General features: G+C 39.9%; 1 protein-coding gene, 1 long non-coding RNA gene, 1 other non-coding gene and 2 pseudogenes across 4 annotated transcripts; all 5 read right to left on the bottom strand.

Moving 5' to 3' along the window:
- Positions 1-2,121: 2,121 nt before the first annotated feature.
- Positions 2,122-11,650, bottom strand: LOC147996787 (uncharacterized). 2 transcript variants are annotated; one of them, XR_015651057.1, is made up of 3 exons: positions 11,288-11,650; positions 6,291-6,509; positions 2,122-2,220 (listed from the first exon to the last, which is right to left on the bottom strand). It is a non-coding gene; the product is annotated as an uncharacterized LOC147996787 (long non-coding RNA). The 2 variants fall into 2 exon arrangements; XR_015651062.1 differs by having other exon boundaries at positions 11,167-11,642.
- Positions 11,651-18,406: 6,756 nt separating this feature from the next.
- On the bottom strand, positions 18,407-36,960 carry Zfp950l4 (zinc finger protein 950 like 4). Its single transcript, XM_087603389.1, has 4 exons — positions 36,925-36,960; positions 23,213-23,339; positions 22,946-23,006; positions 18,407-21,994 (listed from the first exon to the last, which is right to left on the bottom strand). The coding sequence occupies exons 1-4, from the start codon at positions 36,958-36,960 to the stop codon at positions 20,701-20,703; spliced, it is 1,518 nt and encodes a 505-aa protein (XP_087459515.1). The 3' UTR covers positions 18,407-20,700.
- Positions 33,804-33,903, bottom strand: Rnu6-658 (RNA, U6 small nuclear 658; annotated as a pseudogene).
- Positions 36,961-49,165: 12,205 nt separating the features above from the next.
- LOC120100171 (U6 spliceosomal RNA) lies at positions 49,166-49,272 on the bottom strand. The gene has a single exon (XR_015655639.1). It is a non-coding gene; the product is annotated as a U6 spliceosomal RNA (small nuclear RNA).
- A 9,985-nt stretch (positions 49,273-59,257) lies between these two features.
- Positions 59,258-59,353, bottom strand: part of LOC134484571 (histone H2A.J-like) — a 4,642-nt pseudogene continuing 4,546 nt past the window's right edge.

Raw genomic sequence — 59,353 nt, 5'->3', positions numbered from 1 at the left:
TAAGAATTGTTTTTGCTATTCTGGCTTTTTTGTTTTTCCAGATGAAGTTGAGAATTTCTCTTTCCATATCTTTGAAGCATTGTGTTGGGATTTTGATGGTGACTGCATTGAGCAATGCTTTTTTTTTTCCTTCAAGAAAGGAAGCATTAAAATTCTACTCAGGGAGTCTGGATATGTTTACACACAGGTTCACTTACATCTAATGATCCTAAGTTAAAAAAATCCCATGTCTGAACATGGTCACAGTCTAAGAAGCAGAGATCTTTAAAAGAATTCTTAATTCAAAGTCATTCAGAAACATATGGAAATTGTAGAAATGATGGACAGAAATCCCTCGTACTGTAGGTCTTAGCAGAAAGTCAAGTACACGACATTGTAAAAGTAGATTGCTCAGGACGCACTGATACCTGTTAATCATAATGTATAATTTAACAGATATATGTATCAATGCCGTAATTCTCATATACAAAGAACAGAGAACACAAATACAAAAACTTCTAGGAAAACTCAGGTATCAGCTCTGTGAATGTTCTTTTTAGATGAACAACTATGATGAACTATTCTAACTTCAAAATGAGGCTGCTTTTGCCTATAAGGCTGGCTCAAAGGAAGGCCATAGCTGCTTCCATGAACTATCATAGGGACTGCATGTTAACTGACCTTGAGTGCTGTCTGTCTTCTGGCTGTGACATCAAGGTAGGGTGTGCTACTCTTTGTAAACTTTATTTTTATTACATAGTGGTGGGTGGGTATTTGCCTGCACTTATCTCTGCACAACACCTGCAGAGGCCAGAAGAAGACATCATATCCCTTGGGACTGGACTTACAACAGTTACTGGTTAGCTACTGTACAGTGTCTGAGAATGGGATCCATATCCTCTGTAAAAACATGCCGTGCTCTTACCTGCTAAACCATCAGTCTAGCAACTGCTTTTTCTTTAACATTTATTTTTATATATCTTAATTAAATATATTACATCATTTTCCTCTTCCTTGTCCTTTCTCCAGTACTTCCTAAATTCTTCCTAGCCAATTTCTTTCTCGTTTCATATGTGTGACTAAGTCCGCTCAAATATATTAATATAACTTGCTGTCTCCATGTGTGTTGGCTGTGTGAATATGAATCCACTGAACAGGTTGTATTTTGGGATAAACATGTAGGGAGCTCATCCCTGGCTGATGCTGCTTCCTTCACTTTCAAGAGAGTTCCACTCTTTAATGAGGAGCAGGATGTGGGGGCACAAAGGTCCTTGCACCCACAGATCCAGGGTAACCAGGAATCTTAAATATACAGAGGCTTGCACTCAATGAAGAAAATAAAATACCTGCATGCAACCTAAAAGGCTGGAAGTGGACTTTCTTAACGACCCAGTGACCTTTTTGCTCTCTGTGTAGGCAGACCTCACGTAACTTTTGCCGTGGAGTCCAACCTTACCCAAATTCTTTAAAATGACTGTCTTAAACTCCTTCCTTCTTTCACTGTTACCAATCATTAGGGCACATGTCACATGTCCCTTATGCCCTGTTGACATCTCTGCTATTGGTCAGAAACCACATTAGCCAGGTCTTTTACCTGTAGAACCCACTGTCACAGTCACATGTACTTTGTAAAAGGGGTTCTACGTAAGCACACACTAAGCTTTACTGTGGACTTAGAATTGGACTGATTTTTGCCTGGAATCGTTTTCCCAAACTGTAAATGGGTTTTCAATTTGCTAACAGTGAACCACGTGATATTACACTCTCTGAATTCTGATCCAAGTTGATAAAGTCAGTGTGTACCTGGATTTCTTTCTCATCTTTTAGTGTGGTTCACTTTCCTGTCTCTTACCTGCTGGGGCCTACTCAACAGAACTCTGGCCCCCAAGTGATCTAGAATGCCTTTGACTGAAAACATTATCAAGAAAAGAAATCTTGCAGTAGAAAACAGCTCAAAAGCTTAGAGAACTGAAATTTCTTATGGGGCACCCAAGTTTCGTCTTTCTCAGTATATAAGGCCACACATTACTATGTGTCACTCCAGGTTCAGGAATTCTCACAACATCCCCTGGCCTTCCTGGCCAAGAGGCATGACTGGAGTACAAAGACAAACATTTAGACAAACACTCATACACAAACAAATAGTGAATAAATTTATTTTTATTAAAAAATAGAGACAATTTATACCATAAAACTTATTTCTAAAGCTGGGTATGGTAGAGCATTTCTTCAGTCCCAGTACTGAGGGCAAAGAGGCAGAAAGATCACTGTGAGTTTGTGAACTACATTGTACACACACACACACACACACACACACAGAGTATGGAAAAGAACAAAAGTAAACCATATACATTAAAAAAGTACATTGAAGTGTTGTAACAACACACTCCATCTAAAGGTTATTTCATGTGCTTGCCATCAGTCAGCATATAACCATTTTCAAAAATGAATATTGCCAGGCATGGTAGCACATGCTATTAATTCCAGGACTTTGGAGGCAAATTCATATCCATGCTGGTCTATAAAGTCACTTTCATAGTACAACCCATCTAAAATGAAATTAAATTTTTTTCTTTTTTCTTTTTTTTCGGAGCTGGGGACCGAACCCAGGGCCTTGCGCTTGCTAGGCAAGCACCCTACCACTGAGCTAAATCCCCAACCCCGAAATTAAATTTTTTAAGTGAATATTGTTCTGGTATCTAAAACCGGGAGCAACCATTCAAGTGTAATGTCAATTTTATTTTACAAGTAGGCCAAACTTGCAGTCTCTTCTCAGTTAGAAGAGAGAAGCATTCCTGATTAAATGCAGGGGAGCCTGATTATACTTAAACTCAAGGCTGAGATACATAGGAAATGATTACAAAAGCAGACGTTTTACATTTAATAATTTAGTAAACTATCAACTAGTTCACAGAACACACCATGAAACAACGGAAACAAAGTGTGATGTATAAATCGAAGTATTATTGAGAAAGAACAAATCAAATAAAGTTGACTTTTAACTTGGAACATGATGAATGAAAAACACCGTAGGAAACAATATAGAACTAAATAAAAGTTTAATGGTTTTAGCAGGAAAAGAAAGGGAAAATGTCAACTGTCCTTTAACAGGTATAATTTTCTTAATTTGGGTCTCATTAAGAACCCCATATTACCTTGATCTACTAAGTATACTATAATGTATATCACATATTGAATCTGTAATATATATATATATATATATATATATATATATATACATATACATACATACATACATACACAAAGCTAAACACAGAATTCTGAATGGAGGAATCTTGAATGTCTGAGAACCATTTAAAGCAATGTTCTAAGTCCGGTGCACCTCTAACATGTCAGTGATCCAGGATATTGGGATGGCCAATGGGATGATTTGGTCCGAGTCTATGTGACAATTTTTGTGTGTGCTGTGGATGGCAAAACCAGGGAAATGAAGCTATATCATCCCCATTCGACAAAGAAGATTTGAGTTTCAACACTGGACAACTAACTGGCCAAAGGCCAGTCTTAGCTTGGAGTGAGTTTCTGAGGAAAGTGTGTATGGGAGTGGATGTGAATCCAAGTCAGTGGCCTACGAACTGCTCGAGACAGGTTTCCAGGTTCCTCTATGTTCTGCTTTCTCTGGAGTTCTCCAGATACCCACTCCCCTCTCTATTTTCTGCTCTAAACAGTTTTCCAAGCAGTTCTCTCTCACTATTCTAAAAGATTCTCTGGATAACTCATCACTTGCGGATCATAAGCCCAGTCTTTTATTTTACATATTGATCTAGCCATTTACTCCATGTTCCCACTTCATTACCCTGTCAATTGGCACCCAGTGACTGCAGCCCCTTAATTCTTAGCAGACAGCAAGCATACGTTTTCTTTTAATAGAGCAAAAGAATTCAGAGATCTGCCTCTGTAAGCACAGATGATAAATTAGCTGGGTGGGACCCAAACCTGGAATTACTATTTCTATCACACCTGGGCCTAACCTTGCTCTGTCCCAGGTCAGCCTTGAACTCAGAAATCTGTGTGTGTAGGCATAAAAACAAAAATTTAGCTGGATGGGATCTCTGGCTATTACCACTCCCTACGTTTCTTTATCTCCTTCCTCATCCCTCTGACAAGTTGGCTCAGCTCAGCTGCTTTTGTTCCTTTAGATTCGTGAAACCTCTAATATAGTTCAAACCTCTCATATAGCTCATAGTGCATTCTTATTTTTTGATAAATTGTGCATTTTCGAACCCATGTTTTTAGAGTTCTTTTCCACAGCCTTAAGGGCTGTCCAGAACATCCTAGCTAATGTTACCATTCTACTGAAATATTAGCCTCGTCTTTGCCTTCCAGATTTGGGCTCCTTCTGGTTACCATGGAGTCATTAACGTTAATGGGGGGGTATTCATTGATGGACAAATGTAAAATATTATTATTTACATTATTACATTATTATACAAACAACAACAAAAGCCTTTATACCCACAGCAGCCACTGACACTCATAGAGGCCTTTGTCTGCCGATCCTGTCCCAGGGGCAGGAACCATGTCATTCTGTCCTTACCAGGCAGGACTCAGCAACACCCAGTTATTTATGTCATTGGGTTTTTATTGTGCTTTTGGGTTGCACTGTGCAATGGTTCTTCCTCTTTGGAAGAAACTATGTAACTTCACTTTGATTTTTCAGGAGCCCACAGTTAAGAGAATGGATATATTAAAGAAACAGTGATTCTTTAAAGTGTTGACATTTTTGAAAGAAATAAGGACTTTTAAAAGTTGGACTGTGCTATATCATCATAGAACATAAAATCCTGAGATTAATGTAAAAAGCAAAGGTTAACAGTTGGTAATTGTGTATTTGTTGAGTTGACAAGATGTCAATTATAATGTGTGTGTGTGTGTGTGTGTGTGTGTGTGTGTGTGTAATGAAAAAACTGATCAGTTTTGGGGAAGGAGATACCACAATTCAGAAAATGCATACAACAAATTGTACTGCAGGAAACTCTGTAGTGCAATTTCCTGCATAGTGATTGATGTGCTCACTGTGAACTCTTGGTAGTACTGAGAAGTATTAGAAAGATGGCTGAACATGAGGCTAGGCAGCAATCCAGGAAACAAAATTCTTCCATTGATTTTATTACACTTCCTGGCTGCATGATTTTTGGTCTGCTTCAGTTTCAGCCTTTCTTCCCTACATGATGCACTGTATGCTCTATGTTCAAACCAAATACACATTTTCTTCCATGTGTTGCTTTTAGCTATTCTCTTTATCACAGCCATAGAAAACCATCCAGAGCATGGTCCTTTATTCTGTAAGTGTTGACATGTGAGCATCAAGGTTTGTGTTTGAGGACAAAGGACAAGATTTCATACATTCTTACATTCCTTGCAATGTTTAAGACTTTGCTCTTGTGGTTTCTTATTATGTCTTTCAGGTTAGATGCCCTTGAGTGTTCAGGTATTCTCCCTGATCAAACCTGTATTTCACCATAGGAAAACTAGGAATAAATGTGTGCACTAACATGTCTGTTATGGTTATGGCTTTTGTGCATTCAAATTGTGGACAGAACAATTGTTTGAAAGCACTTTACACACAGAACTATGTTCACACCTGAAGTAACTCACTATTAAGGAAACTTTTTCACACTGTAAAGATTCAAGAAATACACAGTGCATCCTAGTTAATAACACTGTGAGTTCTTTAAATCAAAGAATGAAAGATCCTTTTTTACTGGTAGTAGGTACTGCTGCAAGTTTCCATTAATTATGTCGAGATCATTCACAAATAATTATTTGAATATTCCTTTTCATCCTTTCAGTCCAGGGTAAAAGAGTGTCAAGCACTTCGGTTTAAACCGAGTGTCAAATAAAAACACAAGGCCAGGCCTTTAGGACTTTCCTAAAGGAACAGTTATAAGTAGTGATCAATTCTTTTCCTAGGAACCATGGGTCAAGAAGTACTTTAATATGGCATCGCCAGGTGTTATCGGGAACAAAACCACTATGCTATAATAACCACAAATTTTGTTAATGGTCTGTTTTTTCTAATGTTGTATATTATGGGAGAATGTCATCTTGGCAGCAAAGTTTCATCCCCATATCTTGTTACTTCTCTTTGGGATGTTCATGTGAAACACCAGGTTTCAGGCTTTGTCTTATTGTTAGATATATTGGGAAGGTTATTCCTTTGAAGTTAGAATTTCAATTTTATGTCTGATAACAGCTTTGCCAGATGTGGGGTATGCCTGTCAACAAAGGTGTCTACATACACTTATTTAGAAAGGAAATACATTTAGAAATAATAAAAAAAAGTTTACCTTTGTGACATAAAGCACATAATGGAGCCTTCATTGTAGAAGGAGAATCCTTTTTAACTCTAATGTCAAGTTATGTCGCATCTCATGAGATCTCAGGAGGTGACTTTGCATGTAAAAGCAATGCCCATCGAGTCTTATAACTTAGTTCCTCGGAATCTCGTATGATGGAAAGAGGTGGTTGACATAACATATCCTCTGAGCTCTTCATATGTGGCATTGCTATCAAAGTAAAGAAAAATAAATGAACATAATAAAAAAAAAAAACTCTGAACAGAGTTACTTTCACGGACATCTGAAGCTGCTTAGTTAGAAAGTTATCCAGCAACCTTAGGAAAAATGATTTTTCAAGGGTAGCTGTAATTCAAGTTGAAGCCTCCTCCTCACTTTGGAAGATGTAATATTCCCTCCATCGGTGATTTCCTGATTTGCAAAGGGAAAAAAATTCTCATTTCTGTTAAGGATTTCATTAAAGTCAGTTCATTCCTGCCAGGTTTGCTCCAGTTCTTGGAGACCTTGTCCCTTCTGAATCTTCTCTCCAGACTGAGGCCTCAATGGGCTGACACATGCTCACCTGTGTAGGGAAATGTATCATCTCCCAGTCCTCAGATAATGGGATTGCTTTGTCCCTGTGTCTTTCATCCTATTATCTCTGTCCTTTGGATTTGTCTCATGCTAGTTTTACAGTTGAAGATCGAGTCTTAGGCTAAAGTGTTTAGTTTACTGACAGTGTTCCTATTTTATTGCTTTAATAGTTTACTCTCAACAAGTGGACTATTATGAGTGATGAAAGTGACATCAGCCCCAGGACTGTCAAAGTTGGGAACGGTTAAGCATAGTATTTGTGGCAGTTTGATTAAAAATTTCCCCATAGGGCTGGAGAGATGGTTCAGCGGTTAAGAGCACCGACTGCTCTTCCAGAGGTCCTGAGTTCAAATCCCAGCAACCACATGGTGGCTCCCGACCATCTGTAATGAGATCTGATGCCCTCTTCTGGTGTGTCTGAAGACAGTTACAGCGTACTTGTATATAAATAAATAGATCTTAAAAAAATGCTCCCCATAAGTCCATTTATTTAAATTCGTAGTCCTCAAAGTGGCAATATTTGAAAAGATTTAAAGGATAAGGAGTTGTAACCCTATTGGAGGAAGTGCGTCATGAGGTACGCTGGGAAGTTTCAAAATCCCACAGCCAACCCAGATATTATGAGTATGTGTGTCTGTGTGTCTGTCTCTGCCTCTAATTCTCTGTCCCTATCTTTCTTTCTCTCTGTCTTTCTCCCCTGTCTCTCTCATCCTATAGTTCAAGACATAGACTCTCAGCTCCTTATTAAGCACTATGTCTTCCTAAGTGCCACCAAGCTTCTCACCATGATACTAATGGACTATCTGAAAGTGTAAGCCAGTCCACAATTAAATATAACATCTACATCTGTTTTCCTACAAGTTCTCTTACTAAAGTGTCTGTGTAGGGGGGGTGTATTTTAATTTAGATATGAAATCATTATTTTTCTTCAAAGTTTGATGGACAGAGAGATTTTTAAATTAGTTGCTATGAGCAGCATTGAAAGGGCATGCCAAGGGGTTGGGGATTTAGCTCAGCGGTAGAGCGCTTGCCTAGCAACCGCAAGTCCCTGGGTTCGGTCCCCAGCTCCAAAAAAAAAAAAAAAAAAAAGAAAGAAAGAAAGGGCATGCCAAGAAGCTGGAGTTATGACTTAGTGTCTAAGAGCACTGGCTGCTCTTTCTGAGAACCCAAGTTTGATTCTCAGTACCTACAGGACTAGTAACCATATGTAACTCCTTTCTGTTGAAAGGTTATTATTTTTGGTACAAAAAAATAAATAGAATGGAATGAGAATGATAATTCATACCAGTAAATTGGGGTTGGTCTTAGGAGGTAGGTGGATTTATGTGCTTTATGACTTTGAAAAATTTTGCTAAAGGATACTGAACATTTTTGGAAAACTGGACTATAAATGGCATTGAGTGATGAAAGACGGATGGGCTGTTCTTGTGAAAAAGTGGAAGCATCTTTTGAGACTCTCTCTTACTCTCTATCTCTGTCTGTCTGTCTGTCTCTGTCTCTGTATGTGTGTATGTGTGCATGCACACGTGTGTATGCACATGAATATATATGTTCATGGTGGACTCAAACTAATCACAAGTATTTATTCTAGATCTACTGTGTCATACAGTTTACACTGCCTGATGTAAGTGTTGGGAACTAAGTCTTGTTCTCTGATAGAGTAATGTTTGCATTTGCAACAAGATAGATTAACGCTCAGCCTAGCTAACTAGAGGGCATAGAGACAGTATCCAAATCAACAAAATCAGAAATGAAAAGGGAAGCATAACAATGGAAACAGAAGAAATTCAAAAGGTCATCAAATCCTACTACAAAAGCCTACATGCAACAAAATTGTCAAATTCAGATGAAATAGATGATTTTTCTAGACAGATACCATGTACCAAAGTTAAATATCAGACAATGTATCTAAGCTGTCCCACAAATGCTAAAAAGATAGAAGCAATAATTAAAAACCTCCCAACCAAAAATGCTCAGGGCCAGATAGATTTAGTGGATAATTTTACCAGACCTTCAAAGAAAGCTAATACCAATACTCCTCAAATTCTTTCACAAAATAGAAATAGACAGAACACGACCTAAATCATTTCATGAAGGCACAGTTCTGCTAGCTAAACCACACAAAGACCCAACAAAGAAATAGAACATTAACAAATTTTGCTTATGAGTACAGATGCAAAAATACTCAAGGACCAAGATCACATTAAAACCATCATTCACAATGATCAAGTAGGCTTGATCCCAGGGATGGTTCAACATATGAAAATCCATCAACACAACCCATTATATAAACAAACTCAAATGCAAAAGTCATATGAGCATCTCATTAGATGCTAAAAAAGCCTTTGACAAAATACAGTACCCTTTCGTGTTAAATGTCTTGGAGAGATCAGGAATTCAAGGAACACAACTAAGCATAATAAAAGCAATATACAGCAAACCATTAGCCAACATCAAATTAAATGGGGAGAAACTTGAAGCACTCCCACTTTCTTAGTTAGGGTTTTACTGCTGGGAGCAGACACCATGACCAAGGCAACTCTTATAACGACATCATTTAATTGCTGCTGGCTTACATATAGAGGTTCAGTCTATAATCATCAAGGCAGGAACATGGCAACATTCAGTCAGGCATGGTACAAAAGATATATGACTTCTACATCTTCATCTGAATTCTGCTAGTAGAATACTAGCTTCCGGGCAGCTAGGATGAGGGTCTTAAAGCCCATACGCACAGTGACATATCTACCCCAATGAGGCTACACCTACTTTAACAGGGCCAGACCTTCTAATAGTGCTACTCCCTGGGCCGAGCATAACCACTCCGTGGTACCTGTAGGCTTATTCAAACATATGAGTCTATGGGGAACCATACCTAACCATAGGATAATGTAAAATACATTCAATATAACTTCAAAAGCCCTCATAGTCTAAAACAGTCTCAACAATGTTGAAAGCCTTTTCTAAGACAACATAAGGAGTTGGTATGCCGAGGTCAGGGTCTGAAGCAAAAGGCAAAATGACAAGTTAGTGCCATTTATGATGGAGTATGTGAAAGACGTAAGAAACTTGGAGCAGTTTTTGATTACTTTTCCTTGTTTTCTGATATCTAGAGGTTGGGCAATTGAGACACATTTTCTCTGGATGCTGATAGTACTTACTGGAGATCCTGCTTGATTTTTCATGGTAGAGCTTAGCAACAACTCCTGTCTCCCACTTGGGATTCCATGGGTCTTGTATGTAGAAAAAGTGTCTTGCCTTGTTGATTAAAAAAAATCCACGATTGTAGCATATGCATTTGAAAAGACCAATATGGGCAGTCCCCATATTTGTCTGGCCATTTTTTACAACCATCTTTTGTCTGGTCAAAGAGAAATCAAGTAAAGAGATCATAATATTTAGATGGGATAACCGATACAGGGATGACAGCAATTTGGATCGGTTCCTGGCACTGGGCAATGATGCAGTTTCCTGACCCTTTTGGCAAAGACTGTTATCTGTGGGTGTTACAAGAGGAGCACAGAGAGGGGTTGGAGGGAAGATAGGTAAATGCTTGGGCATAGAGGACCTCTTTCCATTTACCAGACTGCTGGCAGTATGTATGAAGATCCCGAAAGATTTTTGGATCAGATGTGCCATTATGTGGACATTTGGAGCCACTGTCTAACGGGTACTGAATCCAGACCTTATTGCATATGTGTATTAGTTTTGATGCCCTCAAGTCGGGTGTTCACTTCAGAGATCTGAAATTTTCCAGGAGTCATCCCAGCCATTGGGGAGATGGTTATTAAATTAATCTTACTGGCATGAACATTAAGCTAGATGTGTAAGTTGTCACCTAGACTCTCTAAGACCATGTACTTCTGTATCCAGGCTTGGGAGTTTCTTTTTTTTTAAAAGATTTATTTATTTATTTTGTATATGAGTACACTGTAGCTGTCTTCAGACACACCAGAAGGGGATATCAGATCCCATTACGGATGGTTGTGAGCCACCATGTGGTTGCTGGGAATTGAACTCAGGACCTCTGGAAGAGCAGTCGGTGCTCTTAACCACTGAGCCATCTCTCCAGCCCGGCTTGGGAGTTTCTAAACGGCTGCAAGAGCCCGGAAGTGGGAGGGGATCGAGAACTGCTTCTAAGGGAATTTTCGCTCAAGGGTCCAAGTCTTCCGTTGTATGTCAGCTAGAAGGCTGGTCATAAGGACCGTGTTTGTGAAGCATTAACCCTTTCATCCCATAAAGATTGGCCATGCCCTACTTCGGAAATCAGGGGTCTTCCCTGCCAACTCCTTACCAATCTGCCGATGTTTGTGCGAGAATTTTAAAACCGTATCGTTGGTGTAGGCCTGTCCGACAACGTAACCCTGTGGCAAGAGCTAGCACCAAGTGGTGGACCAAGGCAGGCAGCAGCTTACTTAGTAGAAGTCTGGATGTCCTGCGTGGTCACGTGCAACAGCAACTCACATGGTGGAAGTCTGTGAGTCTCGCAGTGGCCAGGAGGAGGTTCTGTGGGAGAGACGTGCTAGCGATGGTGGACTGGGCCCACGGTGCTGGAAAAATGCAGCAGCAGTCAGTCACTGGGACCAGGCACAGTGTGAGGAGATCCCGGAGTTTTGCACCAATGTTGTGATAGAATTGCAGTTCGCGTCAGGACAGACCATACCAGGCCACAAGGAGGAGGTTTATTGAGGATGATGGGAGACCAGTGTAGGTAAGAGAGAAAGAAGAAAGAGAAGGGGAAGGGGGCAGGAGAGGGTCTGCCTTTTATTTAAACTGTGACGTAACTACTCCCAGGTGAAGGTGGGAGCTGAACCAAATGTATGCTGGGAATGTATGGCCATCGCCATGGCAACAGATGCGCAGGTCATTGTCACCTGAAGGTGGTGTCACTGCTGGAGGAGAAAGTAGTTTCTTATATCAACATTCACAACCCCCTTTCCTACTTTTCTCCCCTGGAAACTTACTTACTTTCTTTTCTTTTTTTTTTTTTAAGATTTATTTATTACATATAAGGACACTGTAGCTGTCGTCTTCAGACACACCAGAAGAGGGCATCAGATCTCATTACAGATGGTTGTGAGCCACCATGTGGTTGCTGGAAATTGTACTCAGGACCTCTGGAAGAGCAGTCAGTGCTCTTAACTGCTGAGCCATCTCTCCAGCCCGGAAACTTTCATTTTAGTTTTTACTGGATATTTTATGTATTTACATTTCAAATGTTCCCTCTCTCCTTCCTCTGCTTCTATGAAGACCCCCTCCAACCCACCCACTCCTAACTCAACATCCTGGCATTCCTCTACACTGGGGAAATGAGCCTTCACAGTAACAAGGGCTTCTCCTCCTATTAATGCCAGACAATGCCATCCTTTGCTACATATTCCACTGCTGCTCATTAAAAGTTAAAATGATTCCAATCTAATATTGCTGAAGGATAACCCCCATACCTCCTTTCTATCAGCTTTTAAACTGTTTGGAAATTTGTCATGCAAAACTGAATGTAAAAATGCAATGTTCAAAAGAAAAAAAACAGGCTTTCATTTTTCAAACTGCCTTTCTTCATAGTGCACACCAATAGCAGTGCCTGTGTGTGCCCACTTGTGGGTACTGTCTGTAATGTAGCTTCCTAGTGCTGCAGACCCTTACCCTCCTCATGGAATGTACACTCAGGATGACTGAGAGTCTAAGGGCCCTGCCAAGATCACCGCATTTAACAACAGAACTACAATATGGCTCACAGTCCATTCCTAATCTAGCAGATCAGATTCTGATACATCAGCCAATCTGCTCTTCCTTTTCTGGGGACAGTGCCCACAACACACTCACCATGGTCTGGCTTGTGGTCTCCTTCACAGCTCCCTACAGCTGCACAAGATGAAAATTCTGGGAAGTACAAGCAAGCTATCTCCCACTAGTGCTCTTGATTGCTAGGCTTTCCCATGGTGCATCAGCGGCTGGGGTCACCCAGCTTGGCCCCAGGACAGTAGCAGCTACACTAGTTATTGAACAGATATCAACTGACTCTACCAGCACAGGGCTTTCCAGCTCTGCCCTTTCACCCTAGAGGCAGAAAAGGCCTCATTGTGGAAATTGTATAGTTCTGTAGATGTTCTTCACATCTTCCAGAGCACATTTCCTCCTCTTCTGGGCACAGGATGCTTTTTGTGTACATTACATTACACACCCAATGTCCTATGTAGTCATCCCTTTGATTGAGTGGTGTGAGTTCCTGTAGCCAAACATACACACATTCAAATAACTGTTGCTAAAGCAAAAGGAGGCCATACATTAAAAAACAGTGAAGGATCTGTGGCAGGGCTTGGAGGCAGGAACGGGATGGTGGGAATGATGGAGTATAATGCCAAAAACATTGCAAGGAGTTCAACCACACTTTGTGATCCTAGAGCCTAGGGATTTGTATTAGTGTACACAAAGTTCTACCCATACCTTTTCTCTCAGGATGAACATCTGAAATCTGGAAATGTGCAGTTTTGTTAAGCAGGGCCACTTCATTTTACCCTGATCTCTCTTGGTTGAGTTACAGTAATTTGAATTCACAATAAGTTCAGGTTTTATTATTTTTTTAAAATTGAAATCCTTGGTTGCCTGGGTTTTGGATGTGAGGGAAAAATGGCCAATTCCAACACTTGATGATCATCTGAAGCTGATTACCTCACTGCTCATTGTTAGTATCAACTACTGTCAAAGCCCCTTTTCCCATCCCATGTTTTTGCTGTGACTATATGAGCTTCAAAGTTAATCATAGAACTCAATTCTTACATAGGTCTATTTTCATTTCTAAGTCCCAATACAAGCCAGAGAGATTGGAGGACACTCATTCATTGATCTATTTTTTCCTTTTCACTGACCAGCCAAGATCCTGTCTGGAAAAAGTTGCAAGACTATCTGTCTTCCCAGCACTTGGCAGCAGAGGCAGGATTGGGTGCTCAAAGCAACTCTCAACTGTATAGCAAAAGCACGCTTAAGACACAGGAGACATTGCTCTAAAAGAAATAATCAATAGCATTGTAAAAAAAGGAAAGAAATTCTTTTTTTTTTTTTGGTTCTTTTTTTTCGGAGCTGGGGACCGAACCCAGGGCCTTGCGCTTCCTAGGTAAGCGCTCTACCACTGAGCTAAATCCCCAGCCCCAAGAAATTCTTAATGACCAGAAAACATTGGAAAATAAAGTTAATTAAGAGATAAGAGCAGTGATTTACTGGCCAAGGGAATGGCATTAAAAGATATGTTTGACCAACCAAATACAGGTACAGCCAATGGCCTTTTCCTCAATTCTCTGAGTTGACTTAACTGTACAAATGCATTGGACATATCAAGGAAAAAAGTGTTTGCTAGCTGGAAATTCAATATTCATTGAATGAAGCTAACCTCCCCAAATTGTATAGCCACCAATCTGGTCAGCCTCCATTCACATAACATGGTATCTTAGTCAGGGTACTTGTTCCTGCACAAACATCATGAGCAAGAAGCAAGTTGGGGAGGAAAGGGTTTATTCAGCTTACACTTCCACATTGCTGTTCATCGCCAAAGGAAGTCAGGACTGCAACTCAAGCAGGTCAGGAAGCAGGAGCCGATGCAGAGGCCATGGAGAGATGTTACTTACTGGCTTCTTCAGCTTGCTCTCTTTTAGAACCCAAGACTACCAGCCCTGGGATGGCACCACCCACAATGGGCTGGGTCTTCCCGCCTTGATCACTGGTTGAGAAAATGCCTTACAGCTGGATCTCATGGAGGCATTTCCTCAACTGAGGCTCCTTTCTCTGTGATGACTTCAACTTGTGTCAAGTTGACACACAAACCCAGCCAGTACACATGGGGTTAGTACATGCTGGGAAATTTTAAAGCCCTGGCTCCTTCAGGTCCTTTTTCATAATGGTGACCACAGGAGCTTGTCTACCCTACTACTCCCAGCACTGGCCACAACAAACTATTTCTTCTAGTCTGGTTTGAAAGCGAAACCAATGGTCCTTGTGCAAATCCTTTGTGTGTGTGTGTGTGTGTGTGTGTGTGTGTGTGTGTAATGTACAGTTGGCTACATGACTCAGGGGTATGACATCATTGAAGAGAACTCTGTTTTAAGGTTTTATGTAATGGGTGTTTTCATGCATGTGTCTGTGCACAGTATCTGCAAAATCCATCAGATCCCTTGGGACTGGGGATATAGGAAATGATTAGCTACCAGACCATTTTTGTTAATAGAAACTGTGTCCTATGTAACAGCAACCAGTGCACTTAACTAGCATCCTATTTTTTCTGGCAGCTTTTTTTTTTTTTAACTTTTTGTTCTTTTACATTTTAATTAAAATGTTACATCAATTTCTATCTTTCTTGTCCTTTCTCCATACTTTCCAAATTCTTCCTTGTTATGTGTATGTATGCACAGCTATATGAATAAAACATGTTCATTTCTGTTGATTGTATTCATATAGTTTTATGGCAGGAAACTTTTTTTGGATCTGCAATTAAGGATCTCATTCCCACCTGAGGCTAACTGCTTTCAATTGCAGGAGAATTCCACTCTTTTGTAAAAGTCTTTATTTATATGAGTATACTGTAGCTGTCAAACACAGAAGAGGGCACTGGATCCCATTATCTATGGTTGTGAGCCACCATGTAGTTGATGGGAATTGAAATCAGGCCCTCAGGAAGAACAGTCAGCGCTCTTAACTGCTGAGCCATTTCAGCAGCTCAGAGAATTCCACTCTTTAATGAGCTACAGGAGTCTGAGAATGAAGTGACTTAGGCTGACATGGACAAAAACAAGAGAATAGGAAACACAGCACAGTAACTACCTCAGCCAACACCTGGTGGTGTCATGGTCTGGAAGTTCTGGAGCTGCCTGGAAGACTTTGGACATTGGCATGAGTCAGTCACCATCTCCCTTCGTTCTATGGGCCTTTCACTACACGGCATTGACATTCCGGTCTCCATTTTCTAAGCACCATGATTACAGGCCAGTGTCACAATGCCTGTCTTAGATGACTTCAACTTCCTTTATTGAGTCATTAGAATGATGGGATGAGTAAGACGAGCAGTTACACTTAACCATATTGCAAAACTACTCTGTGTGAGTCTGGGTTTCACTAACTGTAGCATAAGGACACCTTAACTTAGTCCTTGACTGAGTTAAAACTTTGCTGAGTCAATGATAAAGGAAAACTACATTGCTCATAGTTGGAAGGAAGCAAGAGGGCTACATTTAATGGGACTTTCTTCTGTTACTCAAGTCAGGACAAGAGCCAAGGTACTGGCTACTCATAATATGGGCTTAGCCACTCATTCTTATTAAAGAACCAAGTTACCTAGCTGTGACAAGGCTCTGTCTGTCTGATGTTCTACTGACTTCCAGACCAGAGAGAGAGAGAGAGAGAGAGAGAGAGAGAGAGAGAGAGAGAGAGAGAGAGAGAGAGAGAGAGGTGTAAGGAAGGAGAGAGGGAGGGAGGGGGAGAGAGATCTCAAAGGAAAAGAAAAAGCCAATTATTACTGAATTATTCAGTGTGAGTTCTTTGGACCAATGATGAAGATATAAATTAGCCAATTATCCTTGGGTTCCTAACAGGTGTAGATAGCACGCAAGATATATGCACAACTAAGCAGTCTAACCAATCAATATGAATCTTTCCCAACTGTAAAAATCCCTTCCTGCTTCTTAGCTCCTTTCTTATTCAACAAAGACATTCTCATCTGGAGGAGCTTTCCCAGATTCAGAGTTTAGGGGAAATTCAAAAGTCAAAGGGTACACTGTTTCATTGCATGGTAGCCAAAGGGAGATCTATAAATGCTCTTTAGAAAATTATTATTCTTACCAGGCAAATAGGTTACAAGGATGACAGTGTCGGTCAAGACTCCTCAGTTTAAGGTACAACTGGGTCATGCTAATGGGTGGACTGCGGGGTGCTGTCACTGACACCTGCTTACTTATAGTTGTGAAGAATGGGAGACCTGAGGAGAGGCTGACCCAAAACAGCTGAGTGAATACAGAAAGTACAACAGGAGCTAGCTTGACCTCTGGTAATCCACAAGTATTGCTTTCTGGCCTTTTGATCCTCTGGCTTTCACACTTAGCAAGCTCCCACCCTGACAATTCATCCATACTCCAGAGCTCTCTGCACACACCTGACTTCCCCAGCCTTAGAGTGATTTCTCTTTCAGTCTTGAGTTCCCTAACAACCTCCATGTCATCAGGAGTCCAACCACTCAGGGCTCCTTAATGAAAATTTTGCAAGGAAGCAAAATACGATCCCATCCAAACAAGTAGATCTTCATGCCTGGAGGTTTCTTTTCTTTCCTTACAGGAGTCATAAACTCCAGGAAGGGTAGTCATGTGTCCTTGTAAGTTCTGACTGCCACTGATTTACCACATTTGACATAAGCTGAGTCTTGTGGTGAGCCACTTTCTAAAGACATGTATTTGCAGTTTCTCTCATCATTCTTTGCATCCTTTCCTCATTTTGTGGTGATTTGTGCTGGGAAGCTCTTTTCACATCAAGTGTAAGTTTCCGATGCTCATCAACTTTACTTCTTCTGAGTCAACAGGGCTGAGGTAAAGATGGACTTAGGGTCAGCCATTCACATCTTACTGCTCTGACATGTTCATGGGGTTCATGAGTGTAAACAGATGGCTCAGTCCCTAAGAGAACTGGCTGTTCATTCACAGGGCTATACTTCGATTCCCAGCACCTACAAAACACCTTGCTAACTATTTGTAGCTTGCGTCGTGGAGGGTCAGATGCCACATTCTGGTCTCCACTCATACCTGTCATGCATTTGGTACATGGTGGCAAATCTTTAAATACATAAATTAAATTGATTTTAATTAGGAAAACAACATATATGTAAATAAAACCCTTTCTACAATATGCAATCATATATAAATGCACACACACACACCAGATTCTTTTAATAATTCTTATTTATGTTACATTGTCTAGCATTTCTAAGTAATTCTCTTAAAAGTCAATAGTTCAAGATAAAGTGTTCAATGGATAACTAATGTGAAGATGAAGAAGCATGGAGCACCGAGTAATACATGCATATTTATAGCATATCAAGCTATGTTGTGAGATATACATTCGATTACAGTTTATCCTACTTTACTACATCTCTACCAGATAGGTGAAAATGCTACTTTGGATACACACATTATGTATTTAACTTTTCTCATATTCTCTTCTATTAAGCATTTTAACATTAGTGTTTTAAAGTGTGTTGCCAAAACAGGAATACATTGGGGGTAAATCTTCTATTTTTGGACTTGTACTCAGGAGGGAGATGTATGATAACTTAGAGTTCTATGCAGCCCTAATTACTGACATTCAAGCCAGGCTGAATAAGAAAACACCTCCTCTAGGGAATTTGTGAAAATATGACAAACAAAACCAGGAACAAGAGCCCCCACCTATTCACAAACACCCTTACTGGACTGCTTAGTTTATAGACATTATATTATATACATTAAAGCCAAAAGACACCTGCCACCAAGGAAAAGCCCACTAGAAGACACCTGTAGCCACAGAAGTAATATAAAGGCCATCAAATAAGCTTTAATGAAGGGATTTGTTACAAATACAGCATAATTCAACACTAACTTCAAAACTGTCAAAATATAAAGCACATGCAGAGCTATGAATCATCAGACTTGTGTGAACATGGTGAACTATTTACTTGCTTCAAGGCTATTATGAAAAAGAGGTGGAACAATAATTTTTCTGGTGATTGAATGTGATGTCAAAATCTTTATCAAACTGTTTGAAGAAATAGGATCTTTCTCATATATGAATGTTTTTCTCATTACCCAATGTCAACACAATAGATCAACACTTTCAAATATTTACAGGGCTAGAGGCATGGCCAAACATTTAAGACAAGTTTATTTCTAGGACCAAGGGTCATGTTTTTTATGACTTCTTGTAACTCCTGCTCCAAGACTACCCATGGGGTTCTTCAGAACCAGCATGTACATGCACAAAGCCATATAAAAATACACTGACAGCACATAATTAAAAATAAACAAATTATTAAACAAATAAATGTGTACTCGTGTTTTTCTTGTATAAGCATTCACTCCTATAACAACTGTGTTGAGGCGTCTACAGGCTTACCAACAGTTCTTCCTTATCGTGGTTCATGTAAGAGAAAACAAGAATGTGTGTTTGTAGTCAGAGAAATCCATCCTTCTAAGTTGATTGTATCATTTGGGAAGATTTAAGTAACGCTGCCCTAGTAGAGGAAATACGTCACTTGAGAGTTTACATCCACATGCCATTTCTAGTTCCCACTCCCTGCTCCATGCTGCAGGTTGAAGATGTGAGCTCTGAGCATCCTCCTTTACTGCCATGTCTCAGAACTAATGTAATGATACTTTGATGGTGTGGAACCATAAGCCAAATTAAACAGTTTTACAGGCTGCCTTAGACATTATGTTTTAGAACAGCAACAGAAAAGACAGCAATACACACTCATAAAGTTTTATACCTGGATGAGTTATTTGTGTAATTAAAGAGAAGTGTAAAATCTAAAAGGGTTGTTTCCTTTTCATTTAAATCCAATGGTTTTGTCCAGATGAGTCTGCAGGTGTATTTAAAATGAAAAGGAACATTGTGCTTGAATAGATGGTTGACACTTATCTGATTACTGTTCTCCAGAACAATCTTGTGTAGCTGAATGTATTGATCTTACCAAATATTTATAGTCAGATTCCCTTCATTATGACTTCTTAAAAGTCCTAAATCATTCATAGACTTTCTATGCAGTATGTATTTTTATATAGTCAAAGACTACTGTTGCAAATGCAAATTACAATGATTATATCCATAGGGTTTCTCTCCAGAATGTGTTCTTGTATGAAGAGACTACTGTGATGTGTAAAGGCTTTAGCACAGTGAGTCCATTCATAAGGTTTCTCTACAGCATGTGTTCTTCTGTGCATTTGGTGATAAAAGGGTTTACCACATTGCTTGCATTCACAGGATTTCTCTCCGGTATGAATACTGTCAAGATGATTACAGAAATGTCCAAAGGCTTTACAATATTAAGTACATTTATAAGGCTTTCCTCCAGGATGATTCTTCGCATGACTTTGAAGATGACTGTGATGTAAAAAGGCTTCATTATGTTGACTACATTTGGAGGGTTTTGCTCCAGTATATAATCTTTTATAAAGTTCATGTTCAACTTAATATGAAAAGGATTTATCACATTGCTTACATTCATAGGATTTCTCTTCAGTATCTTTTATGTATTCAAACATAATGATTTATCACATCAGTTATATTTGTAGGGTTTCTCTCCAGCATTATTTTTTGTGTATCTGGAGACTACATGCAAAGACTTCACCATATTGAATAGCTTTATAGTGTTTCTCTCCAGTATAAATTGTTTCAAGTCTTTACCCTATTGCTTACATTCATAGGGTCTCTGTCTAGTGTGTGTTCTTTTATTCAAAGAAGACCATGTTATGCAATGCGTTTACCACATTGATTACATTCCTAGAGTTTCTCACCAGTCTATTTTCTTTAATGCATTCAGGGATAACTGTGTTGTGAAAAGACTTTATCACTTCTATTATACTTGAGGCATTTCTCTCTAATATCTGTTCTTTTCTACATTAAGAGATAACTGTGATGTGCAAAAGCACATTTCTTCTGTTCATAAGGTTTCTCTCCAGTATAAATACTTTAATGATGAAGGCTACGGTAATGTCCAAAGACCTTACCACATCAAATACCTTCATAGGGTTCCTCTCCCAGATGAATCCTTTAGTTTTTAGAGACTACTGTGATTTTTCAAAGGCTTCAACCACAGTGATTATATTCATAAGGTTTCTTCAGTATGATTCCTTTTATGGGATTGGAGAGTACTGTAATGTGCAAATAGTTTACCACATTGATTACATTGAAAAGGTTTTTCTCCAGTATGTGTTCGTTTATGCAAACACAAAGTAGACTGCTTTGCAAAGGCTTTCCCACACTGTTTACAGTCATAGGGTTTCTCTCCAGTATGTGTTCTTTTATGCGTTTGGAGGGTAGCACTTTGTGAAAAACTTTTATCACATTGATTGCATTTGTAGGGTTTCTCTCCAGTATGTACTCTTTTATGCGTTTGGAGACTAGGGTGTTGTGAAAAGGTTTTATCACATTGATTACACTTGTAAGGTTTCTCTCCAGTATGGATTCTTTCATGAGTCTGAAGAAGACTGAGACATACAAATGATTTACCACACTGATTACATTTATAAGGTTTCTCTCCAGTATGTGTTCTTTTATGTATTATGAGATAACTCTGTTGTGAATAGGCTTTATCACACTGATTACACTTGTAGGGTCTCTCTCCAGTATGCCTTACTTTATGTATTTGAAGATGACTTCTTTGTGCAAAGGCTTTACCACATAGATTACATTCATAAGGTTTCTCTCCCGTATGTATTCTTTTATGCAAATGCAAAGCACAATGATACACAAAGGCTTTACCACATTGATTACATTTATAAGGTTTCTCTCCAGTATGTGTTCTTCCATGTATTTGAAGATACCTGGGGTCTGAAAAGGCTTTATGACATTGATTGCATTTGTAAGGTTTCCCTACAGTATGAACTCTTTCATGAGTTTGAAGATAAGCGTGACATACAAATGATTTACCGCACTGATTACATTTATAAGGTTTCTCTCCAGTATGTGTTCTTTTATGTATTCGGAGACGATTCTGTTGTGAATAGGCTTTATCACATTCATTACACCTGTAGGGTTTCTCTCCAGTGTGTGTTACTTTATGTTTTTGAAGATATCTGCGTTGTGCAAAGGCTTTACCACATTGATTACATTCATATGGTTTCTCTCCCGTATGTGTTCTTTTATGCAAACGCAAAGTAGAGTGATGCGCAAAGGTTTTATCACACTGATTACATTTGTAGGGTTTCTCTCCATAATCTGTTCTTTTATGTATTTGGAGACTACTGTGACTTGCAAGGGCTTCACTATGTTGAAAGCCTTCAGAGGGTTTCTCTCCAGTATGAGTTCTTTTATGCTTTTGACGATGACTGTGATAACGGAAGGCTTTATCACACTGAGTTTGTTCATATGGTTTCTCTGAGGCATGGCTTTTTTCACGCCTGCAATGATAATTAGAACATGTAAAAGTTTTATCACATTCATTACACTGACAGATCTTTTTTATCTGTTTGAACTAATTTTACAATCTGTTCTAACTGTAAGGTAGAATGAGATCGTAAGCTTTTATCCCACTGTTTCCAGTCTTTCACTGTGGGTTGTTTTACATCACTAGAGACCCCCATGATGGTCAGGGCATTTATTACATGACCCACACTTATCCCAGACTTTTTCTACATGAAGATTTTCACAGATTTGAAGAAAACTGCAGGTACGCAGACCTTTACCACTCTGATTGCATTCATAAGTTTTCTTACACTGTGAGTCATCCTGTATTTGAAAGGTGAAGGACAAACAGAATTTCCACATTCCTAATGCTCATGGTGATTTTCTGCAGTATGAGTATGTGGTTGTATTCCAAATGAACATGAAAAACTAAGTGATTACAAACTTGTATCCCATCCAGAAAGTCTCCTCAAAGTGGAGACAACCATATAGCATCTAGTTGTTCTAGGAATGAGAGGTGCTCTCTTCTTCTAATAGCCCTTTGCTCATATGGCCTGTATCCAGTGTGACATATGGTTTACCTATTAAAAGAATAACAAATAAAAGTTTTCCACCTTGCCTTCACACAGCTTGACTTTTGTTCCTCGTAGACATGAAGTGTAGGGATTAGGGCTCCTCCACAGCAACATTCTTAACTCTCATAAACTTCCCCTCTCACCAAACTTAGCAAATTTAGACAAGTGTATGAGTAACAGCAACTTTACTGTGGACTATTTAACGGAAGGTTGTGGATATTTACACATCACCTTCCCAGTGTGCATACACTTTGCAATCTCTGAGTGGTATGAAAGTACAGGACATGGCAGTTCTATACTGTAGCTCTCGTTAAACTTAGCAAATTTTCTTCAAAAGCACATTTCAATCAGCTTTCACACACAGAAAATTACCTTCCATGTCTTCTATCACTTTGACAATGTTCTTCAATATTATGGTCTTCCCAATTGTATCCTAAAATATAGTACCAGAAAATGTATGATACATTATTGTAAATGCATCAATAAGCCATTATCTTCAGTGAACCTGAGAACCATGTCTCCTTTATTCACCTCATTCTTCCTCATTCTCACTCAGGATTACAAAAGAGCATCAATAACCAAGAAACAGTTGTCTCCCAACCCCCTTATTTTAAAACTTAAAGGAAAATTCAGTTTTACCTATAGCAGTGAGGTTCCTGTAGGTCTCCAGCATCACATCTTTGTAAAGTCTCTTCTGAGATGAATCCAGCAAGGACCACTCTTCCCAAGTGAAGTTTATGTGTACATCATCATAGGTCAGTGCATCCTAAAATATCCCATACATGTGTACAACACAAAGCATGATAGTGATAACACTGAAACGAGTATTTCATTGACAATATATTCATATAATTCTGATGATTCCCATACTCGGCCCATGACCGAGAAATCCTGCTATAACCATGAAATCATTTTAGAAGAAAACCTAATTATGAGGTTCACCTGCCATTGATGTACCCTTTAACAGAATATAGTATAGCAAAAGAAATGCCAATTAATAGAGATTAGGGAGAGAGGGGGGAGGGGGAGGTGCAACTGATTAACACCACTGAGAAGTTAGTATAAACAAGTATGAACTATAAAAAACTACGAACAAGCTGGGTTTATTTGCTCATGCCTTTAATACAACACTCCCCGAGTAGAGGCAGGTGTTTTTCATTGACTTGGATTCCAGACTGGTCTATTAAATTGTGGGGAGCGGGTCTGGCGGCAGTCCCAAGATGGCGCCCAGGACTGCAGCTAAGCCTCATGACTAGCACCTGACTTCCTCACACACCTGAAACTAGCCACGTCCATTGTGAGAGCTGCGCAGGCGCACCATGACACAAGATCAGGCCATGTGACGTGGACCTATGAACTGAGTCTGGACTGAGGAGGCGGAGTTGAGGGAGGATATAAGGGAGTGTGCTGGGGGGGGGGGCTGAGAGGGAAAGAGAAGAAAGGAAAAGAAAGATTGCTGAATAAACTGCTTTGAGAAGAACTCTGTGGTGTCGCTCCTTTCTGCGGAACAGAGACAGAAGTGACATTAAATAAGTTCCAGGAAAACCAGTGGTACCTATTATGAACCTGTCTCTTATGGAAAAATCAATAAAAAAAAAAACCAACAACAGCAAAAAAAAAAAAAAAAAGCCCAAAAAAAGAACAACAACAAAAAACCCCCAACAACTAAAACAAACAAACAAGAAAGATAGAAAGACCCTCTGAGGTTTTTATTGAACTTCCTACAGATAATTAAACATTCACTGTAGTTCTGTATTCATATTCCAGGAACCTGAAATTTCCCAGTTTAAACTGTAACATTGATAAGATCTTACTCAAAGGCAACAGATGTTTAAAGTTATAATGAACAAATGAAAACATTAGCAATGTAAATATTGACCATAAATGAACAACATAGCCCAGGATAGATAGTTCAGAGATATTTGCAGAGAATCAGATAGAGGGCTAATATCCAATATATAAAAAGAACTCAAAAAGTTAGACTCTAGAGAATCAAATAACCCTGTTAAAAATGTGGTACAGAGCTAAATAAAGAAATCCCAAGTGAGAAATATCCAATGGCTGAGAAGCACCTAAAGAAGTGTTTAACATCTTAGCCATCAGGGAAATGCAAATCAAAACAACCCTGAGATTCCACCTCACGCCAGTCAGAATGCCTAAGATCAAAAACTCAGGTGACAGCAGATGCTGATGAGGATGTGGAGAAAGAGGAACACTTCTCTACTGTTGGTGGGATTGCAAACTGGTACAACCATTCTGGAAATCAGTCTGGAGATTCCTCAGAAAATTGGACATTGTACTACCTGAGGACCCAACTGTACAACTCCTGGGCATATACCCAAAAGATGGTCCAACATACTAAATACTCGCGGAAGGAAATACAGGGACAAAGAGAGGAGCAGAAACTGAAGGAAAGGCCATCCAGAGACTGTCTCACCTGGGGATCCAGCCACCATACCCAGTCACTATTGCTGATGACAAGAAGTATTTGCTGACAGGAGCCTGATATGGATGTTTCCTGAGAGGCTCTGCCAGAGCCTTACCGATAGAGATGAGGATGCTTGCAGCTAACCATCAGACTTCCCACAGGGAGCCCAATGGAGGAGTTAGAGAAATGACTGAAGGAACTGAAGGGGTTTGCAATCCCATAGGAAGAACAACAATATCAATCAACCAGACTCCCTCCCCCCACCCAGAGCCTACAGGGTCTAAACCACCAACCAAAGAGTACACATGGGGGGACCCATGGCTCCAGGTACAAATGTAGCAGAAAATGGCATTGTCTGCCATCAATAGGAGGAGAAGCCCCTGGTCCTGTGAAGGCTAGTTTCCCCAGTGTAGGGAATGCCAGGGCGGTGAGTTGGGAGTGGGTGGATGGGAGGGGGAGCATCCTCACAGAAGTAGGGGGAAGGGGATGGGAGAGGGGGGAACTGGGAAAGGGGATAACATTTGAAATGTAAATACATAAAATATCCAATAAAAAGGTAAAAAAAGAAGATGGTCCAACATATAACAAGGACACATGCTTCACTATGTTCATAGCAACCTTATTAATAATAGCTAGAAGGTGTCCTTTAACAGAAGAAGGGATGTAGAAAATGGGATACATCTATACAGTGGACTACTACTCAGGTACTAAAAATGAGTTTATGAAATTCATAGGCAAATGGATCGAAGTAGAAAATATCATTCTGACTGAAGTAACCTAATCACAAAAAACACACATGTATACACTCACTGATATGTGGATATTAGCCCAAAAGCTCAAATTACCCAAGATGCTATCCATAGCCCACATGAAGCTCAAGAAGAAGGAAGACCACAAAGTGCAGATATTTCAGTCCCTCTTAAAAGGGGGAACAAAAATATTCATAGGAGGAGATATGGAGACAAAGTTTGGAGCAGAGACTGAAGGAACTCAGAGCCTGCCCCACCTGGGGATCCATCCCATATACATACAGCCATCAAATCCAATATTGCTGATGCCAAAAAGTGCATGCTGACAGAAACCTGATATAGCTGTCTCCTGAGAGGCTCTGCCAGATCATTACAAATACAGAGAAAAATGCTAGCAGCCAACCATTGAACTGAGAACGGAGTTCCCACTGGAGGAGTTAGAGAAAGGATCGAAGGAGCTGAAGGGGCTTGCAACCCCATAAGAATAACACCAACAAACCAGAGCTCCCAGGGACTAAACCACTACCCAAAGAGTAGACACGGACAGACCCATGGCTCCAGCTGCATATGTAGCTGAGAATGGCCTTGTTGGGCACTAATTTGAGGAGAAACCCTCGGTCCTGCCAAGGCTGGACACCCCAGTGTAGGGGAATGTCAGGGCAAGAAGGCGGGAAGGGCTGGGTGGTTGGGTGGGGGAACACCCTCATACAAGGAGCTGGAGGGGGCATGGGCTAGGGGGTTTATGGATGAGAAAAGGGGATAACATTTGAAATGTAAATTAAAAATATTCAATAAAAATTAAATAAAAACATGGACATAATTAATATTCCATGTAATTAATGCCCTAAATTCATAAATTTCAGTTATACTTTTTAATATAATCATGTTTAAGGTTTTATTCTTGTGGGTAGTACAATAAATTTGGATATTTTTCAAAAAAATTAAAACAACAAAATTAAAAGTATAAAAACATTAGGATAGTAAAATCATGTAGAACTGAATAGGAATTGCTTCTATATGATTTAGGGATTATTTGATTTAGGGATGAAATCTACAATGGTGACAGCATGACAGCAAGAGAAAGAAGCTAACTGATCAATTTCAACCACAAAACAGTAGAAACAAAGAATAGGAAATGGGTTATGTGTATGGACACTCTAATCCTAATCTCCATGAGTAATTTCATCTAGAAAGGCTTCTCTACACAAGCCTTGATAAGCTTTAGATAAGCTGCTAGATATCATTAACAGCAGACTAGTGCTCAAAGACATCATCACACAGAGGGAGATATTTCGATCAATTGACTGCATTCTGACTCTGGTCACTATGAGTTCAAGGTCATCCCATGACGAAAATGCTTGTAGTCTAACTTCAGTGATTCCCATATTCTGGAACTTGTACCTGTTCAAATGTCCAGTCTCTTTTAACAGTCAAGGCAGTCTCTTGATTGACTCACCTTGCAAAATAAGAAAACAACTTATATCTTTCCAACATACGGGGGCACAGAATACCCATTTCTATTCCAGTAGAGATGAATGGGTGCACAGTGAGCAAGACAGAAAAACAGCAGGACAAACACCATCTCAGCCTCATGCAGCTTCAGGTTCAAAGGACTTGGACGGCCCTACTCCTTCAACATCTCACGAATCTTTCTCTTTGGTCACTTCCACTCCCTTCACACAGCTGTCCATGGCAGATGTCTCATCATGTAGGGAGATCAACATCTTATGGTCTCAAAATGCAACTCAGCCTTCAACCTCAGAGTTTCATGCAGAGAGTTCTTACAGTCTCCTCAGTGCAGCTCTGATTCTGTTAAACATAAGTGAGCAACTAAAGCCACAGACTAAGAATTCATGACATTTTTCATCTTTCTTGTTTCCAGAACCAGTAAAACATAAGTGACCCTGCCAAGTTAGGCTTCCAACTTGAGATGGACCCTGCCATGCTTGGACAACAGTTGCATCAGCTTTTGTATAAAGTCATTTCCTGGGACTCTGAATCACTTTGCTTACTCATAACATTCACTGCCGTCTTAGTAGGAGAGTGTGACCTCATGTGCACCTTCTTAGGCTTCCAATGGAGAGCAAAGGCCTTCTCTTTAGTGGTTATAAGCTCCTAGAAAACTGCCGGTTTCAGCCCTTGAGAGACAATGAAACTACCTAGTGCTGTTTTTTTCTGTGAACCACAGACTTTGTTTTATTTTTGCCCCAGTAGTTAAAATGTTTTTACTCTAGTTTTGAATTAGCCCCTTGTAATAATCACCCAACAGACTGAGTATTCCTTGTAAGAAATCAGCCCATTACTTTTAAATTCTGTCTTACTCAATTTCTCTGGGCATGGGCAGAAAAACAAAAATTCACACAGATGACCTCTAACTTAATTTTTCCTGGAGTGTATTTAAGCTGATATCCTTTGACCTTGAATTCCTCTGTCTCTATACTATCATCACTCCAATCACCCAGGTCATACAAACAAAACAAAACAAAACAAAAACCCAAACAACAACAACAACAACGAAATACACACACACACACACACACACACACACACACACACACACACACACACACACACACAAACAAAAAACAAAAAAGGCTGGCCAAGTAAGCTTTGTGTACAACTTTGGTTTTGACCATCTTACGTCCTGATGCCTTCCACATTCATCAAAGACAAGTTTATGAGTTCTATCCATTAACAAAAATCACTTTTAAGCTACTTTTTGTCCTAATTTGAATTGCTGCTGCTGTGATTAGATTCTCTAAACAAAAATATCAAATATAATGAATGGGTTTAGTTGACTGATTCCATCAGATCACAGGCCATTACTTAGGATAGAAACTCAAGCTATAAAATAAAGGAACAAAATCCACGGGCAAACATTGTTATCTAGCTTTCTCTCTGGTTTGGTTATTGCCTCCTGATCAGGTATATATATAATCCAGACCAGGACCACTTACTTAGGGATTTTTCTACCCTCAATGAAAGAACATATCCACATTCATCACCAATGAACACAAGCTCTCACAAACATAGCAACCAGTCATTTTGATGGGTATATACCTTCAACTGACACTCCTCAGATGAAAAGTTGACAATTGAACCTAATTAGAACAAAAAGACAACATATGTTTAAATTTTTTAAAAAAAATCAAACCAATGTGTTGAGCATATTGATGACTTAAACGGTAAAAACTGAAGCACTAAAGACTGTGATAATTGGAAAACATAGAAGTCCCAAGAACTGAAGAACAGTAAAGCCTTTAGAATCAAGAAGAGAAAACTAAAACTTTCTGTACAGAAAGTCCCCAAATCAAGTAAAACTTAAGGAACTAATAATATAGCAAATTTTCAAAATACAAAAATTGATAAAGGCCTATCATTTTTCAGAGGAACAACAACATAACTAAGTCATAGTTAGAAAAATAACATAGATGGCAAAACTGATAAAGAAGACACAAAGATACAATCGTTCTTTTAACTACAAAATACAAGATACAAGAATACAATAGTTCTTTTAACAAAAAACCCCCACAGGAGTATAGTCAAAATTGAAATCAAAGAAATCACTGGTCAGCACTCACCCCATGCACTGTGATGTGTTCTTTTGCAATAATAAATAATATATTGTCAGGTGAGGACAATTCTGATTAGAGAGATTTCCTTAAAACATTCTAATGTTTTAAAACTATACAGGGGTTGGGAATTTAGCTCAGCGGTAGAGCACTTGCCTAGCAAGCGCAAGGCCCTGGGTTCGGTCCCCAGCTCTGAGAAAAAAAAAAAAGAAAAAAAGACTATACAAAATAGTTTTGACTACTAATGATAAAGAAAAGGCTGTCTGTTAGAAACCATTTTGTTTCCTATGATTTATGATGATTGGATGACAGTCTGCAGCAGAGTGAGGAAATGCACACTTTTAAAACTAAATGAAAGATAACAGCTGAAAAAAACAGTCTATGGGGCTGGAGAGATGGCTTAGTAGTTAAGAGCACTAACTGCTCTTCCAGAGGTCCTGAGTTCAAATCCTTGCAACCACATGGTGGTCCACAACTATCTGTAATGGGATCTGATGCCCTCTTCTGGTGTGTCTGAAGACAGCTACAGTATACTTATAATCAATCAATCATTAAAAAAAAGAAACAGTGTATGATTTTTGATATTTAGATAAACAACTTATTTTGCTCTTTTGAAAACAAGTCTATCCTCAATTTTATGTATGTATTTTTGTGTATGAGAGAGAATTCTTTTTATGTATGTAAAGGTGACCACCAAAGAAGAAGTTGTCAGATCCTCTGGATCTGTCATAGCAGTTGTTTATGAGCTTCCTCACCTGAGTGCTGGTATCTGAATTCAGGTCAACTCCAAGAAGAAAATTTACTGATGACCTGTCCAGCCCAGATAGAACTTTTTATCCCATAAACAAAAATTTATCATGGATTAACAACAAAAACCTAAGTGAATAAAGAAGTAAATAAAGGATCCCCAGGAACCTGATGTCTCAGTAGTAAGAGGTTGGGTATGGGATAAGTTTGGCTCCAACTGAATATATAGCCTAGTATGGCCTTGTTGGGCACCAGCTGGAGGAGAATCCCTCTAGTGTAGGGCATGTCAGAGTGGGGAGGCGGGAAGGGATGTGTGGATGGATAGGGGAACACCCTCATAGAAGAAAGGGAGGGAGGGTGGGATAGAAGCTTTATGGACGGGATACCAGGAAAGGGGATAAATCTGAAATGTAATTTAAAAAATATCCAATTAAGAATATTCAATAAAATACTTGCAAACGGAATAAAAAAAAACCCACATCAAGATTACTAACCATGATTGCTTAAGCTTCACCCAAGTGAAGGGAAGATGGATCAACATAAAAAAAATGTAATCCACTATATAAAGTGATGGAAAAAACCTCATTAGACACTCAATTAGCCTTTAACAAAACACAAGAGTAATTGATGATAAAAGGCCTGGAAAGATCAGGGATACAAGAGACATATTTAAAAGAAATAAAGGGGCTGGAGAGATGGCTCGGCAGTTAAGAGCACTGGCTGCATTTCCAAAAGTCCTGAATTCAAGTCCCAGTGCTGCCATGTACCAACATAAAATAACTAAGTAAATCTTAAAAAAAAGTAATAAAGGAAATGTATAGCAAGCCTTTAGCTTACATCAGGTGAAATGGAGAGGAACTCCAACAAATTTCACTATAATCGGGAACAACACAAGGCTTTCCCATCTCTCTATATCTACTCAAGACAGTACTTGATGTTCTAGCTAGAGCAGAAGACAAATGAAAAAGATCAACAGGATTTAATTTGAAAAGGAAGAAGTCACAGTATCCTATTGGCAGATGGTATGATGGTATACATAAGTGACCTCAAAATTTCATTCATTAAGTATTAAGTCCTATAGCTGATATACATTTTAAAGGAAGTGCCTAGATAGAAGTTTAATAAAGGGCTGGAGAGATGGCTCAGAGGTTAGGAGCGCCGACTACTCTTCCAGAGGTCCTGAGTTCAATTCCCAGCAACCACATGGTGGCTCACAACCATCTGTAAAGAGATCCGATGCCCTCTTCTGGTGTATCTGAAGACAGCTACAGTGTACTTATATATAATGATAAATAAATAAATCTTTAAAAAAAAAGAAGTTTAATAAAAAAAACTTATATGAAAGTGATAAATAGGCTGAGAAAGAAATTAGGGGAATAATACCCTGCAAAATAACCTCAAATAATATAGAACATGGTGAAGTAACTCTATATAGAAGCACGTTAAAGACTTATATGATGAAAATTTCAAGTCTTTGAAGAAAGAAACTGAAGTTATGAGTAGTCATGAACCTGAGGCCTGTGAGAAGGGAGGAGAGGAGACTCAAACCAAACAGAAAGGAGAGAAATGCTTTCCAAAAGAAAAGCAGAAAAGGAACAGGTAACCAAAGTGGTTAGATCAAATCAGGAAAGGCTGTACAGAGAAGGGCAGCCCAAACATTGGGTTGGGCGGTGAAAGGAGGGGTGGGATTTGACAGCTATATCCTCTAATGGAAGACACTGAGGGCTACTAGGAGAACCTGACAGCCAGGCCCACTTTGACTTGTTAAATAGCTACTCAGCCATTTGCCCCAGGGATTGAAGCTTAAGAGTAGGGAGGAATGAGAAGGTAGAAATGATTTAATATAATCTGGGGGCTGTAGAGCTGTCTCAGAGGTTAAGAGCATTGACTGCTCTTCCAGAGGACCTGAGTTCAATTCCCGAAAACGACATGGTGCATCACAACCATTTGTAATGGAATCTTATGCCCTCTTCTGGTGTGTGTGAAAACAGCAACACTATACTCATACAAAAAATAAACAAATCTTAAAGTCTTCTGTACTGGATAACTTAGTGCGAGTACAGAATTTTGGTTTCTACCATAATCCATATCTAGATTTTTGATTTCCCGTCTATGAAACTAAACAAATTGCCAGTAAGGATTTTTATTGTTCATCAAAATTTGACTACCAGACTACTCATTGTTAATGACAACCAAATATTGTCCAACAGTAAAGTTCTCCTCCTTCTCCTTCCCCATACCTTTCTGTGCTATGAATACATCAGGATCAGGGTTGGTCAGTGAAATAAATTCTAACTCAAGTTTCATTTCATGTGTAAGTGCCAAATAACAACCATTGAAGTCAGAACATACTCATGCAGTGGTACCTTCTCCATCTCACTGACTAGTAAGGGCCAAGCATGAAAAAGTAGCAGGACTGTCTCAAAGTGCCTGGGCCACAGAGGAAAGATTAGGTGTACAAAGCAATTTTTACTTATAGAGCCTGAGGCAAGCCTGAGATTCAAAAATGTATTTCTCTAAAGAAAAACAAATATCAAAGCACTTCTAAAAAGGAATGAAATTATTTTGAGTTTCTTTAAATTTTTATTGTCTGTAATTAAATTACTCACAAAAACAGACTAAAAATGTACAATTTTTCCTTTTTAACAGAGTGTAATAAAACATAAAAACCCTAAAAACAGAATACTTGACATTGACAATTCAAAATCAAATCAGCAGAATATTAAATATTCACAAAACTGTATCTTTTAAAAATATTTGTAAAGTTCCATTCAATTTTGTAGAATTGACAGAAGAGCGGCTCAAAAAAAGGAGAACTGTCCTTTATTCCTAAAAAGAAAATATGCCCAATAGAATCTGAAGGTTTTAGTCTTGGTACCAACACACCTGTGTGCATGAGAACTGACCTGTGCTGAAGGCTGGGTCACTACCCACTTTTGGAAGCCCAGTGCCCTGGCCCTGGCCCTGGCCCTGGCCCTGGCCCTGCCAGTACAGTATGTGGTTTGCTGAAGTATTGCCAAGTGTTGACTACAGGTGCCTACATTTTCAGAGAATCCCTGGGATGGTCAGCACTCACTCCCATCTATGGGGTGATGTTTTATGGGGCCACCTGATTGGCTCTACAGGAGTCACCTGTACTTTGGAAAGGACAGCTGTCCCCCTGCTCAAGTTTCCCAGGTCTGTCCTTGGGGATGAGGTTAAACAGATAGACCAAGTCCCTACAACTTTTCAAGACTTTAGCAAGTAATATCACCCGTTAGCTGCATATAAACCTAACATGTCAGACCAAACTCCAGGAAGCAGAGAAACAGGGACAGAGTGAGGAGGGTGAGACCCAATTATCATCGGGCTGTCCTCACGGACTATCATGGCACACATTCGTGTGGTACATGTGAGGCTGACCTAATGAGTCCCACACAGAAACTGCTGAGTACTGTATTAACAGGCCAGCTGCAGTCGTCTTTGGAGATGAGCATACCACTGATTTGCAGATACCCAACATACATATGCTCAACAACAACTGTCTTTACTGGGAGCTCTAGATCCCATCTCTAGGTGCCCTACAGCAGCTAGTTTTCAGCATTAAAACCCTTTCCAATTTTCACTACTGACTGTGAGATAAAAAGTGGAAAGGAAGGTAGAAAACGGAGAATTTTGCTACAACAAAAAGGTCACATAGCTTTTTTGTCCCAACATTGTGTCCTCCTTCCTATTTGAGTATCCCACTTTGTACCAAAAATGTGGATCGCTTCACGAATTTGCATGTTATCCTTGTGAAGGGGCCATGCTAATCTTCTCTTTATCGTTGCAATTTTAGTATATGTGCCAAATAACCTTCTTAAAAAATAGAATATAGAGCTAAACAAAGAATTCTCAGCTGAGGAATAACGAATGGCTGAGAAACACCTAAAGAAATGTACAACATCCTTAGTCATCAGGGAAATGCAAATCAAAACAAGCCTGAGATTCAACTTCACACCAGTCAGAGTGGCAAAGATTAAAAACTCAGGTGACAGCAGGTGCTGGCGAGGATGTGGAGAAAGAAAAGAACACTCCTCCATTGTTGATGGGACTGAAAACTGGTACAACCACTCTGGAAATCAGTCTGCAGGTTCCTCAGAAAAGTGGACATTCCACTACCTGAGGACCCAGCTATACCTCTCCTGGGCATATACCCAAAAGATGCTCCAACATACAACAAAGACACATGCTCCAATATGTTCATAGCAGCCTTATTTATAATAGCCAGAAGCTGGAAAGAACCCAGATGTCCTTCAACAGAGGAATGGATACAGAAAATGTGGTACATCTACATAATGGAGTACTATTAAGTTATCAAAACGAATGACTTCATGAAATTCATAGGCAAATGGAATGAACCAGGAAATATCCTGAGTGAGGTAACCCAATCACAGAAAAACACACATGGTATGCACTCATTGATAAGTGGATATTAGCCCAAAAGCTCGAATTACTCAAGATGCAATCCACAGACCACAGGGAGTTCAAGAATAAGGATGTCCAAAATGTGGCTACTTCAACTGCTCCTTAAAGGGGGAACAAAAATATCCACTGGAGGGGATATGGAGGCAAAGTTTAGAGCAGACACTAAAGGAACAGCCATTCAGAACCTTCCTAACATGTGACCCATATATGTACAGCCACCAAAACTAGATAACATTGATGAAGCTAAAAAGTTGATGCTGAAAGGGACTGAATAGAGATCTCTCCTGAGAGATACAACCAGAACATGCCAAATACAGAGGTGAATGCTAGCAGCAAACCACTGAACTGAGAACAGGATCCCCCCTTTGGGTGAATTAGAGTAAGGATTCAAAGAGCTGAAGGGGCTTGCAACCCTATAAGAAAAACAATGCCAACCAACTAGAGCTGCCAGGGACTAAAACCATTACCCAAAGACTACATGGACTGACCCAGGGCTCCAACTACACATGTAGCAGAGAATAACCTTGTTGGGGCACCAGTGAAAGGGGAAGCCCTTGTATCTGCCATGGTTGGACCCCCTTGCATGGGAATGTCCCGGGGTTGGGGGGAGTGCAGTTAAGGGAGTGGATGGGGGGAACACACTTATTGTGGAGGGGAAGTGAAATAGGAGGCTTATGGACAGGAAAGGGAATACATTTGAAATATAAATAAAGAAATATATTCAAGAACAAAAAAAAACACAGTCAGAAAGGAAAAAAAAGAAGAACAACAACTTTAGTTCCTATTAAAATTTGGGTATAGAGCTATACAAAGAATTCTCAGGAAGGAATATTGAACAGCTGAGAAGAACCTAAAGAAATATTCATCATCCTTAGTCATCAAAGAAATGCAAATCAAAACAACCCTGAGATTCCACTTCACACCAGTCAGAATTTCTAAGATTAAAAACTCAGGTGACAACAGATGCTGGCAAGGATGTGGAGAAAGAGGAACACTCCTCCATTGTTGGTGGAATTGTATGCTGGTATATCCACTCTGGAAATCAGTCTGCAGGTTCCTCAAAAAAGTGGACATTCCACTACTCGAGGATCCAGATATACCACTCCTGGGCATATACCTAAATGTTGTTCCAACATACAACAAAGACACATTCTCCTCTATGTTCATAGCAGCTTTATTTATAATAACCAGAAGCTGGAAAGAATCCAGATGCCGTGCAACAGAGGAATGGTTACAGAAAATGTGGTACATCTATACAATGGAATATTACTCAGCTATCAAAAACAATGACTTCATGAAATTCATTGACAAATGGATTGAACTAGAAAATATCATCCCGAGTGAGGTAACCCAATCACAGAAAAACACACATGGTATGCAGTCATTGATAAGTGGATATTAGCCCCAAACCTCAAATTACCCAAGATACAATCCACAGACCACATAAAGCTCAAGAAGGACCACCAGAGTACAGATGCTTTAGTTCTTCTTGGAATGTGGAACAAAAACATTCATAGGAGTAGATATGGAGACAAAGTTTGGAGCAGAGACTGAAGGAATGGCCATTTAGAGTCTGTCCCACCTGGGGATCCAGCCCATATACACACAGCCACCAAAACTAGACAATATCGTAGATGCCAAAAAGTGCATGCTGACAGGAGCCAGACATAGCTGTCTCCTGAGAGGCTCTGCCACAGCATGTCAAATACAGAGGCGAATGCTAGCAAACACTGAACTGAGAACAGGGTCCCCACTGGAGGAGTTAGAGAAAGGATTGAAGGAGATGGAAAGGTTTGCAACCCATAGGAAGAACAACAATACCAATGAACCAGAGCTCCCAGGGATTAAACCACAGTTCAGAGACAGTGCCACAGTCCTTGGTTGAAGATCACAAAGGACGACAAGGACAACAAAGTAGAAGTCACAAAGTATAAAAATTGGGATGTGGAATTCTTGCACAAGCTGTATCTTATGTCAAGTCAGCTTCTTAAGAAGAATATCATCTTTTACACTACTTTCTGGAGGGGGAGGAGACAATGTGTATGAAGTCGGTAAACACTGTTACACAATGGGATAAACACGGATGAGTCTAAAACAATGCTTCACAGCTTAATATTTGACTGACAAATATTAAGAGGTGATGTTTACAACTTTCTCATTTACTCCACATATATCTTACATCACAATGTTAAAACAAGTGTAAACATTGTAAAAGATACTGTAGAAACTAGGCATTTCTGTGCTTGCGATCTTGCTAAGGCTGTTTCAACACACAACCCCATGCCCCAAATGCATACACAGAGGTAGTGACAGATCAAAGTTATTCGGAGGTTACCTCCATGCTCAGGGTGTGGCTCACAGGTATTCAAGTTAAGTTTCGGTTCTCACCCAGCCCCAAGGAGGTCTCACCACACTAGCTCCACACTGTTTAATCGCCTGCCCCATTCCCATTGGAAGCAGCTGCCATATATACACTCACCATGTCGTGAGTTCAATGTTCGCCTGAATTCCAACAGCACCCAGCCGTAGCACACAGATCAGGTCACACAACCACTCAAGCCTCCTCAGCTACAGCTTTGAAACAGCTACGTGGAACCCGGAAGCACCCTCCACCACTTCTGAGTGGCAGGTAAGACTTGAGGTCCTGATTGGCCAGCAAGTCCTGAGTGACATGGTTACTTCCGTTAAGGTTAGAGTGTGGCGAAGGTGCACAGCATAGCGATTCCGGCCCCACCTAATCTAGAGCCAACGCTTTTCAGGTATGTATGTTGCTAGTGCACTGAATGGACAAGGAAAGATGGTTTCTCTACCAGGCTTCCATTCCAGAGGTAGAACTTTTCTAGGTCAAGACATTTGCATTTCAGCAGGACTTAAGCCTGTTCTCTCATACCCTATCCTCTCTTCCATTATCTCCCCTTCCATTTGGAATGAAGGCAGAGAGCTTGCAGGGCCCACTATTCAACTTGCAGCAAAATAAACAATCCGGCCCATCGGGGAAGGGTGCTAAGAGTATTAAAGATAAGAGAGAGATTTTTAGGAAACACTAAGATTTTTTTCTGTGCTTCCATGGTTGGATCAGGTAAAGTGCAGCTACTTTTCACTTGGTATGTATCAGACCTGAAACAATCCTGAGAGAAGAGCAGGAAAATCTGAAAAACTCAATGGGACACTATTTTTACCAGCATATCTTCTGTGGGAAGGTAAAACAAGGCCGCAGCTATATTAAGAAAGGTATCTAAGCAAACAGAAGGGATGGAATGGATCTCTCTGTGTACTTAGGAAGTGGATTGATTGGAATCACTTACAAGGTCCAGTCAAACTAGTCCAGCAATGGCTGACTTCAAATGGACTGATGGAGAGTATACTAGTGGTTCTGTCCATGTACCTGGGTGTCTCAGCTGATCTTCAGCGTATACCAGAATTACAAAGAAGTAGCCTCTAATGACAGTTTAAAAAAATCAACTTGTAAGCAAGCAGTAGGACATGATGTCAAGGAGAAAGAACTACCATCTTCAATGACCTTTATAAATGTAGGCTGCCATCATAAACTGTGGCCAAGATTAATGGTATTTCTTCTGACTTTGAAAGATCCTGATTTTTAAAAAAGGGTTTTATAACCTAAAAAGGTATAATCAAGCAAAATCCCTCACAGTACTAAACTGTTGGAGTTTTAGTTAATTTTATATATAGCCAATTTGACTACCAGGAATAACTATCACATGACCTAAGACAGAAGAGCTGAGAAAGATTTCCATTGTTGAAAACGAGAACATGGGAACATTTTCAAAGCAATGCTTTTAAAAAAATTTGAATATATTTATTTTTATCCTTTAATTCTTTTTTACAGTCCAGTCTTCATCCCTCTCCCAGTCTGCTCCCCACCATCACTCCTATTGCCATACAGACCTCTGCCTGCATGAGGATGTCCCCACACAACTGTCCCCACACTACCAGGCCACCCCAATCCCTGAAACCTTAAATCTGAAAAGGCTTAGGAGCATCTTCTCTCCCTGAGGCCAAAACAGGCAGTTCTGTGCAGTATATGTTCTGGAGCCTTATATTAGCTGTTGTATGTTGCCTGGTTGGTGGCTCAGTGTCTGAGAAACCCTGGGGGTCCAGGTTAGTTGAGACTGCAGGCCTTCCCTTGGGGACAACCTCCTCCCCAGCTTCTTCCAGCCTTTCCCCAATCCAGCCCTTGGGCTCCCAGGCTTCTGACCACTGGATGGGTGCTAGTGTCTGCATCTAAGTGTTTCAGCTGATTGTTGGGCCTCAGAGAGCAGCCACACTAAGCTGCAATCACAAGAAAGCATCAGTAACAGCGTCAGGGCACTGGGCCTTCCCTTATGCTTGATCCCCATTTGGATATGTCTCTAGACCTCCTTTCTCTCATGTTCTTCTCAGTTTTTGTCCCTGTAGTTCTTTCAGACAGGAACAATTCTGACTAAAAACTTTTGACTGTGGGATAGCAATCCTATTCTTCATCTGACGTCCTGACCCTTCACTGGAGGTGGACTCTACAAGTTTCCCCTCCCCACAATAGAGTACTTCATCCAAGGGTCCCTCCCTTTGAGTCCTGAGAGTCTCTAACCACTCATGTCTCTGGTACATTCTATAGGGTGCTCCCCCACCTCCTATCTTCTGAGGTTGCCTGTTTCCCTTCTTTCTGTTGTCACTCAGAGATTCAGCTCTGTTTCCTGTCCCTCAATACCTGATCATGTTCTCTCCTTTTCCCTCCCTGTGCAGTTTTCCTCTACCCTCCATGATTCATTTCTCCTCCCTCCCATTTAGGATTGATGCATCCTCACATGGGTCTTTTGACCTGCTAACCATTTTGAGTCTTGTAGGTTGTATCATGGGAATTCTGTACTGCTTTGGCTAATATCCACTTATTAGTGAGTACATACCATGCATGTCCTATTGGGTCTGAATGACCTCATGCAGGATATATTCTAGTTCCATACATTTGTCTGCAAAACTCATGATGTCCTCATTCTTAATAGCTGAGTAGTATTCCAGTATGTAAATGAACCACATTTTCTGTATCCATTCTTTCTTGTGGAACATCTGAATGTTTTCAGCTTCTGGATATTACAAATAAGGCCACTATTAGCAAGTGGAACACATGCCCCTGTGGCATAGTGGGGCATGTTTTGTTTATATGCCCAAGAATAGTATAACTTGGTCTTCAGGTAGATCTATTTCCAATTCTCTGAGGAACCTCCAGATTGATTTCCAGAGTGGCTGTACCAGTTAACCATCCTACCAGCAATGGAGGAGTGTTCCTCTTTCAACGCATCCTCGCCATCATGTGCTGTCAGCTGAGTTTTGATTTTCGAGATCCTGATTTGTGTAAGGTGGAATCTCTGAGTCATTTTTATTTGCATTTCCATGATAACTAAGGACTCTGAACATTTCTTTAACTGCTTCTTGGCCATTCAAGATTTTTGTGTTGTGAATTCTCAGTTTAGTTCTATACTCCACTTTTTGATTGGCTTTTTTCATTTTTTGATGGTTATTTATATATTTTGGATATTAGCCTTCTATCTGAAGTGCGATTACTGAAGATATTTTTCCTAATCTGTAAGTTGCAGGTTTGTCTTATAGATTATGTCCTTTGCCTTACAGAAACTTTCCAGTTTCATGAGGTCCCATTTGTCAATTCTATATCTTAGAGCCTGAGCTTTGGTGTTCTGTTTAGGAAATTTTCTTCTGTGCCCATGAGTTCAAGGCTCTTTCCCACTTTCTGTTCTATTAGATTCAGTGTATCTGGTTTCATTGTGAGGTCCTTGATCCACTTGGACTTGAGCTTTGTGCAAGATGACAAATATTCATCTATTTTCATTTTTCTACATATACATACAGACTACCAGTTGGACTAGCACCATTTATTGAAGATGCTTTCTTTAGTCCATTGTATATATTTGGTTTCTTTGTAAAATATCAAGTGTCTGTAAGTGTGTGGTTTAATTTCTGGGTCTTCAGTTCTATTCCATTAATCAACCTTGCTTTCTCTGTACTAATCCCATGCTGATTTATCACTATTGCTTTTTAGTACAGCTTGAGGGTTGGGATGGTGATTACCCCAGAAGTTCTTTTGTTGACAAGAATTGTTTTTGCTCTTCTGTTTTTTTTTTTCAGATGAATTTGAGAATTGCCCTTTCATATCTTTAAAGAACTGTGTTGGAGATTGGGAAAATATCTTTACCAATCCTACAACAGATAGAGGGCTTATATCCAAAATATACAAAGAACTCAAGAAGTTAGACCGCAGGGAGACAAATAACCCTATTAAAAATGGGGTTCAGAGTTAAACAAAGAATTCACAGCTGAGGAATGCTGAATGGCTGAGAAACACCTAAAGAAATGTTCAACATCTTTAGTCATAAGGGAAATGCAAATCAAAACAACCCTGAGATTTCACCTCACACCAGTGAGAATGGCTAAGATCAAAAACTCAGGTGACAGCAGATGCTGGCGAGGATGTGGAGAAAGAGGAACACTCCTCCATTGTTGGTGGGATTGCAGACTGGTACAACCATTCTGGAAATCAGTTTGGAGGTTCCTCAGAAAATTGGACATTGAACTGCCTGAGGATCCAGCTATACCTCTCTTGGGCATATATCCAAAAGATGCCCCAACATATAAAAAAGTCACATGCTCCACTATGTTCATTGCAGCCTTATTTATAATAGCCAGAAGCTGGAAAGAACCCAGATGCCCTTCAACAGAGGTATGGATACAGAAAATGTGGTACATCTACACAATGGACTATTACTCAGCTATCAAAAACAATGACTTTATGAAATTTGTAGGCAAATGGTCGGAACTGGAAAATATCATCCTGAGTGAGGTAACCCAATCACAGAAAGACATACATGGTATTGATAAGTGGCTATTAGCCCAAATGCTTGAATTACCCTAGATGCCTAGAACAAATGAAACTCAAGACAGATGATCAAAATGTGAATGCTTCACTCCTTCTTTAAAAGGGGAACAAGAATACCCTTGGCAGGGAATAGAGAGGCAAAGATTAAAACAGAGACTGAAGGAACACCCATTCAGAGCCTGCCCCACATGTGGCCCATACATATACAGCCACCCAATTAGACAAGATGGATGGAGCAAAGAAGTGCAGACCGATAGGAGCCGGATGTAGATCGCTCCTGAGAGACACAGCCAGAATACAGCAAATACAGAGGCGAATGCCAGCAGCAAACCACTGAACTGAGAATAGGACCCCCGTTGAAGGAATCAGAGAAAGAACTGGAAGAGCTTGAAGGGGCTCGAGACCCCATATGAACAACAATGCCAAGCAACCAGAGCTTCCAGGGACTAAGCCACTACCTATACATGGACTGACCCTGGACTCTGACCTCATAGGTAGCAATGAATATCCTAGTAAGAGCACCAGTGGAAGGGGAAGCCCTGGGTCCTGCTAAGACTGAACCCCCAGTGAACTAGATTGTTGGGGGGAGGGCAGCAATTGGGGGAGGATGGGGAGGGGAACACCCATAATGAAGGGGAGAGGGAGGGATTAGGGGGATGTTTGCCTGGAAACCTGGAAAGGGAATAACACTCGAAATGTAAATAAGAAATACTCAAGTTAATAATAATAAAAAAAAAGAACTGTGTTGGGATTTTGATGGTGATTGCATTGAGCAATGCTTTTTTTCAACAAAGGAAGCTTTAGGATTCTAATCAGTGAGTCTGGATATGTTCACATACAGGTTCAATTACTTCAAAGAATGCTAAAAAGTCCACTTCTGAACATGGTTACAATATAAAGAGCAGAGATATTCAAGGGAATTATTTTTTCCCTTTTATTGGATTTTTTAAAAATTTATATTTCAAATGTTTTTCCCTTTCTCGGTTTCCCAGAACATAAGCCACCTATCCCATCCCAATCCCCTTCTTCTCTAAGGGTGTTCCTCACCCCATCCATCCTCCCGCACATCTCCTACACTGGGGGTCCAACCTTGGCAGGACCCAGAACTTGTCCTTCCATTGGTGACCAGCATGGCCATCCTCTGATACATATGCACCTGAAGTCATGTGTCAGTCCATGTATAGTCTTTGGGTAGTGGTTTAGTTGGGAGCTCTTGTTGGCATTGTTATTCTTATGGGGTTGCAAACCACTGCAGCTCTTTCAATCCTTTCTCTAATTCCTCCAACAGGGAGTATCATTCTCAGTTCCTTGGTTTACTGCTAGCATTCACCTCAGTATTTGTCATGCTCTGGCAGAGCCTCTCAGGAGAAATCTATATCTGGTTCCTGTCAGCATGCACTTCCTAGTTTCATCAGTATTATCTAGTTTTGGTCAAAATATATATATATATATATATATATATATATATATATATATATATGCGCCACCTGTGGGGCAAGCTCTGAATGTCTGTTCCATCAGTCTGTGCTCTATGATTTGCAATCATAACCCCTCCCATGAATATTTTTGTTCCCCTTTTAAGAAGGAATGAAGCATCCTCACTTTGCTCATCCTTCTTGAGCTTCATGTGGTCTGTGGATTGTATCTTCAGTAATTCAGTTTTGGGCTAATATCCACTTATCAGTGAGTGTATACCATGTATGTTTCTTCGTGATTGGGTTACCTCACTCAGGATGATATTTTCTAGTTCAATCCATTTGCCTATGAATTTCATGAAGTCATTGTTTTTGTTAGCTGAGTAGTACTCCATTGTGTAGATGTACCACATTTCCTGTATTCCTTCCTCTCTTCAAGGGCATCTGGTTTATTTCCAGCTTCTGGCTATTATAAATAAGGCTGCTATGAACATAGTGGAGCATGTGTCTTTGTTTTATGTTGGAACATATTTTGGGGATGTGCCCAGGAGAGGTATAGCTGGATCCTCAGGTACTACAATGTCCAATATCTGAGGATCCTCCAGACTGATTTCCTTAGTGGTTGTAGTAGTTTGCAATCCCACCATCAATGGAGTATTCTTCTTTCTCCACATCCTCACCAGCATCTGCTGTCACCTGAGCTTTTTATCTTTGCCATTCTGACTGGTGTGAGGTGGACACATCAGGGTTGTTTTGATTTGCATTTCCCTGACGACTAGGGATGCTGTACATTTCTTTAGGCACTTCTCAGACATTCAATATTCTTCAGCTGAGAATTCTTTGTTTATCTCTGTACCCAATTTTTTAATAGGGTTATCTGGCTCTCTGGAGTCTAACTTCTTGAGTTCTTTGTATATTTTGGATATTAGGCCTTTATCAGATGTAGGAGTGGTAAAGATCTTTTCCCAATCTGTTGGTTGCTGTTTTGTCCTAATAACAGTGTCCTTTGTCTTACAGAATCTTTCCAGTTTTATGAGGTCTCATTTGTCGATTCTTTATCTTAGAGCATAAGTCATTGTTGTTTTGTTCAAGAAATTTTCCCCATGCACATTTGATTGAGACTCTTCCCTACTTTTTCTTCTATTAGTTTGAGTGTATCTGGTTTGGTGGAGGTCCTTGATCAAGAAGTGGCGGTCTGTCCTATGGTCTTAGGATTGTCCGCACTTCTCGGAGTTCAGCTCTTTCCCCAATGGAATCTGCGTAGGGTTTTTTTTTAAAAAAGATTTATTTATTTATTATATATAAGTACATTGTAGCTGTCTTCAGAAACACTAGAAGTGGGCATCAGATCCCATTACAGATGGTTATGAGCTACTATGTGGTTTCTGGGATTTGAACGCAGGACCTCTGTAGAGCACTCAGTGCTCTTAATCACTGAGTCATTTCTTCAGTCCCATTTAAAAGAATTCTTAATTCAATGTCATTCAGAAACATTTGCAAATTTAAAAACGATGGATTGAAATCCTTCTGAAATAGTATTGCTCAGGAGGCACTTATACCTGTTAATCGTAATGTAGGATTTAACAGATACATGTATCATATACAAAGAACAGAGAACACAAATACAGAAACTACAAGGAAAACTCAGCTATCAGCAATGTGAATATTTTTCTTAGTTGAACAGCTATGCTGAACTACTCTAAGTTCAAAATGAGGCTTCTTTTGCCTATGAGGAGGCTGGCTCAAAAAGACCCTTGCTGCTTCCATGAATGACTAGAGGATTTCATTTTAACTAGCTTTGAGTGTTGTCTTCATGGCTGTGACATTGATGTAGAGTATGCTACTTTTTGTAAACTTTATTTTTATTTTACATAATGGTAAGTGGGTATTTGCCAGTAGATCTCTTGGGATTGGAATTACAGCAGTTATTGGTGAGCTACTCTACAATTTCTGAGAATGGGATCTTTATCCTCTGTAAAAACATGCAGTGCTCTTAACTGCTAAGCCTTTGGTCTAGCAATTGTTTTTTTATTGAACATTTATTTATAAATTTTGATTAAATATATTGTATCCCATAGCAGACCCAGATGTTCTGAGCATGTGTGTGTGTGTTTGTGTGTATGTCATTGTCTGTGTATGTCTGTTTGTCTCTGTCTCTTTCTTTCTCTCTGTCTCTCCCCTCTCTCTATCATCCTATAGTTCAAGACATAGAACTCTCAGCTCCTTATTCAGCACTATGTCTTCCTAAGTGCCTCCAGGCTTCTCACCATGATATTAATGGACTATCTGAATGCGTTAGCCAGCCCACAACTAAATACCACATTTACATCCTGTTTTCCTACAAGTTCTCTCACTAAAGTGTCTGTGTATGTGTGGAGGGGATGTATTTTAATTTGGATTTGAAATCATTACTTTTCTTCAAAGATTGATGGACAGAGATATCTTTAAATTAGTAGATATCAGCAGCATTGAAAGGGCATGTCAAGGAGCTGGAGTGATGGCCCAGTATCTAAGACCACTGGCTGCTCTTTCACAGGACCCAAGTTCAATTCTCAGTAATTATAGGAATAGTAACAATGTGTATCTTCTTTCTGTTGAGAGTTGATTTAGTCAGGATATTAGTACAAATTAATGTAGAATGGAATGAAAATGAACATTGTACCAGTGAAATGGGGCTGGAATTATAAGAATTTGAATTTATGTGCTTTATGACTTTAACAATTTTGCTAGAGGATTTTGGAAAACTAGACTATAAATGGCACTGAGTGATAAGAGATTGATGGACTGTTCTTGTGAAAAAGTGGTGGCATCTTTTGAGAACCTCTCTATCTGTCACTCTCTATCTCCATCTGTCTGTCTGTCTCTGTCTATGTGTGTGTATGTGTGCATGTGTGCATGCACATGTGTATATGCACATGAATGTGGGTGTTCATGGTGGACTCAAACTAATCACAAGTGTTTATCCTGGAGCTACTGTGTCATACAGTTTACACTGCCTGATGTAAGTGTAGGGAACTAAGTCTTGTTCTCTGATAGAGCAATGTTTGCATTTGCAATAAGATAGATAAACTCTCAGTCTAACTAACTAAAGGGCATAGAGACAGTATCCAAACCAACAAAATCAGAAATGAAAAGGGAGACATAACAGAAACTGAGGAAACAAGAAAAAAATCATCAAATCCTACTACACAATCCTATATGTAACAAAACTGGAAAATCTACACGAAACTGATGGTTTTTCAAGGTAGATACCATGTACCACACTTACATAAATATCAGGTAAAGTATCTAAACTGTCCCACCCACACTAAGGAAATAGAACAGTAATCAAAAACCTCCCAACCAAAAAATGTGCAGGGCCAGATGAATAGTGGACATTTTTACCAGACCTTCAAAGAAAGCTAGTACCAATACTCCTCAAATTATTTTACAAACTAGAGACAGAACACTACCTAATTCATTTCACAACATCACAGTTACACTGCTAGCTAAACCTCACAACGAACCAACAAAGAAATAGAAAATTAAGCCAATTTTACTCATGAATATAGATGCAAAATACTCAATAAGATCCAAGACACACAAAACCATTATTCACAGTGATCAAGTAGGCTTCAACCCAGAGATGTGGGAATGGTTCAATATATGAAAATCCATCAACATAATCTATTATATAAACACACTCAAATATGAAACCTTATGATCATATCATTAGATGCTAAAAAAAGCCTCTGAGCAAATAGAGTACTCCTTCATGTTAAATGTCTTTGAGAAATCAGGACTTCAAGGCACATAACTAAACGTATTTAAAGCAATATAAAGGATATTATTAATTGGAATTGGCTTACAGGTTCAGAGGTTCAGTCTATTATCATCAAGGCAGGGACATGGCAACATTTAGGCAGGTATGATGCAGGAAGAGCTGAGACTTCTGCATCTTTATCTGAATTCTGCTAGCAGAATACTGGCCTTCAGGTAGCTAGGATGAAGGTTTTCAAGCCCACACCCACAGTGACACACCTACTCCATTAAGTCCAGACCTACTTCAACAGGGCTACACCTTGTAATGGTGCTACTCTCTGAGCATAAAGAAACCATCACATTCCTCTTTCTGGCACCCATAGACTTATTCAAATATATGAACCTATAGGGGCCATATCTAATCATAGCATAATGCAAAGTACATTTACTATAACTTCAAAAGTCCCCATAGTCTACAGCAGTCTCAACAATGTTGAAAGTCCTGAGATTCATCCAATCACTTAACTCTAATCCCTAAAGCAAGACAGGAAACCAGCTGGGCAAACTCCAAACTCTACATCTCGATGTCTGAGGTCAAAGGGTTCTTCAAAGCTCCATATGCTTTCATCTTTGTTGACTGCAACAAACTTCTTTCTCTTGGCCTGGTTCCACTCCCTGTTAGAAGCGTTCCCCAGCAGATAGCTGATGGTCCTGACATGTCAAACAATTGGGTCTCCAAAGACAACGTCAATGTTACAGCTTCTGGTTTCAGTGTTTGGGATCCACACATAATCTTGTGTGCTCCTCCAAAAGGCTGGTGTCACTTCTACAGCTCTGCCCTCTGTAGTACTCTAGGCTCAGGTTAAGCCACCCCACTGCTGCTGCTATTCTTGGTGTTAATTCTTGGCATCTCCAATATATTGGCGTCTTCTCCTGTAAGTAGATTTCACCAATAGTCTCTTTTAGGCTCTCTTCATGATGCAAAGCCTCAAGTCCTTTGCATGACCATTCAATTCTGGGCCATCAACTACAACTGAGGCTGTACCTTCACCAATGCTCTTCCATGGTTTCTAACAGTGCCAAGCCTCGGCTGCTCTTCATGACTACTTTATGCCTTCAAAACCAGTACCACTTGGGTACTTCTGTCCTGGGAATACACTAGCATCAGGGTTACTCAGGGAAATAAATTCTAACTCAAGTCCCATTACATTTGTCAGTGCCCAGTGACAGCCACTGAAGTCAGAGCACACTCATGCAGTGGTATCTTCTCCATCTCACTGACTAGTATGTGCCAAGCCTGAAAGAGTTGAAAGACTGTATTCAAGTGCCTGGGCCACAGAGGCAGGATAGGTGTACAAAGCAATTTTTATTTACATAGCCTAAGGCAAGTCTGAGATTTAAAACGTATTTCTCTAAAGAAAAACAAATATCAAAGCACTTCTAAAAAGGAATGACATTCTTTTTCTTTTAAAATTTTATTTCCCATACATTAAATTACTCATAAAAACAGAAAAAATGTACAATTTTCCTTTCTAATCAAGTATAATAAAACATAAAAAACCCTAAAAACAGAATACTTGCCAGTTCCGATTTAAAATCTAATTAACAGAATATTAAATATTTATAACACTCTATCTTTTAAAAATATTTGTAAACTTACATGTAATTTTGTAGAAATGACAAAAGAATGGCTCAAAAATAGGAGAATTGTTCTTCATTCCTAAAAAGAAAATATGCCCAATAGAATCTGAAGGTTTCAGTCTTGGTAGCAACACACCTGTGTGCATGAGAACTGACCTGTGCTGAAGGCTGGGTCACTACCCACTTGGGGTAGCCCAGTGCCCTGGCCCTGGCCATTCCTATACAGTATGTGGTTTGCTGAAGTATTGCCAAGTGTTGACTACAGGTGCCTACATTTTCAGAGAATCCCTGGGATGGTCAGCACTCACTCCCATCTCTGGAGTAATGGTTTGTGGGGCTACCTGATTGGCTCTACCAGATTGCCTGCACTTTGGAAAGGACAGCTGTCCCCCTGCTCAAGTTTCCCAGGACTGTCCTTGGGGATGAGGTTAAACAGACAGACCAAGTCCCTGCAACCTTTTAGGACTTTAGCAAGTAATACCACCCGTTAGCTGGATATAAACCTAACCCGTCAGACCAAACTCCAGGAAGCAGAGAAACAGGGACAGAGTGAGGAGGGTGAGACCCAATTCCCATCAGGCTGTCCTCACAGGACTGTCATGGCACACATTTGTGTCGAACAGGTGAAGCTGACCTGCAGAAATGACTGGAAGTCTAATGAGAACCCCACAGAAACTGCTGAGTAATGCCTTCGTCTTTGGAGATGAGGATGCCACTGGTTTGCAGATACCCAACATATATACACTCAGTAACAACTGTCTTTACTGCGAGCTCTAGATCCCATCTCTAGGTGCCCTACAGCAGCTAGTTTTCAGCATTAAAACCCTTTCCAATTTTCACTACTGACTGTGAGATAAAAAGTGGAAAGGAAGGTAGAAAATGGAAAAATTTGCTACAAAAAAGGTCACATAGCTGTTTTGTCCCAATATTGTGTCCTCCTTCTGATTTGAGTATCCCACTTTGTACCAAAAATGTGGATTGCTTCATGAATTTGCCTGTCACCCTTGTACAGGGGCCATGCTAATCTTCTCTGTATCGTTCCAGAGAATATAGAGCTAAACAAAGACGTCTCAGCTGAGGATTATTGAATGGCCAAGAGGCACGTAAAGAAATGTTCAAAATTTTTAGTCATCAGGAAAATGCAAATCAAAACAACCCTGAGATTCCACCTCATACCAGTCAGAAGCTGAAAGAACTCCTATGCCCTTCAACAGAGGAATGGATACAGAAAATGTGGTACATCTACACAATGGAATATTACTCAGCTATCAAAAACAATGACTTTATGAAATTCATTGACAAATGGATTGACCTAGAAAATATCATCCTGAGTGAAGTAACCCAATCATAGAAAAACACACATGGTATGCACTCATTGATAAGTGGATATTAGCCCAAAAGCTCAAATTACCCAAGATGCAATCCACAGACCACATAAAGCTCAAGAAGAAGGACCACAAAGTGCGGATGCTTTAGTTCTTCTTAGAATGGGGAACAGAAGCATTCATAGGAGGAGATATGGAGACAAAGTTTGGAGCAGAGACTGAGGAATGGCCATTTAGAGTCTGCCCTACCCGGGGATCCAGCCCACATACACACAGCCACCAAAACTAGACAATATTGTTGATGCCAAGAAGTGCATGTTGACAGGAGCCTGATATAGCTGTCTCTTTAGAGGCTCTGCCAGAGCATGCCAAATACAGAGGTGAATGCTAGAAGACAACCATTGAAATGAAAACAGGGTCCCCATTGGGGGAGTTAGAGAAAGGATTGAAGGAGATAAAGAGGTATGGAACCCATAGGAAGAACAATAATACCAACAAACCCAAGTTCCCAGGGACTCAACCACCATTCAAAGAGTAAACAAGGACATATGGCTCCAGCTGCATATGTAGCAGAGGATGGCCTTGTTGGGCACCAATAGGAGGAGGAGCCTTTGATCCTTCCAAGGCTGGGCCCCCCAGTGTTAGGGGAAGGCCAGGGTGAGTAGGCAGGAAGGGAGGTTGAGGAGGGGGAACATCCTTATAGAAGAAGGGGGAGAGGGAAGGGATAGAGGGCTCATGGATGGGAAACCAGGCAAGGCAATGACATTTGAAGTGCAAATAAAAAATTCAATTAAAACAAAACTTCCCAGGATAGCATAAAGAATCCTAAACAATAAAAGAATGTCTGGAGAATTCACAATCCCTGATCTCAAGCTGTACTACAGAGTAATAGCGATAAAAATCAAATGGTATAGGTACAGAGACAGACAGGTACATCAATTGAATAGAATTGAATACCTAGAAATGAACCCACACACAGCTATGGGCACTTGATCTTGGACAAAGAAGCAAAAAGCATACAGTTTAAAAAGATAGGATCTTCAACAAATGATCCTGGTCTCACTGGCAGTGAGCATATAGAAGAATCAAGTTGATCCTATTTATCACCCTGCACAACGTGGATCGAGGACCTTAACATAGAACCAGATACATTGAATCTAATAGAAGACAAAGTGGGAAATACCCTTGAATACATTGGTACAGGACAGAACTCCCTGAACAGAACAGCAATAGCTCAGGCTGGAAGATCAACATATAAAACATGGAACCTCTTGAAAGTGAAAAACTTCTATAAGACAAAGGACAATGTCATAAGGACAAAACAGCAGCCTACAAATCGAGGAAAGATAGTCACTAACCCTAATACAGGGCCAACATCCAAACTATATAACAAACTCAAGAAGTGTGATGCCACAAAAACCAATAACCCAATTAAAAATGGGATACAGAGCAAAACACAATTCTCAACAGAGGAATATCGAATGTCTGAGTAGCACTTAAAGAAATGTTCTACATCCTTAGTCATCAGGTAAATGCAAAACAAACAACCCTGAGTTTCTACCTTACATCAATCAGAATGTATAAAATCAAAAACTCAAGGGACAGCACATGTTGACAAGGATGTTAAGATAGGTGAACACTCCATCATTGGTAGTATTGCAAATATGTACAACCACTCTGGAACTCAATCCGGTACTTAGTCAGAAAACTGGGAATAGTTCTTTCTCAAGACCCAGTTATACCACTCCAGGGCATATACCCAAAAGATGCTCCATCATATCACAAGGACACAGGCTCCTCTAGGTTCACACCAGCCTTATTCATAATAGCAAGAAACTGGAAACAAAATGGTTCATTTTAAATCTCTACTGTGGTACGGCCCCTCAATGTAGGAATTTACAAAGTTTAATGATGACAAAGGCAAGGCCATTGCCCTGGTGAGCAACAGACTGGGATCAAGGTCACCTGAGTCAACATAGCATGTGTTAGAAACTTTTTCCTAAAAGGCTGAAGATGCAGTTAGAATTCATATATATTCCCAGGGAGAAATCTCTACACACAATGAGAACAGCAAGTAAATATTTTTTTAAGGACACATGGACTTGTCTGAGGCAACTTACACATGTGAATCAGAACACTGACTTCCTTGTCTGGCATCACTGGGAGAGCTTGAGACTAATCCTGGAGAGACTTGATGCCCCAAGGAAGAGGGATGGGTAGAGGGCAGTTGAGGTGGGAGTGGGGTTGTGCTAAGGGTCGAGGAGAGCACAATCTCAGAGGCAAAGGAGAGAGGGATGGAGTAAAGAACTTTTAGGCGAGGTACTGGTAAGGGGGTGATAGATATTTGGAATGTAAATAAAAGAATTAAGGAAAAGAAATATCTCTTTAATAATAACATGCATCCAGTACTGGTTAATGCTCAAAGAGGAGTCAGACTAGAACAGATTTTGCATTCCACAGATGCCATCATCCTTAAGTCTCCAGGTTACATTTTGAACAATTTAATTAGGGACACAAGACTGAAAATCTAGCCACTTAGGCAGAGGGGAGATTTACACAGCTATGATTTTTCCCGAAGTATTTCTTAAGTATTCCTAAGACCTGAGACAGTGCCATGGTCCTCAGTTGAAGATCCCAAAGGAGGACAAGGACAACAAAGTAGAAGGTACAAAGTATAAAAATTGGGATGCGGAATTCTGGAATTTTCACACAAGCTGTGTCTTACGCCAAGTCAGCTTCTTAAGAAGAATATCATCTTTTACACTACTTCCTGGAGGGGGAGGAGACAAAGTGTATGAAGTCAGCAGACACTGTTATACAACAGGATAAACTCGGATAAGTCTAAGACAATGCTTCACAGCTTAATATTTGACTGTTACCCAAGACAAGAGGTGATGTTTACAACTTTCTCATTTACTCCACATATATCTTACATCACAATGTTAAAACAAGTGCAAAAATTGTAAAAGATACTGTAGAAACTAGGCATTTCTGTGCTTGCGATCTTGCTAAGGCTGTTTCAACACACAACCCCATGCCCCAAATGCATACACAGAGGTAGTGACAGATCAAAGTTATTCAGAGGTTACCTCCATGCTCAGGGTGTGGCTCACAGGTATTCAAGTTAAGTTTCGGTTCTCACCCAGCCCCAAGGAGGTCTCACCACACTAGCTCCACACTGTTCAATCGCCTGCCCCATTCCCATTGGAAGCAGCTGCCATATATACACTCACCATGTCGTGAGTTCAATGTTCGCCTGAATTCCAACAGCACCCAGCCTTAGCACACAGATCAGGTCACACCAACCACTCAAGCCTCCTCAGCTACAGCTTTGAAACAGCTACGTGGAACCCGGAAACACCCTCCACCACTTCTGAGTGGCAGGTAAGACTTGAGGTCCTGATTGGCCAGCAAGTCCTGAGTGACATGGTTACTTCCGTTAAGGTTAGAGTGTGGCGAAGGTGCACAGCATAGCGATTCCGGCCCCACCTAATCTAGAGCCAACGCTTTTCAGGTATGTATGTTGCTAGTGCACTGAATGGACAAGGAAAGATGGTTTCTCTACCAGGCTTCCATTCCAGAGGTAGAACTTTTCTAGGTCAAGACATTTGCATTTCAGCAGGACTTAAGCCTGTTCTCTCATACCCTATCCTCTCTTCCATTATCTCCCCTTCCATTTGGAATGAAGGCAGATAGCTTGCAGGGCCCACTATTCAACTTGCAGCAAAATAAACAATCCGGCCCATCGGGGAAGGGTGCTAAGAGTATTAAAGATAAGAGAGAGATTTTTAGCAAACACTAAGATTTTTTTTTGTGCTTCCATGGTTGGATCAGGTAAAGTGCAGCTACTTTTCACTTGGTATGTATCAGACCTGAAACAATCCTGAGAGAAGAGCAGGAAACACACGACAAACTCTATGGAACACTATTATTACCAGCACATCTTCCTCTGTGGGAAGGTAGAAAAGCGACTGCCACAGACCACTCAGATGGAGGACACCGCGGGAGAAGCAGGGCTCTGGTACTCAGAAAGGCACAGGTTCGGCGCAATGACAGACAGACACGACACACTCAGGGTGGTTTGGATCTGCTGCGATTTTACTGAAATCTGCTTTGTGGTTATATACAGTGCTTGACCAGGAGCTAATGTTTTGGCCCCTTGCCAGGGTACACTCAAACAATAACCAAGAAAAAAAATTAACAGTTTACATGAAATTCAGAACGGAGGGCAAGGCAGGAAATAAATTTTCCCGAGAATCAGACTGGTTCCAGATAGTGGTCATAAACCTCATTTACTTCAATCTCTAAATATCATCTCTTGCATAACAACAGGACAGCCAGCTGTAAGGGAACGCTCTCTTAGCCAAAATTCATGTAATTGTTTTGATAATAGACAAGCACGGGGACGTGATCTGGCCAAGCGTTCTATAAAATTTAAAGAATAATATAGTACTCTCTTTCCATCAATATTAACCCATCTATCAACTTCTTCATCATATGTCCCTGTGTAGGGCAATGGCTCTGCAGTGGTCCTGTATCTACTCATGCTGTCTTTACCTAAAGGAGGGGGCCACCACCTTCCTCTAATTAAATAATGTTTTCTTTCATGTAACTACTTGTTAGGAATTCCAAAATGTTTGGATATTTTATAATCGGTGGGACTTTCCCCTCTAATAGCTAGCACCTTAATTCTTTCACTATCCAGAAGGTCTGAATTTTCCACAGTCAGTTCTTCCCTTTGTAAATTATTGATCACATCTCTTAGAGTTTCATTCTGATTCTACTTAATTTTTGCTAGTGCTTTCAAAAGAGGCATGATCGATAAAGACCAAATCAGGTCACAATGTTCCTTTTAGTAGAAAAAGAAATAAAAGAGCCAGTATGTAACTCCTGATCATATCGATTCGAATCAGCTAGGCAGACAGTCGAGAAGCAAGTGGCCAAGTGTCTCCAGGAGACCAAGTTCCGAGGAACACGTATCTCTGGCCTGCTGACCACGATTGTTTCATGTCAGACAGGCTCCACTGGAGCTGGCGCAGCAAGAGATCACAGCTGTATTAATCAAAGTATCTAAATGAACAGATGGGATGGAATGGATCTCTCTGTGTATGTAGGAAGTGGATTTATTGGAATGGCTTGCAAGGTATAGCCTAACTAGTCCATCAGTGGCTGTCTACAAATGGACAGATGGAGAGTACACTAGTGGTGCGGTCCATGTGCCTGGGTGTCTCAACCGGTCTTTGGTGTATACCAGAGTTGTGAAGAAGTAAGCTCTAACGACAGTTTAACAACAACAACAACAAAAAAATCAACTTGGAAGCAGGAGGTAGGACATGAAGTCAAGGAGAAAGAACTAGCATCTTCAATGACCTTTATAGATGTAGGCTGCCATCAGAAGCTGTGGCCTAGATTAACGGTATTTCTTATCATTTTGAAAGATCCAGATTTTAAAAAAGGGCTTTACAACCTAAAAAGCTATAATCAAGAAAAAAATCCCTTACCATACTGAAATGTTGCAATTTAGTTAATTCCATGGTATAGCCAACTTGACTACCAGGAATAACTGTCACATGAGCCAAGACAGAAGAGCTGAGAAAAGATTTCCATTGTAGAAAATGAGAACATGAGAACATTTCCAAAGCAATGCTTTTTTTTTTAAATTTAAACTTACTTATTTTTATCCTTTAATTCTTTTTTACAGTCCAGACTTCATCCCTCTCTGAATCTGTACCCTACCACCACTCCTATTGCCATATAACTTCCCGTCACCTCCACCTGCATGAGGATGTTCCCACCCAACTGCCCCCACACCATCAGGCCACCCCAATCCCTGAAGCCTTAAATCTGAAAAGGCTTAGGAGCATCTTCCCTCCCTCAGGCCAGAACAGGCAGTCCTCTTCAGTATATATGTCTGGGGCCTAATATTAGCTGTTGTATGTTGCCTGGTTGGTGGCTTAGTGTCTGAGAAACCCTGGGGGTCCAGGTTAGTTGAGACTGCAGGTCTTCCCTTGGGGCCGACCTCCTCCCCAGCTTCTTCCAGCTTTTCCCCAATTCAGCCACAGGGGTCCCAGGCTTAGGTCCACTGGACGGGTACTAGCATCTGTATCTAACTTTTCAGTTGCTTGCATGACCTCTCAGAGGGCAGTCATGCTAAGCTGCAATCACGACAAAGCATCTGTAACGGTGTCAGGGCACCAGGCCTCCCCTTAAGGTGGATCACAATTTGAGCGAGTCTCTGGACCTTTTTTCTCTCACGCTCTTCTCTATTTTTGTCCCTGCAATTCCTTCAGATAGGAACAATTCTGAGTCAGAACTTTTGAATATGAGATGGCAACCCTATCCTTCCACTTGATGTCCTGTCCCTCCACTGGAGGTGGACTCTACAAGGTTCACGTCCCCACAATAGAGCACTTCATCCAAGGGTCTCTCACTTTGAGTCCTGAGAGTCTCTCACCTCCCACTTCTCTGGCTCATTCTATAGGGTCTCCTTACCTCCAGAGAAAGCAGAACACAGAGCTATCTGAAAAGCTGTCTCTAGCAGTACATAGCTCACTGACGTGGATTCACATTAACTTTGATTTATTTAGCTTCTCCCATACTCACTTTCCTCAGATACTCACTCCAAGCTGAGGCTGGTCTTTGGCAAGTTGTCTGGTGTTGGAAATCTTCTTTGTCAAAAGAGGATGATGTAGCTCCATCTATCTAGTTTTTCCATCTGCAGCACACACACAAAATTTGTCACATAGCCTCAGTCCAACTCAATCCATTGGCTATCCCAATATCCTGGGGTTACTGACATTTTAGAGGTTCACTGGACATAGAACATTTCTTTAAATACTTCTCAGCCATTCAAGATTCCTCTGCTGTGAATTCTGTGTTTAGCTTTGTCTCCCACTTTTAGTTGGGTTATTTTGGTTGCTGGTGTCTAATTTCTTGAATTTTCAATAAATTTTGGATTCTAGTCCTCTGTCAGATGTAGGGTTGGTAAAGATTCTTTCTCAATATGGAGAGGGCCATTTTGTCCTATTGACAGTGCCCTTTGCCTTCCATATGCTTTGCAGTTTCATGAGGTCTTATTTATCAATTGTTGATCATAGGGCCTGAACCATTAGTGTTCTTTTCAGAAAAGTGTCTCCTGAGCCACGGATTATTATATAATCTGCGACTGGTTTGTCCTTATTAATCAAGGCTGTACGTGATTCATTTTAGGAAAGATTACTGCTACTAAAATGCTTTTCCTGTTGTTATTATTAAACATGTATAACAATCATTAAGTAATAGCACACCCCTTTGGAGCAGATCTCTGCAGATCTATGAAGATGTACTGTCTCGCAGTGATGTTATATAGACAAATAGAAGACTTCTTAAGTCTTAATATGATTGTATAAGAATTCCTAAAATTATAACAGTAATTATTAAGCTCATTTATAGTGGAACTGCTATTAAATCTTTTTCTGATAGTCAAAACTGCAGTGAGAACTCTGCCAGTCTCCCAAGTGTTACCAGTTAATTGCTCTTAATGGTAACCAGACTTTCTCCTATTCAGAGCACATTCCAAGAGGTTGTAAAACAATTAACTAAAGGTCATAAAAAGGGAACTAATGGTTTATTATAGGTGCTAGGACAGAAAATAAAATATTGACTAGGTTTATCTACACAAAACTTCACTAATAAACAAAAAGTATTCATTAAAATCAGTCAGAATCCAACTAGATTACATAAGGAAATTTTCCATAATTTGAGATATATTCTGTATTTTTTGAGACAGGGTAGTCTACATAGCCATGGCTGTCTTGGAACTCATTATGAGGACCATGTTGGCCTCAAATTCGGACGGATTGGCCTGCCCCTCTATCCCAAGTCTGGGATTACAGGAAAGCACTTGTAATCCCAGCTGAGATACTCTTTTTAAATGACTTAAAACTTTGAATAAAAGAATGAAAGGATAAAATAACATTTTAAAAAATCACTGTTTTAGGGCTGGGGATTTAGCTCAGTGGTTAGAGCGCTTACCTAGGGAGCGCTTACCTAGGAAGCGCAAGGCCCTGGGTTCGGTCCCCAGCTCCGAAAAAAAGAACCAAAAAAAAAAAAAATCACTGTTTTGATGAATAGTAATATTTCCTGATATTCAATAACAACAACTTAAATTGGCAAATCACTTCATACATTCTCTATGATTGGGTTATTTTCTGTCCTCTGCTAATTTTAACTATGTAAAATGGTAGAACTGTGTTTGTTTATATACTCCCATCCCATGGTGTGTATGTAGCAGTAAGAAGACATCTAACAGGTGTCTTTTATCTGCTTCCATTATATAAGTTCTAGATATAAAACCAGTGGAGTTGTTTAGCTGCAAGTAAACTCATTGGTCCTTATTTAGGTTTAAAATTATTTGTGCATATATTGGAGTATGAGTTTGCATATGACACAGCCCAAATTTAGAAATAAGAGAAAACTTTGTAGGATTAATATGGGTCTCTCAGAGATTAAACTGAGATCATCAGGCTTAGCAGCAATCAAATTTTCCCACTGAGACAATTCTCTGGCCTTCAAGTCATACATGTCTAGTTTAGAGAAAGTGTTATGGACAAGTTTTTACTCCACAGAATAACCTAACACAATCTAAAACAAAGCATTATGTGATTTTCATTTGCAAATTCAATTTATATTTAAGTTGGCCTGTTTTCCTTCATCCTTAGAGTGCAATATGTTTATAATCTGAAGACAATAATTTACTGATGCAATATTTCAACTTAGTTGAGCATCAGGGAGATGGTTCAGCAGGAAATATCCATGGAGCGCAAAACTGGCAAAATGATGGTAATTCTCATATAAAGGTAGCTAAAAGTGAACCTCACAAAGTTGTCTTCCAGTCTCCATATACCTGCCATGGCCTAAAAGCCTAAAATTATATTAAACACACACACACACACACACACACACACACACACACACACCAGATTCCTTTAATAAATCTTATTCCTGTTACATTGTCTAGCATTTCATATTCTTCTAAAACTCAGTAGTTCAAGATAAAGTGTTCAATGGATAACTAATGGGGACATAAAGAAGCATGGAACACTGAGTAATACATGCATATTTATAGCATATCAAGCTATGTTGTGAGATATACATTTGATTGCAGATTATCCTACTTTATTACATCTCTACCAGATAGGTGAAAATGTTACTTTGGATACACACATTATGTATTTAACTTTTCTCATATTCTCTTCTATTAAGCATTTTAACATTAATGTTTTAAACTGTGTTGTCAAAACAGGATATATTGGAGGTGAATCTTCTATTTTGGGACTTGTACTCGGGAGGGTGACACATGATAATTTAGAGTTCTATGCAGTCCTAACTAATTACTGACATTCGAGCCAGGCTGAAGAACAAATAAGATCTCTAGGGAATTTTTGACAATATGACAAATAAAACGAGGAACAAGAGCCCCCATCCATTTGCAAACACCCTTACTTGACTTTTTAGTTGATAGATATTATATTATATACATTGAAGCCAAAAGACACCTGCCACCAAGTAAAAGCCCAACAGAAGACGCCTGTAGCTACAGAAGTAATATAAAGACCATTAAATAAGCTTTAATAAAGGGATTTGTCACACACAGAGCATAATTCAACACTAAATTCAAAACTGTCAAAATATAAACCACATATGGAGCTATGAACCATCAGACTTGTGTGAACATGGTGAACTATTTAATTGCTTCAAGCCTATTAAGAAAAAGAGGTGGAGCAATAATTTTTCTGGTAATTGAATGTGATGTCAAAATCTTTACCAAGTTGTTTGTAGGAATAGGATCT

The sequence above is a fragment of the Rattus norvegicus genome, chromosome 1, assembly GCF_021556685.1.
Source record: "Rattus norvegicus strain SHRSP/BbbUtx chromosome 1, alternate assembly SHRSP_T2T, whole genome shotgun sequence".
Taxonomy (NCBI): Eukaryota; Metazoa; Chordata; class Mammalia; order Rodentia; family Muridae; genus Rattus; species Rattus norvegicus.
This window is presented reverse-complemented; position numbering and strand designations above follow the sequence as displayed.

Excerpts from the sequence above, each read along its gene's own strand:
- Zfp950l4 (XM_087603389.1), bottom strand. The coding sequence starts at position 36,960 with ATGGGGCAGGCGATTAAACAGTGTGGAGCTAGTGTG. Across the intron at positions 23,340-36,924 it reads AACAGTGTGGAGCTAGTGTG|GATGCACTGACCTATGATGA; the intron begins GTGAGACCTCCT and ends GGGATATTTTAG. Across the intron at positions 23,007-23,212 it reads CAGGAACCTCACTGCTATAG|GATACAATTGGGAAGACCAT; the intron begins GTAAAACTGAAT and ends ACTATATTTTAG.